This window comes from Bos indicus, chromosome 5 (assembly GCF_029378745.1).
Source record: "Bos indicus isolate NIAB-ARS_2022 breed Sahiwal x Tharparkar chromosome 5, NIAB-ARS_B.indTharparkar_mat_pri_1.0, whole genome shotgun sequence".
Classification (NCBI taxonomy): domain Eukaryota; kingdom Metazoa; phylum Chordata; class Mammalia; order Artiodactyla; family Bovidae; genus Bos; species Bos indicus.
In genome coordinates, this window is record NC_091764.1 from 99831324 (window position 1) to 99889220 (window position 57897).

The following is a 57897-nucleotide window of genomic DNA, read 5'->3' on the forward strand; positions in this document are numbered from 1 at the left end:
GTGGCTCTCAGGTCTTCATTGAGGCATGTGGGAAACTGACCAGGAATGGGATCCAGATCCCCTGCATTGGAAGCACAGGGTTTCAGCCACTGGAACACCAGGGAAGTCCCTGTATGTTCTTCATCTTCCTCATTTTCTGTATTTTTCCGTAACTCTAATCATAGTGTAATATATTCTACAGTTTACTTACTTACTATCTTTCTTGTATAGCATCTGACTTCCTCCATATCATGTAGGCTGTACAAGTACAGAGAGTTTTGTTTTCCACTGATGTGCCTCAGAATCTGAGAATAGAACCTACAATGAAGTAAGAATCTTTGTCATGGTTGAAAAAAATTAAGCATTTAAGGACAAATAGTAAAAATCTTAATGTAGATTCTTTGGTAAAAATTATTAAGGATCTCCTTGAATAACTAATTCGTGTTAGTCGCTCAGTCATATCTGACTCTTTGCAACCTCGTGGACTGTAGCCCACTAGGCTCCTCTGTCAACAGAATTCTCCAGGCAAGACTACTGGAGTGGATTGCCATTCCCTTCTTCAGGGGGATCTTCCTGACCCAAGAACTGAACCTGGGCCTCCTGCATTGCAGGCAGATTCTTTACTGTCTGAGTCACCAGTGAAGCCCTTGAATAACTGAAGTTCGAGAAATAATTCGAATGACTATTTCATTAGAATCATAATTATCAGCATCTCCTAAATTGTAACATCTCAACTGTGACTATTTCTGATATTCTGTCGTCTTGCTTCATTTTCATATGTAGCTTCACTTACCTCTCCCTTCCATTTTTTTTTTTTTTTTTACTGTCTTTTCTCTTGTAACATTTTCTAATATTTACATCAGTCCAATGCAAATGGCCAAATACTTTTTGATCTTCTGCTTCTTACAGGGCATTATGCAAGGGAAAGGTCTCTTCATATTTGTTTAATTTAAAATAACTTGATGAATAATACACAGCTGGAGACACATAATGAATTCAGGAGATATGTTTCCTGGCTGCCCCAGCCCAATTGTCTTCCAGTCTCCTCTGCATTTAGTATGTTTGATTTAACCAAGTTATTTCCCCCAAATACAGAAAAGCATTGGTAGAGTAATGTAATTCTATTGTACTTATTTGGGAAAACAATTTGGATATTATCTAAACCAATCTTCTTGTTTCCTTCTCAGCTTAGTAAATTTAGGCCAAAAAAAAAAAAAAGGTTACCTGGCTTTCTAAAGTCATAGGTAGTAATAGACCTAAAATTTCTGACTTGCAGTATAATATGTGAATGTTCAAGATCATCAGGTACCAAATGTGTAATTATATAATAAAATCTTTAATTGAGTCCATATACTGTACATAAGGGCTTCCCTTGTGGCTCAGCTGGTAAAGAATCCACCTGGGTTTGATCCCTGGGTTGGGAAGATCCCTTGGAGAAGGGAAAGGCTACCCACTTCAGTATTATGACCTAGAGAATTTCACGGACTGTATAGTCCATTGGGTTGCAAAGAGTCGGACAGGACTGAGCAACTTTCACTTTCATTGTATGCTATGAAGAAAGATCATTGAATTAACTACTACAACAGAGTATTTTTAAAGCTCACCAGCGATGTGTCTTTAGAGTAATCGCTTCATCTGACTGGACTCAAATCTCCCTTTTTGTAAAATGAAAGTGGAAGACTTCCACTTCCCAATTTAAGTGGAAGTCAATCTCCATCTTTTTTCTCTAACGCTAACCCTGCAAAGCAGAATTGGAAGGAGTTTTGAGATTAGTGCCACATTAAATTCATAGGACTTCTCTGGTGGCTCAGATGGTAAAGAATCTGCCTGCCAATGCGCGAGACACACATTTGATCTCTGAGCCAAGAAGATCCTCTGGAGAAGGAAATGGCAACCTACTCCAGTATTCTTCCCTGGGAAATCCCATGGACAGAGGAGCTGGTGGGCTACAGTCCATGGGGTTGCAACAGTGACTAAAACAGCAACAATGAAAGGACCCTCCTAGGCTGACATTTGTTGTACTTGATGCTTTACCATGTAAAGCCTATAGGGTGAAGTCTCCCCACTTTCCATGTACACACTGGTTCCCACACTAACCTTTTTGACACCAGAGACCGATTTTGTGGAAGATAATTTTTCCATGAACCAGGGGTGCAAGGAGTAGTTTTAGCATGATTCAAGTGCATTACATTTATTATACACTTTATTTATTTTTTTTAATCATTTTACTATTTTCTTTCTTTTTTCTTTTCTAAATTGTGAAAATATGATAACAGATTTACAGGAGACTTGGAAAATATAAAACAAGGTCATATATCGCAATTATTTTTAAGTAGATAAATTAAGATTTTTAGTTGGAGTTTCAATATCAAACTCTCAAAAATTAATAGCATGAATATACAGAGAAGTAGAAGGATACAATAAACCTGAAAAACACTATGAACCAATTCAGCATAATTAAGATTTATATAATTTTTACACAACGGTAGGATACAAATTCTATTCAAGTTCCCATAGACAATAAACTGGGAGATACTGGAACATATCCAGAGATCTAAGACCAGGTGTGTACTTTATTTCTAACCTAATGCCAAGGCTGATCTGACAGCAGGTACCAGTCCATGCCCACAGGTTGGGGACCCTGCTTTACCTTATGCCCTCGGAGAAAGGAAGAGGCCAGTCCAATAATTTCTTTTCACAAAGGCACAGGCAGACTAAACTAGATCTGAGTAACTCAGGGAGTGTGTGGTGGATAAGAGCCCTGTGAGGTCCTTCTGCGATTATTGCTGGGAACCTTCCTTCTGGCGATTGTAAATTCTTGCCATTTTTTTAGGTTGTAGTTGCACAGGAAGTACTAACAAATAAACAAAAGAGAACCGAGAAGGGCAACCCCTCGGATGATTGTTCAGACGGAGACCGCCCAAATAGAAAACACACGCTGTTTCCCCTTGGCCTGACAGATTTGGCAATCAGAGCTCAAGTTCACAGGACAGGGGCCGGGCCTCTGGTGGCAGGAACCGGAGTCGGAGGCTTCCCCTACTACTTGCTCAGGGAGGAGAACCTCAGGCATGCCTTTCAGTGCCTCGGTCTCTGAACCGTCTCACTTGGGGAAATCCAGCCACAGACCACGGTCATCCGTGCAGGAATCCAGATGCTGGCCAAATACAGCAGCACGCGGGACATGCTGGATGCTGATGGAGACACCACGATGAGCCTGCATTCTCAAGCCTCTGCTACATCGCAGCGGCCAGAGCTTGGCCATACAGGTACCCGTAGTCCAAGTTGGTCAGACCCTTGAGAAATGAAATGAGCTAGGGTACCAGCTTCCTAGCCTAGGAGGGTACGAAGTGGAGGAAAGAGAGAAAATGTTTCTGTGATTTACAATGACGCATATCTGTGCACTTAACTACAACTTGTATGCCACATATATGAACACGTGAGAAAATTAAACTCAGTATATGCACAGAGGTTTTTCTAAGAGTCTGTCTCTGGCAGAGTGGTTTGCATTTGAAAGTGTGTTACTTTTACCGTTTTGTGTAGCACACAGGCAAACATGAGACTGAATGGACAGTTAGAGCAATGTCTTTTCTCCTTCCTGTGTTCAGATCCAATGCTGTTTTAGTTACCATCTGTGATCTGATCTGGAAATTTAGATTGATAAAGGCTACCTTTCTGCTAGTTTTGAACTCATGGCTTTAGAGAGGCGTTTCCAAGCAGATACGCCAACCCTGATAATTTGTTGTAGTAATTCTGCTTCTTGAAGTTGTGAGGCCTAGGGACAGTCATGCCAACATCAGGGGTTTGGTTTTATTATCTGTGAAATGAGAGGGGATCAAAACAAATGCTTTCTAACATCCCTTCACCTCTGAAATTCCATGATTTGGTGGTATAAATAATGGCTGCAGTTGCAATGACATCCCATCTCGTTCCCTTTTATTCTCTTGACTCCTAGAATGTTATTGAAATGATTGGATTAAATTGTGAAAGTAATTTTTGTCCTATCTTATGCTATTTCCGATAGTTCACCTTTTTGCATAATATATATATATATTTATATTTGCATTTATACGTAACTATATATACATACGGGCTTCCCAAGTGGATCTAGTGGTAAAGAACCTGCCTACCAATGCAGGAGACATAAGATGTGGGTTTGATCCCCTGGGTCAGGAAGATCACTTGGAGAAGGAAATGGCAACCCACTCCAGGGTCCTTGCCTGGAGATTCCCATGGACAGAGGAGCCTGGCAGGCTACAGTCCATGCAGTTACACAAAGTCAGACACAACTGAAGCGGCTTAGCAGGCACACATTTATACATATGTATTTTTCTCAGTCCAGAGAAGAAGGATTCTATTTCCTAGAAAACTCAGACAACCCAAGGCAGAAATGCAACCTACGTTCTGGTAAAAAGATCTCAAAACTGTAGTAGAGACGGGACTAGGTTCTAAAACCACAAGGTGTTATTCAGTCGCTCAGTTGAATCCGACTCCTTTGCCATCCCCTTGGACTCTAGCCTGCGAGGATCCTCTGACTATGGGATTTTCCAGGCAGGAATACTGGAGTGGTTTGCCATTTCCTTCTCCAGGGGATCTTCCTGACTGAGGGTTTGAACCCATGTCTCCTGCCTTGGTAGGTGGTTTCTTTACCACTGTGCCACCTGGGATTCTTGTGGCAGCTTTTTAGATTTTATTCATTGATTTATTTATACTAATGTATCTAGTTTCTGGTACTAGATCTTGGAAATTTTCAGCCTCCTTGATATGAAACAAACCGATAACTTTGAGATGTCAGTTTCTGTAGCCACTGGATATGTGTAATAGGATATTGTATGTTCCTCCAACAAATCCTGTGAAGAGTCAGCTCTTAGGACTGTGGTTTCAAGTAGCTTGTATACAGCTTCAGTTTAACCTTTGACTAGAGCTGGGAACTAGCACAAGGCTTGGTCATCAGCATGATCAGGAACAGGGTGTACCAGTAAGTTCTGCTGAGGTTAGAGGGTGGAGAGAGGGGTGGAGCAGGATAAAACACCAGCTGAAACATCTGACAACCTTTTTGTAAGAATGGCAATTGAAGCAGGAGGAGTGGAGGTCAAAGTGTCTTGAAGGCAAACATCTGATAATAGTTGTCTTACCCTACATGTCTGATATTTTGTTTCCATCTCATGATAATGCAAGTATTTAGAGGAATGTCACAATAGAAGCCTCATTATTTATTAAAATAGACCTGATATCATTTTGCTGCTAAAAATAATAACAACTACTACTTTGGAAGTTTTTCAGCAATGCAGAAGATTCAGATTCAATTTAAGATTGTGACACAATTATGCCTGGGAAAATTTAATATTTTCTATAGAATGAATAAAATAAAGTCTACATATTCACTTTATTTTCTAGTTTTCAATTTTTGATATAAAATTCACATTTGTGTTTAAAACATGTGAAATAATTCAAAGGATACAAAATAAAAATGAAAGACAACACTCTCAGACCTCCTTTCCCTAAACTTATGCTTGAGGTCTGTGTCATGCCAGGCATGTTGCAAAGTACTGAGGATATAATTTCAAATATGATATGATCCCTGCTTATGAGGAAATTTAAAGAATAAGAAAGTTGTTAAGTGAACAGCATGTGTGATGCAGTGCTGTGATGGAGCATGCTCTCCTAGAGGAACTGGTCATTTCTGTCTGGTAAGGGTAGAGATCAGGAAAGATTTGAAAGAGGGATGACCATTGAGTGGACTTAACTTTAAGGTGTTTCTTGTGATATGGGAACAGAAATGGGAAGGTTTAAGGGGCTGAGGTTACTACAGGCAGCCATACACATAAGAGGAAAGCCATGGCAGTCTTATGTAACTGTATTACAGAGAACGAAATATATTATGGCTGAAGGGTAGAGTTGGAGGGGGATGTTTTGAAGGAATATGAAGCTGGATAAGCTAATACCCAGCTTTTTCTTTAGTCTGAGCATGAGGTGAGAAGAACCTGAGCTAAAGTAGTGTGGGAATGAGGAGGAGGAATTAGATATGAAGGATACTGAGAAGTGAGAGTTTAAAGTATTGGTGACTGGTTACAAAGGGGGAAGGCAAGGAGGAGCAGAGCGTAGGTTGACTGGGTTTCATCTGACGTTATGTAGATGACGCTTACTAAGAAAGCTACAGGAGGACTAAGAAAGAGGATGGATTCAGTGTGAATGTGACATGCTTGTAAGAGAAGGCACAAGGAGTTGGAGTTGCCTAAAGGCACTTGTGTGTATCGCATGTGGGTCTGAGCTAAACGTATGAAGTGAAGTGAAAGTCGCTCAGTCATATCTGACTCTTTGTGACCCCATGGGCTATACAGTCCATGGAATTCTCCAGGCCAGAACACTGGAGTGGGTAGCCTTTCCCTTCTCCAGGGGCTTTTGGATTCTTTCCCAGCTGAGCCACAAGGGAAGCCCATAGGCTTGGCCAAAAAGTTCATTTGAGTTCTTCCATAAGATGTTACAGAAAAACTCAAACATTTTGGCCAACCCAACACACGTGAGAATTGATGGCTTTTAGGTAGGGATTAAACTTTCTGAGTGAGATCACTGAGGAATGTAAAATGAAAACAAAGTAAGACAAAACACAGGAGAAGAGTGCCAAGGAGAGAGAATCTTGGGGAATATAACTGGAGGGCAGGCTGAGACAGGGACCCAGTAGGACCCACTAACATGAGTGACAGACAGTAATGGATGTGGAGCAGGAGAGAGAGGCTTCTAGAGAGCCAAGAGACACTGACTTTGAGAGAAACAGACAAGCCAGTGGTAATAAATAGCAAATTTTAAAAACAATAAACAATATGGCAGAGAGTTCCAAGCAAGAAGAAGGTTAAAAACAATTTATTAGAAATAGGAAGCAAAATGGATTATTGGTCATTTTTCATAGCAGGGGTTTGAAAGGAACTAGTAGTTAAGAAGGAAAATACATAATTTAAGTAATTTTGTCTTCATTCCTTTTTTTCCCCCTTTCTGTCTTCTTTTTTGAGGAGCCTGGCTGTAAAGAGGAAAGGTAAAAAGTTAGAGCTAATGTGTTGTGCGTTTGTATGAGTGCTGTCTAAAATTATTTTTTACAGTGTAGGAGATTCTAACTCAATTGTAGATTGGAAAGAGGTGCAATTACAGCACTTCCCAGTAATAATGTATCAGAGAGAGAGAATGAAATAATTATGGGTCAGATTTCCTGTCTAAATATAGCCTTATCAAAAAATATGAAAACGTATTTGTGTTTAAGGGGAAAATAATAGTAAGAAGAGAACCTTTATTAAATTCAAGTTCCATTTTCTCCTTACTCATATTAATTATAATATTTTTGAATTTTTCCAAGATTTTTAGCTTCATTTCCTGAACCACAGCACAAACCCTTCATTCAAGAGACATGGCAGAGGCACCTCTCTGGCAGTCCAGTGGTTAAGACTCCGCTCTTCCAATGCAGGGTGCTTGGGTTCTGTCCCTGGTTGAGGAACTAAGATCCCATATGCTCTGCAGCCTCCCTCCCCCGCAAAAAGCAAAGGGCTCCATGACGAAGTAAATAAAAGAAAAAACTGTATAGAAAAAGAGTCATGGCATAAACCACTTCTAATTGTTCCAACACATCTTTAATTCATGCCTACTAAAAGTCAAACATTATGGTAGGCACAGGGGAGGCTCTATTTTTAGGTGCTTGGAGAAGTGGAAGGAGTGATCTTAATTGCTGATTAGAAGAGCATGTCATGTACTGCTATTGAACATATGTAGGAAGTCACAGAAGCGAAGAGGAATGCATAAGTTACTGACAGTGTTTACACATGTGGGTATCTTTGAACGAGGTGACATTTGATCTAGTCTGTAAGTCTAAGTTCAGGTTTTCCAGGAAGAGCAACTCTGGCCCTGGGTGGCCTTTCCAGAGTGACGACCACATGTGGAAAGACAAAAGCACAGAGATAAGAGCTGGCTTGGTGCGGTATATTCATGGATAAAAGAAGGAAGACAAAGCTACAAAGAGAGGAGATGAGGTGTTGATGTCAGATTGGGATTTAGATCCAGACAATTTTGGGAATCACCAGCAAAGTCAAACAGGATGGCAAGGTAGACTATTGGTCTGAAGAATGTGTGTTCCTCAAAGGGAAGGAGTGATGGGGGAGAGGTTGGGGCAACTGAGGCTGAAGAGTAGGAGGGGATGCTTCTATGCAGGACCTTTTATAGCTGGAGGAACATTTTAACGTTAGTGAAAGTGAAAGTGAAGTCGCTCAGTCGTGTCCGACTCTGCGACCTGTGGACTATAGCCCACCAAGCTCCTCCATCCATGGGATTCTCCAGGCAAGAATACTGGAGTGGGTTGCCATTTCCTTCGCCAGAGGATCTTCCTGACCCAGGGATCGAACCCAGGTCTCCCACATTGCAGGCTGACACTTTAACCTCTGAGCCACCAGGGAAGCCCATCTTAACCTTAAGGGAAACTTAAATTTAGTAAGCTCACCTTGCTGGTAGAGTAGAGAATATATGAATTTAAGGTGACTCTTATTAAGATATTCACAACACAGATGTGAAAAGTTGCAAGTGGTGAAATGCTAGTGTTTCTGTAATTCCATATGGAGCTCCCTTATATAGGCAAATATTAATGTGGGATTTGTTGAGAGGATTGGGAAATGATTTAAAATATTCAGGTCCAGGACTTCCCTGGTGATCCAGTGGTTAGGACTCTGTGCTTCCAGTTTTAGGGGACACAGGTTCAACCCCTGATCAGGGAACTAGGATCGCACATGCTGCTCAGCCAATAAATAAATAACAAAATAAAATCACCCTTAAAAATATTCAGCTCTAGAATGAATGCTTGGATAGCATATCTGGTTCCATCATTTACTAGCTGTGCAACCATAAGAAAATTAAGCAGCTCTTGGGCACTGCAGATTTCTTATCCAAATAAAAGTTTAAAGTAGTGCCCTCTTGAATAATTATTGGGAGATTCAAATGAAATGCTAAAACATATATAACACAATAAGTACTATTATCAGTAGCTGTGTATCCTTGCCTTACTAACCTCTAACTAATTAATTGCCTTACTAACTTCTCTAGGACTCAGCTGCTTATCTGTAACACTGAGATGATAATAGTATCTACCTCATAAAGTAGTTGTAAGGATGGATGATATTAATTCCTATACAGTATTTACCTCAGTAACTCAAAAAATGTTAGCAATTATCATTAATAGTAATGTTATTTTTGAAATATATTTCAGAAACCAAACTCAATTGGACATATAAATTGTTGTTTAGTGTTTAAGTCATGTCTGACTTTTGGGACCCTGTGGACTGTAGCCCATCAGGCTCCTCTGTCCATGGCATTTCCCAGGCAAGAATACTGGAATGGGTTGACATTTCCTTCTCCAGGGGATCTTCCCGACCCAGGGATCGAACCTGCATCTTGTGCATTGTCAGGCGGGTTCTTTCACACTGAGCCCAGTTTACCTGGGAAGCCCAGTTTGCAATGTGATTTTATGCAAATTATTTAAATTCTTTGTGTCTTTTCAAGCTTTTAGGACCCTTCTTATTTCAGAGGCATTTAAAAAGTCTACATTCAGCAATGCTGTTTTTTATTTCTTGGAGGCCCTGTGAGAGGAGGTGTACAAACTCTTCCTTGGTGGCTGATGAAGGGCAGTTGTTCAAGTAAGACAACTGTTTTCACCAATGACATTTCTTGTAACTACAAAGGGATTTTTATTCAAAACTTGACCTTAGCACTACAGCCTTTTATGGCATATTATAGTGAGAGGTTACAGGAAAGAGATGTTTTTTTCTATATATATCTTATTATTCCTGGGGATGTTTGGTATCATTCCTTGGCCTGACCACACCTTTTTCTAAACAAGCCTCAGGAGACAGCATCGGAGTTGTCTTCCAAAAAATAAAGCCAAGCTAAACCGAAGCACCTCCAGGCAGCTTATTTTTCTTATTTTAAGGTGGGAGTGGTCCCCAGAGAGAGACTTAATTATGATCAGGGTACTTGGAACAAAACTCGGGAAAATTAAATTCACAGTTAGAAAAAAACATACCTAGAGGAAAAATAACTTCAAAGAAAAGGAATAAGTAAAACTTTCAATACTATAGTCTCACCATCATGGAAGTCTGGTTTCCTAGTGCTGGGTCAGTTCTCCCACAGTTCTTCCCCGCTACCCCAAGTAAATAGGATATATAATATATTTGATGGTAGGAAAGCCTGGTGTGCTGCAGACCATGGGGTCACAAAAAGCCGGACATGACTAAACTGAATAGATAAGAGAGAAAAATAAAGTTACCATGGTGGTGGGTCTACATATACACTTTCCTCTGGAATCTAGAAACATGCATCCAGTTAATTTTCTTGAGCTACATAGGCTTATAGAACTTTAAAGAGACAGAGTTTGCAGGAGGATGTTTAGCTTAAGCTGTATCTCTGATCTTACTCTTTCATGTTCTGCTGATTTGAGATATGCTTAAGGATGCTGTCATGAGTAGCTAGCAATTTCCAGAAAAATTTAGACCAAACCTGATAGACGAGCCACTTGAAAGAAACAGAGAAGAAAGCAAGTCTCTGCTATATCTGCTTATGCTTCAGAATGTCACTTAAGTCAGTGTCTAGAAACCAGTTTGGCCAGGAGATGAATTTAGCTGAGTCTGCCCTCTGCTGACAGAAATCTTGTTGAAAAGTCAATAGATTGAAAAAATAAAAAATCAACCTGTAAAGCTTAATGTTAGACAATGCTCTGTGCCTCTGTAAAAATTACATAGTTTAGATAATATTAGTTTTTCATAATTACATCCTTCATGCATTTGCTCCTTCAAATATGTGGTGGTGACGGTTTCGTCGCTAAGTCGTATCCAACTCTTGTGACCTCATGGACTGTAGCGTGCTAGGCTCCTCTATCCAGGGGGTTCTCCAGGCAAGAATACTGGAGTGGGTTACCATTTCCTCCTCCAGGGGATCTTCCTGACCCAGAGATTGAACCTGGGTCTCCTGTACTGCAGGCAGATTCTCTACAGACTGAGCTGTGAGGGAAGCCCTCAAATATGTATTCAGCCCTTATGTGGCCAGGCACTATTTTCAGTGGTGGAAATACACTGATGAACAAGATGGACAAGATCATTGTTTTTATTATTTGTATTATCTTATTTATTTGGATGCTTCAAGTGTTCGCTGTGGCACCCAGGCCTCATGTAGGATCTTACACTGCAGTGCACCAACCCTCGGGTTGTGACATGCAGACTCAGGAGGTGCAGCCCCCAAGCTTAGTTGCTCTGCAGCATGGGGGATCCTAGTTCCCTGACCAGGGATCAAACCTGTGTGTCCTGTACTGCAAGGTGGATTCTTAACCATTGGACCACCAGGGAAGTCCCGACAAGATCACTGTTTTAATGCAATGTACATTCAAGCAGAGGAAATAGACAAAATCACAGAAAGGTGATGGAATATCACTTAGTAATCTTTTTTTTTTTTTTTTGATATACATACATAATGGGATGATGTGCTAGAGATGAACTCCCAGTGACATCTTACAAGGATGCACCATTTAAATGGGAACCTCGATTGCAAGTAGGCTACTAGTAATCCACCTGAGGATTGATTAATGCAGGAGTATAAACAGAGCTAATACAAAGGTACTAAGACAGGGACACTTGTGGCTTCCCTGGTGGCTCAGAGGTTAAAGCGTCTGCCTCTAATGCGGGAGACCCTGGTTCGATCCCTGGGTCGGGAAGATCCCCTGGAGAAGGAAATGGCAACCCACTTCAGTACTCTTGCCTGGAAAAACCCATGGACAGAGGAGCCTGGTAGGCTACAGTCCATGGGGTCGCAAAGAGTCGGACACGACTGAGTGACTTCACTTTCACTTTCAAGACAGGGACACAGCGATTTGGATCAAGGATAAACGGAAGGTCACTGTAACTAGACAGTTTGAGTGAGAAGAGGATAGCTCAGAAATGGATGAGAGACCTAGATAGGCTCCAGATGAAAAAGATGCTTGTAGAATTTTATTCTAAGTGCAATAAAGCTATTGGCAGGTGTTGTTTTTTTTTTTTTTTTTTTTTAATTTTTATTTATTTTGGCTGTGCTGGGTCTTCATTGCTGGGTGTTGGCTTTCTCTGATTGAACTGAACAGGGGCTACTCTCTAATTGTGGTGCATAGGCTTTCCACTGTCATAGCCTCTCTTGTTGCAGAGCACAGGCTCCCTAGGGCAGGGCATGCCAGGCTTCAGTAGTTGCCACACTCTCAGGCCTAGTTGTCCCACTTACGTGGGATCTTCCTGGACCAGGGATCAAACCTGTGTCCTCTGCATTGGCAGACAGATTCTCAACCACTGGACCACCAGGGAATTCCCCCTATTGGCAGTTTTTAAGTTGAGAAGTACAATAATAAAATGCCCACTTTTTAAAAAGAGCCATCTATCTTTAGGAAAACTGATAATGGATTTTATCCTAAAAATAATGCACACCATTGAAAGTTTTTGTGAAAAGATATGATCATAAAATTAAAATAAGATTCACATTTTAAAATATATCAATATCTGGATCCTGATTTTTACTTATTTTCCCTCTTTGGTGGTAAGTTTCAGAGGATATTGATCATATTTTCTACTTCTGTATTATCTTTACTATTAATAGTTACCATTCCCCATTTAGAAATAATGCATAGTACAAATCTCTGTATCTGAAATTTATCATGCAGGGGACTTTGCTAAGGAGGAAATGAATTTATATGTCTTTAATCTTTCTGCTTTTGAACTTATTTGAATTCCCAATGAAGTGAAACTCATAGGTCATGAAGAGACCAGGGTTTGAGAGTTTAACGGCCCTTTAATTTTTATCAGAATGCTAGAGGATACTTGCATCTGACTGTGGGTTTTCCTGGTCAGATATTGCTAGTTATTCAGATTGATAGCTGACCTCACAAGGTGATGAGCTTATCTCTGACTCAGCAGAATCTATGCAATCACCAGAAGACAAGCTTGTGGCCTGTGGGCAAGCAAAAGATGCTGGCTAGAGTTTTGTTTTGTTTTGTTTTTCCCATTCCTTAATGGGTACAAGGTTGAGATTACTTAAATCCGTCATTGAAAAACTGATGGTCATGTTGCATTTATCATCTATTTTTGGAGCTATAAAATCAAATGAATGAACAAGCAAAATAAGAATGACTTTCAACAAAGAAATTCCAAAACGAAACAGTAAAACAAGAACTTCTTATTGTGTGTGCCTGTGTTCAGTAGCTCAGTTGTGTCTGACTCTTTGCTGCCCCAGACTGTAGCCCGCCAGGCTTCTCAGCCCATGGCATTTTCCAAGCAAGAATATTGGAGTAGGATGCCATTTCCACTTTTCTTGCATTGGCAGGAAGGTTCTTTACCAATAGTGCCTCATTACTGACAGGCAATTTGCTTTTTCAAACTGGGAAAGGGAGTGTTTTGCAAAAAGTAACAACACATTACTTCTTTTCTGATGATGTGAAAAATTGTTCTTTGTTAAGGCATTTTCGTGAGAGTCTTCTGCAACTTTAATTTTGACAAAAAGAAGGTTAACAGTAATGCATAAATTGATTCAATGCAAAGTAGGACTGAGTAGAGGAGGAAGGTAGAAGTGAGCAGGGTTTATGAAAGAATCTAGCAGAGATTAAGTCAGGCCTGGCCTGGAGCTTTGTTACTATTTCCCAGGACCAAGGGAATGGTAACTAGACCCTGAAACCTGTTAGAACGAACTCCTCTTACTTCCTTGCTACTGATGTAGATCCAAGAGGAAGAAAAAGTGAAACCCTGTCTTTGCTTCTGTTCCCCGCAGAGCACCAGCGTCCCTCTTCTGCTTGGCGTCCAGTGGCCCTGATCCTGCTGACTCTCTGTTTGGTGCTGCTGATTGGCCTGGCAGCTCTGGGGCTTGTGTGTAAGTCCGCACTCTGACTTGGGGGAGGATCCTGGTTTCAAGGTTTGTCTAGGATAAGAAACACTTATTATTTTTTTTAACTTTGATTCTGGAGCCTGTGAATAAGTCCTTATTCGGATGAAACCCTGTAAATGATGAATATAGTGGAAGAAGCATTAAAATACGACAATCACTTTCCAGCTAAACATTTACATTCTGTTTGCGATAAGAAGGTTTTTGCCTGTTAATATATCAATATTTAACAACAGCAATTTTTAATGAATGTACACATCAGCCCTTTTCCATTTCACAAAAGACTACAGCTGCAGTGATTTTTGTTTCTGGCATTTATGGCTCAGTGGGCCATGCAGAGGGAAAGATTTAATTTATATCCAATCTCTTCAAGGTACAGAGAATAGACCAAGTCTTTAATCACTATAATATCTAATATTAAATATTATTTTTAAAAGGGGGCTTCCCTGTGGCTCAGATGGTAAAATATCTGCCTGCAATGCCAGAGACCTGGGTTTGATCCCTGGGTCTGGAAGATCCTCTGGAGAAGGGAATGGCAATCTATTTCCGAGAATATTTCAGTATTCTTTCCTGAAAAAGTCCATGGGCAGAGGAGCCTGGCGGGCTACAGTCCATGGAGTTGCAAAGAGTCAGACACGACTGAGCGACTAATACACACTCACACTCACACACACACTATTGTAATAAAGAAGTCCAAGAAGTTATATAATCATTTTGCAGAGACTTGTGGAAATCAAATAAAGAAGAATTCATGTATAAAAGTCTTTAATTTTCAAACTAGTAAGAATAAAGTTTAAAACTCAAAAACAAAAGGGGATAAATTTATTTCAACAGATGGGACCCTTTAACAATATGGCCTGAACAGTTGAAGAAAGTTGTTAACAGTAAAAGCAGGTTTTAATGTCAAAAATTTCATTTTTATAGGAAATTTTAGACCTTGTTTGTAATCTTAAATTAAATTTTTTTTAAAAAATGTATCTTAATGTTTCTACCCTGGATCCCCGATTTTGATATAACTGTTGTTTTGCAGGCAATATTCTTTTCAGTGATAGAAAGTGACTCTCATGATTCATGGAGGATGTTTCTACTTAGATTTAGAAACTTGGAATTTAAAGCTAAGTTGAAATTTTCTAGCCTAGTCACATTGAGAAAATTACTTGTTCTCGCTGAGCCCAGTTTACAAAGCTATAAAATATAGAAATGATAATATTACTATGAATGTGATAAAAATATATGGTACATTGTCAATACTCAATATAATGATTAATAGATAAATGATGTATACTTTTAGGTTGAGTAATGGTTTGACAGTATACACAGAAAGATTTATTGAACAGTAAATATATTTAAGGAGTTTATCCCTGAAGCTGGGAACAGTTATTATAACTCTACATTTTCAGATAAGGAAATAGAGAAATTCATTTGCCCAGGGCAATACAATTTATTATAGCTAGAGTCCAAACTTGAATGTAGGCAATATGAGATCTCAGAGCCTGGGATCTCAAACAGCATACTGTTTTGTTTTCCCCAGGTGTAGACAATAGAAATAAAAGTGAAGAAATACTCTGTCCAGCCTCACTTGGTAATTTGATTTAGTTTTTCAGTTCTACCAGCTCTCCAACACTCAGCAAGACAGCATTTTGCAAAAGGAGGAAAAACTGGGGAATCTCTCCCGACAGCTGCAATCTCTCCGAACCCAAAACAGGAAACTTGCAGAAACTCTGCATCACGTGGCTGAGAAACTCTGTCGTGAGCTCTATAACAAAACTGGAGGTGAGTGCTGATCACTGAGCTTCTCTCTGTTCTCAGCACATCTGTCCATACAGAGCTGATTCTCCCATCAGAGTACCTGGGAACCATGTATTATTCAGCAAGTCATCTGGCAAACTTAAAGGGTTTGAACAGCCAGGTCATCCCCAGTTATCGAGATCATGTAGTGCAACTGTGTCTGTTTTACAGTATAGGATGGGATTCATCAAGTTCAGACATTTTTAAATAATAAGTACAATTAACTTTGAATAATCAAAATAACACTACAAGTAAATAAAATACAGGATTACCTTATGAAATATTTCAAATAGAAAAATACAAACAAGAATATAATAACCATTTGCATGTTGACCTCAGATTTTAAGATGTCAACATTTTGACACTGTATTGCTTTTAAAGTAAAGATATTTTTGTGGAATGATGGGATTTTCATCTCACTGCATACCCACAAGGGACTTAGTTTCAGATACCCAACTCTTAAAGGCCCAGGACCATGTGCCCACATAGGTGTTAGACCATGGCTCTGAGAGCCTAGTTCTTATATTTATAGTCACTCCCCACTCAGTCCATCTCACCCTTGGTCTGTGCACTTACTTCTCTGACTTTGATGTCCATCTTAACTTCTGACTCATGGAGATTTGCTGGTTTAATTCATGCATGGCTTAGTATTTATGTGGTCTTTTTCTAAAATTTTATTTATTTGAGTGAGAAAATAATCCATATCCTATTGCTATATATTTCATTAAAAAAATCCTTGTACTACTGTATAAGAGGATATTGAGGAAGAAAATTATAGAAACTTCAATGGTTTCTCAAATCCAATGCATATTGAGTTTCTGAACAGGTAAAAAGGTTCTTTATGAAATTAAATATACTTTTTTTTGTGCTGAATTACACAGGGCAAGAAATTTGAAGTTCTAACCACTTACAACTACAGTCCATTGCCCATGAAAGCAGATCATGTCTGTTTTAACTCCCACTGTGTTGTTTTTGTTCCTGCTGTAAACCCAACTATAATTCCTGGCGTACAGTGGGTATTCAGTAAACATTTGTAATTATCATTGCCTGGGCAATTAAATATCTAAGAGAGAGAAAGAATCAATTGTTTCTTGGGTCATCAATATTATGTGATTTTACGAGAAGGAAGACAGGGTAGAAAATAACTTACTAAATTTGGTTTCTTTTCAAGAACACAGATGTAGCCCTTGCCCAGAAAAATGGAAATGGCATGGGGACAAATGCTACCAATTCTATAAAGAAAGTAAGAGTTGGCAGGGCTGTGAATATTTCTGCATTGCTGAGAACTCGACTATGCTGAAGATAAACACACAGGAAGTGCTGGTAAGGTCCTGAGGCTTGGTGAGTGTTTGAAGTATTCTCAGAAAGAGGTATTGGGATTGACATATATATACCGTTATATATAAAATAAATGACATATACACAGTGTTATATATAAAAATCCCTCTATAGCACAGGGAACTCTATTCAGTACTCTGTAATGACCTATATGGGAAAAGAATCTTAAAAAAAAAAAAAAGGATATATGTATAACTGATTCACTTTGCTGTATACCTGAAACTAACGCAATATTGTAAATCAACTATACTCCAATAAAAATTAATTTAATAAAAAGATTCTAAGAAATCAAGGTCCACAGACTCTCTCATTTGTTGTAATCAAGGCTTAATCTTATTTTTATTGCTCTGAGTGATCCCCTGTGGTCATCATTTGTGGAACGATCTCCACAAATATCCACTCCTTAGAAACATGAAAGAAAGGCTTTCAAATTCACCATCAGTCAGGACTCAAATAAAGAATGTCTCAATTTCCTAACCTCTTTTGGCTTATGTAAGAAGGGAGCAATATTGGTGCCATACCAGAGGAACGAAAATTGCACTTCCTGCCTTTCTGTGAAAGTGACAAAACTTTTGATTGAAAACCATGCAATTAAATCATTTCCATAATCTGCAAATAAATATCTTGCCTTCTGGAAGTTTATAACCCTAACATAGAGTGGTCAAGAAAAATATGAAAATAAAATTGGCATTTATTGATAGGTACATACAATTCAAATTCACTATTAAAATGCTGTGGTTGTTTCCTTTCCTCTTACATTTGTTATTGACTTTGAATTAAATTCCTCAAGCAGTATAACCATTGTTTACCTATCATTGTTTCAGCAGGGACCATGGCACAGAGTAGTTTATCAACAGAGTTATTTAATTAAAATTAATACTCAACTAAGTCTGCAAACTCTTAACATCTTTCTGTAAACTTGTCTCTGTGCATCATGCTCAGTCGTGTCCGACTCTTTGCGACCCCAAGGACTTTAGACTGCCAGGCTCCTCTGTCCATGGGATTTTCTAGGCAAGAAGACTGGAGTGGGTTGCCATATCCCTCTCTAGGGGATCTTCCAGACCCGGGGATTGAACTCGGGTCTCCTCCTGCATTGCAGGTGGATTCTTTACCCGCTGAGCCACTGGGGAAGAACATCTTTCTAGTTGCATCTTAATTCCTTTCCACTTCCTGAAATCTATGATTATGATGAATGAAACTCTGCAGTCTCTCTCATCTACTAAAATAATCTTTTTCATCCTTTCTTGATGGCTTAGTTTAGGCAGAAAATGAGGTAATTTATTTGGCCAAGCCAGTGTAACCTGGCATAAACTCTGTTAATTTTTCTTATTCTCTTCTTTTCCTCCACCTCCAGCATATACTGAGGATTCAGATATACCACTGAAGAACACTATATTCAGTGGTTGGAAATATTATTATGAAAGTTATATAGTAATTTTCTCTCATGTACTTTGTATATTTATATATATTTAAATCACTTTCATATGATTTATTTATAGAACTTTTAACATGAAGGGATCACGATTTATTTGGTGATAATATCTTCAGCTACAGTTCCTTTGATATGCCTGTTTATGACTGTTGCTTAGCAATAGCTTCATTTATATTTGCGATAAACTTTTATTGAACCATTATGTGCCATTAATTATCTGAGGGGTTAAGAATGTGAAAATAAATAAAATGAAATGTATGTCCTTAAGGAATTCATAGTATTGTGGAAAAAAAAGACATAAAAATGTATAATTATAACAGATTTAGATAAATTTAATGTTAAAGAATGAGAATAGATAGAGGGAAATAATCAAACATTTTTCAATATGGACAGTAGAAAAGGAGTTCTATATATACAAATATATGAAACATTTTCCTTCTTAATCTGAGACATGAATCATCCTTATAAATTCCTCTTTTACCTAATTTTTTTTTTTTTTTGCATTATTCTTTTCTCCTTCCTGGTTGGTCCCTGTCACATATATTTGTGAAGATTCTTCACATTCCTGTACTTTTCCTTCCAGATTCTTCCATTTCCCAAATGTCTCCAAATCTGTCTCCCACATTTTTTTATATCAATCTTATTTAATCCTGTGACTTGAAAATAACGGATCATTTCTAAATCTTGGCTGATGTGTTTCTTGGTTTTAGCACATCAGTATTCAGTCCATACTTACTAAGACAAAATAATTCTTTAACTTGGGCAAATTAGCTGACTTCAGGATGGACACTATTTTTTGTAAATGTCCTATTAGTTACATGGGCAGGACTCGTGTTGTTCTTGTATTAAAATGCAAGCCAGCCAATATATACGCATTTCCATGTATATATTATAACATCTAAAGCTAAAGGTTTTCTTGTGTGCCTTTCACAGGAGTTTGCCATGCCTCAGAGCTACTCTGAGTTTTTCTACTCTTATTGGACAGGGCTATCCCGCAACAGCAGCGGCAAGGCCTGGCTGTGGATGGATGGAACCCCTTACTCCTCCGAACTGTAAGCCTTTAGCATGTTACATGGGAAAAGCATTTAATAGATTTTTCTTGAGTGACAAGATACTGTGTAGGAGGACATCAAAGATATATACAGAATATAGTCCTTACTCTCAGCTGCTGCTGCTGCTGCTAAGTCGCTTCAGTTGTGTCCGACTCTGTGCGACCCCATAGACGGCAGCCCACCAGGCTTCCCCATCCCTGGGATTCTCCAAGCAAGAACACTGGAGTGGGTTGCCATTTCCTTCTCCAATGCATGAAAGGAAAAGTGAAAGTGAAATTGCTCAGTCATGTCTGACTCTTAGCGACCCCATGGACTGTAGCCCACCAGGCTCCTCCGTCCATGGGATTTTCCAGGAAAGAGTACTGGAGTGGGTTGGCTCGTAAATCAGTGAGAGAGACTAAATGGGATTCATTGACAGAGAGCAAAAAAGAGAGAGGGAGAGAGGAAGCTCTGCTATAGAAGAATAAACTGAAGCCCAGGTTGTAATGGTGACCTGTGTAAGGTCACACAACTCTACAACTTGTTAATACCTAGAGATAAAGTAAAACCTTAGATCTCTTGGTTTTCTGTGCAATGAAATGGGGAGCACGTTTTTCAAAATACAGTCTCTGAGGATTTACAATATAAACAATTATATTATCAAAAATTAGTTTAACTTATATGTGCATTTAGATAGGAATAAGTATGGTATATTCTTCGAGATTGGTAAATGTAATATCTATATCATCAAAATATATTACAAATATCATATGTTAATGCGTATATGTGGAATCTAAAAAAATGGTATAGACGATTTTATTTGCAAAGCAGAAATAGAACACAGACATAGAAAACAAATATATGGATATCAAGGGGGAATGGGAGGGGTGAATTGGGATGAATTGGGAGATTAAGATTGACATATATACACTATTGATACTAATGTGTAAAATAGATAACTAACGAGAACCTACTGTATAGTACAGGGAACTCTGTTCAGTGCTCTGTGATGACTTAAATGGGAAGGAAATCCAAAAAAAAAAAAAAAAAGATATATGCATGCATATAGCTGATTTGGGCTTCCCAGGTGGCTCAGTGGGTAAAGAACATGCCTGCCAATGCAGGAGATGTAAGACATGTGGGTTTGATCCCTGGGCTGGGAAGATCCCCTAGAGGAGGGCGTGGCAACCCACTCCAGTATTCTTGCCTAGAGAATCCCCATGGACAGCAGAGCCTGGCAGGCCACAGTCCATGGGGTTGCAATGAGTCGGACATGATTGAAGCGACTTAGCATGCACGCGTGCATAGCTGATTCACTTTGTTGTACAGTAGAAACTAACACAACATTGTAAAGCAACTTTACTCCAATAAAAATTAATTTAAAAATATATAACAATTTAAAGCCATGTTTGAGCAGACATCTTTCTGTATAACTATAATGAAAAGTGTTAGTCGCTCAGTCATATCTGACTCTTTGCAACCCCATGGACTGTAGCCCCCCAGGCTCCTCTGTCCATGGAATTCTTCAGGCAGGAATACTGGGGTGGGCTGCCATTCCCTTCTTTAGGGGATCTTCCCAACCTAGGTATCAAACCCGGGTTCCCTGCATGGCATGCAGATTCCTTACCATCTGAGCTGCCAGGAAAACCCCTATAGAAGTATATAAGATTTATTTTTCTAGGAGAAAGTATATATTCAATGTGATTATTTTTTATTCTACAGTTAAATAAACTGAGTCACAGAGAAGATAGATAATTTTTCGGATGGCAGTAAAATCATATGATAAGCTGGATGACAATGTGTATTTTAATTTTAGTCATAAATAGCTTTTGTTGTTTTCAGTGACCTGATGCCCCTGGAATGTATGTGGAAGTTGAGGGGCTGAGAAGAGAGGCTGGTGACCCCATCTTTTCAGTAAACTCATTCTGGGTGTCTATTCTATAAGTTTATCTAGCTTAGGACCCTCCCTATGTACTTTCCTTATTTTAGAAATAAACTATGATAAAATAACTTTTTTCTTTCTTTTTTGAGGTTTGATGTTATGATAGATTTGACCAGCCTGAGAAGCAGGGACTGTGTGACCATCCTCAATGGGAAGGCTTTTTCCAAAGACTGCAGAGAGCTGAGACGATGTGCCTGTGAAAAAGCTGCAGCCATGGTGAAGGTGCAGAGTCTCCATGAGCCTCTGAGTCGGAGGTGGAGGTGAACGGTTCTCCAGCTACAACCGCAACAGCAGGCCCCCTTCAGAGAGCTGGAAGCTTCTGCTCTGCAGATCACAACTCTTGACTCTTTATGTGCACCTGGCCTAATGTGGGTCCAGTTCCTATTTCTGTCCATTTAGTCCCTGTTATACCTTCCAGGTGTTGCTGTGGTTTAGTCACTAAATTGTATACTCCCCCAGGTACTGAAGATTTAATAATAACAAATATAAATAATGGAAAGTGTTGGCGATTTTAGAATGGACTTATGATTTAAGGAAAAACTCAGCTTCAAGGTGCTGTTCCACAAAATATGATAGCAGTCAGTGTTGTGGTTATACGTGTCTTATTGAGAGTTTGTAGTTGCTTTTGCAATAGTACTGATTATTTCATTATTCGAGGAAACTAAGAGGTCTGGGAGAGGCATGCTTTCTTCAGGAGGATAGTTTTAACATTCTAAATTTTAAATCTTTTTAGTTATGTGTATGTTTTCAGCATATGGCTAAGGATGAGTCAACTGAATTGTGATAGGGTAAGTTATCTAATCAGATTGTGGCAAATGAAAGGGACACTGTGACATCAGACACAGCTGGCTTCTTGCGCAGGTGTCCCCTGCTCAGAATAACAATATACACACACCTAGCAGAAATTCCAAATAACACCATCACGACACACTGACTTCATTGGCTTAGAGAGAAGTCAATTTTAGGAGTTTAACACTAGAAGGGATAATCTGTTATCATTCTTTGTTTTTCAACAGTGGAAGCTGGGATTCTTCACTTTTATTTTTCGTAAACATCTATCTCGTGGTGAAATGACATAAAATTGGCAAATACACAATAAAAGAAGATGGTTGTATTTACTCCCATCATACTGTGCCACTTATCAATTGTTGCTTGTAGATTTCCTTCTTATGAATTTTCCCTTCAGTTTTCCACTGATTAGCTAGGAAATTTCTTCATTGTTGAACAAATTTTGCATTAATTTATTGTGTCATGCAGAAAGAACTACATTTATGGCCATAAAATGAAAGTTAAAGACCCCTTATTGTAATTTATTATCAGACAAATCTCTTTGCTCTTTTTTTAAATTTTAAGAATAGGAAATCATCATGACTTGACTTTGAAAATATGACTTGTGAGAACAATTTTCTGTCAAAAATCAGAGAGGATAGCTCCCTGTGAATGGGTTTTCTAAAACGGGAAGACTTTTTATTTTCTAGATTCTTGCGCATTTAGGTAATTCTGAAGAAATTGCAGGGAAAAGTCAAATGAGGAACATGACCTTTCCTGGTAGATCTGAGTTCCCCAGGGTACGCAGTGAGCTATTTCTTTTCCTGAGGATATTGAACCGCTCTTAAAAACTTATCAACAGGAAACAGGTCAGGAGCCCTGTAGCAGCAGGAAATGTGAAAAGTCTGCTGGGAACTTTTGCTTTAGAGATAGTAGCTGATTGTGAAATATGTAGGAAGGTCTAGAAGACTGTCTCAGAGTTGGCCTCAATATTTGGAACTCAGATACTTTCTAATGGAATTCTTCTAGTTTTCGAAGAATACAAAAAGCAGCATAATCTGATTTAAGATATATGTAACTTCTGGTACAAGTTTCATTGTATGAATACATTTTTGGAATCTAATGTATTATTATTCTTTCAATGTTACTAAAGTTTTTCTTTTCATACATTTAATGGCGTTTGAATAAAGCATGTTAAAAAAAAGCATCTTTACATTTGCAGGATAGGGTTTTATTTTTCCTATCCTTTTACTTTTTAAAAACTAATCTGAAAAATGGTACTGATGAACGTATTTGCAGGGCAGGCATAGAGACGCTCATGTAGAGGACGGACTTGTGGGCATAGCTGGGGAAGAAGAGGGTGAGATGAACTGAGACAGCAGCATTGACATATCTACATTGCCGTGTGTAAAACAGATAGCTAGTGGGAAGCTGCTGTATAACACGGGAAGCTCAGCTCAGTGCTCTGGGATGACCCAGCAGAGTGGGATGCGGATTGTGGGAGGGAGACTAAAGAGGGAGGGGATATATGTATACTTATAGCTGATTCATGTTGTTGTACAGCAGAAACTTAACACTGTAAAGTAATCCTCTAATTAAAAATAAATCTAAAAAGAACTAGTCTGAAACTCAATGAGATGGATCAGATACCCAGTTCATTATTTGCTGGGCATCAGCGACGCAATGGACATGATTTTGAGAAGGCTCCAGGAGTTGGTGATGGACAGGGAAGCCTGACGTGCTGCAGTCCATGGGGTCGCAAAGAGCCGGACACAACTGAGCGACTGAACTGAACTGAGGGTATTAACTTGACTATCCCGGTGCTAAGGTCCAGTATCTTACCATTGTGTTGAAAAAGCCTTGTTGTTCTGGGCCAAAAGAAAAATGCAAGGAAAAATCTTCCACCCTTGCGATCTGTGTGGAAAGCAATATTGCTACTGAGGAAATCTGTAGAGGTTTATGCCAGCTGCTCTGTAGATAAAACTCAGACTTGTAAATACTGCATCACATGCTGACGGATGATGTCAGCCGAAGGATGTTTGCCTCTGGCTTCATTGTACTTCTTCTCAAAAGAGTTATTAAATGCTTCCTATCCTTTCTCTAAACACAACTCCATGACAATACTTTGAAGAGTCTCGAAGACAAACAGTCTTTCCTACTAAAATTTGCCATTGTTTCTCCTTTATTCCAGGTTATTATATTGAACTGCCAGCTGCCAGCTGTGCAAACCAGAAGAGACAGCTTATGTTTTCTTTGCTATTCTCCTTTTATGGGTTCAGCAGAAAACTAGAGAAAAATCCCTTTTATTGAAATTCCCATTTAAACTCCAAGTCAAGGGTAAATAAAGAAACAAATACAAAAACACACTCATCTCATTCTTAAAGGAACTTCTCCTTCTGAGGTCATCTTTTACAAGAGACTTCCAGATTCATTTAAATGATATCTCAGTTCAGTTCATCTCTCAGTCGTGTCCAACCCTTTGTGACCCCCATGAACTGCAGCATGCCAGGCCTCCCTGTCCATCACCAACTCCCAGAGTTTTCTCAAACTCATGTCCATTGAGTTGGTGATGCCATCCAACCATCTCATCCTCTGTCATCCCCTTCTCCTCCCACCTTTAATCTTTCTCAGCATCAGGGTCTTTTCAAATGAGTCAGCTCTTTATATCAGGTGGCCAAAGTATTGGAGTTTCAGCTTCAGCATCAACCATTCCAATGAATATTCAGAACTGATTTCCTTTAGGATGGACTGGTTTGATCTCCTTGCAAATACAAGGGAGTCTCAAGTGTCTTCTCCAACACCACACTTCAAAAGCATCAATTCTTCAGCACTCAGTTTTATTTATAGTCCAACTCTCACATCCATACATGACTACTAGAAAAACAATAGCTTTGACTAGACGGACCTTTGTTGGCAAAGTAATGTCTCTGCTTTTTAATATGCTGTCTAGGTTGTTCACCATTAAAAGATGCTTACTCCTTGGAAGGAAAGTTATGACCAACCTAAATAGCATATTTAAAAGCAGAGACATTACTTTGCCAACAAAGGTCCGTCTAGTTAAGGCTATGGTTTTTCCAGTAGTCATGTATGGATGTGAGAGTTGGCCTGTGAAGAAAGCTGAGTGCCAAAGAATTGATGCTTTTGAACTATGGTGTTGGAAAAGACTCTTGAGAGTCCCTTGGACTGCAAGGAGACCCAACCAGTCCATCCTAAAGGAGATCAGCCCTGGGTGTTCATTGGAAGGACTGATGCTAAAGCTGAAACTCCAATACTTTGGTCACCTCATGCGAACAGTTGACTCATTGGAAAAGACTCTGATGCTGGGAGGGATTGGGGGCAGGAGGAGAAGGGGACACCAGAGGATGAGATGGCTGGATGGCATCACTGACTGGATGGACATGAATTTGAGTGAACTCCAGGAATTGGTGATGGACAGGGAGGCCTGGCATATTGCAATTCATGGGGTCACAAAGAGTTGGACATGACTGAGTGACTGAACTGAACTGAGGTTGTTTACAACTTTTGTTCCAAGAAGCAAGCATCTTTTAATTTCATGGCTGCAGTCACTATCTGCAGTGATTTTGGAGCCCAAGAAAATAAAGTCTTTCACTGTTTCCACTGTTTCTCCATCTATTTGCCATGAAGTGATGGGACCAGACGCCATGATCTTAGTTTTCTGAATGCTGAGTTTTAACACTCTCCTGTTTCACTTTCATTAAGAGGCTCTTTAGTTCTTCTTTGCTTTCTGCATAAAGGTGATATTATCTGAATATCTGAGGTTATTGGTATTTCTCCTGGCAGTCTTGATTCTAGCTTGTGCTTCATCTAGCCCAGTGTTTCTCATGATGTACTCTGCATAGAAGTTAAATAAGCAGGGTGACAATATACAGCCTTGATGTACTCCTTTCCCTATTAGGAACCAGTCTGTTGTTCCATGTCCCGTTCTAACTGTTGCTTCCTGACCTGCATATAGGTTTCTCAAAAGGTAGGTCAAGTGGTCTGGTATTCCCATCTGTTTCAGAATTTTCCTCAGTATATAGTGATCCACACAGTCAAAGGCTTTGGCATAGTCAGTAAAGCAGAAATAAATCTTTTTCTGGAACTCTCTTGATTTTTCCATGATCCAGAGAATGTTGACAATTTGATCTCTGGTTCCTCTGCCTTTTCTAAAACCAGCTTGAGTACCTAGAAGTTCATGGTTCATGTAAAATTGAAGCTTGGCTTAGAGAATTTTGAGCATTACTTTACTAGCGTGTGAGATGAGTGCAATTGTGCAGTAGTTTGAGCATTCTTTGGCATTGCCTTTCTTTGGGATTGGAATGAAAACTGGTCTTTTCTAGTCCTGTGGCCACTGCTGAGTTTTCGAAATTTGCTGGCATGTTGAGTGAAACACTTACACAGCATCATCTTTTAGGATTTGAAATAGCTCCACTGGAATTCCATCACCTCCACAAGCTTTGTCTGTAGGGCCTTTCTAAGGCCCGCTTAACTTCGCATTCCAGGATGTCTGGCTCTAGGTGAGTAATCACATCATCTTGATTATCTGCGTCATGAAGATCTTTTTTGTACAGTTCTTCTGTGTACTCTTGCCACCTCTTCTTAAAATCTTCTGCTTCTGTTAGGTCCATACCTTTATTGTGCCCATCGTTGCATAAAATATTCCCTTGGTATCTCTAATTTTCTTGAAGAGATCTCTAGCCTTTCCCATTCTATTGTTTTCCTCTATTTCTTTGCATTGATCACTGAGGAAGGCTTTCTTACCTTTCCTTGCTATTCTTTGGAACTCTGCATTCAAATGGGTATATCTTCCCTTTTCTCCCTTGCTTTTGGCTTCTCTTCTTTTCACAGCTATTTGTAAGGCCTCCTCAGACAACCATTTTGCCTTTTTTCATGCAGTGGAAGAAAGAAATAGATTCAAGGGATTAGATCTGATAGACAGAGTGCCTGAAGAGCTAAGAACAAAGGTTCCTGACATTGTATAGGAGGCCAATGATTTCTACTGTTGCAGTAAATTAGATTTCATTTTACTCTAAGTGGTGTCTTTATTATAAGGAGAGAATGATAAGAATCTTACATATCTCAGCTACTTTTGGTGAGAAATGAGAGATTAAGTAAAAGTATTTTTAATTTAGCATGTATTTGATGAGAGTCTGCTTTATGGTAAGGTGTTGTTCTAGGGATGGTAGATAAGTGGTAGAAAAGTAATAGTATAATCAGTTCAGTTCAGTTCAGTCGCTCAGTCTTGTCTGACTCTTAGCAACCCCATGAATCGCAGCACACCAGGCCTCCCTGTCCATCACCAACTCCCGGAGTTCACTCAGACTCAGATCCATGAAGTCAGTGATGCCATCCAGCCATCTCATCCTCTGTCGTCCCCTTCTCCTCCTGCCCCCAATCCCTCCCAGCATCAGAGTCTTTTCCAATGAGTCAACTCTTCGCATGAGGTGGCCAAAGTACTGGAGTTTCAGCTTTAGCATCATTCCTTCCAAAGAAAGCCCAGGGCTGATCTCCTTCAGAGTGGACTGGTTGGATCTCCTTGCAGTCCAAGGGATTCTCAAGAGTCTTCTCTAACACCACAGTTCAAAAGCATCATAGTATACTATTATATTATATATAATATACTGTATATATATATTATATATATATTATATTATATATAATATATAATAATTATATTATATAATAGTATACTAATAATAATTAGTGAAATATTACTAGTATAATAATAATAATTAGTGGAAATTATTATATATTTTATATATATAATATATATATAATATATATATATTTCTCTAACACCACAGTTCAAAAGCATCATAGTATACTATTATATATATTTTATATATATTATATATTATATATATTATATAATATATAATAATTATATATAATAGTATACTAATAACAATAATTAGTGAAATATTACTAGTATAATAATAATAATTAGTGGAAATTTCCTTCCTGTAAGTCTCAAGACACTTTCACATCCACTGTCTCTAGAGAACAAGCTAGTCCATGCTTAGGGGAGCCTGCAGACCTAGGACAAAGATTGTCTATAGATTCATTAGGTTTAAGACAGGTATCCTCTCCGGAAACTTGGTGACAATTTACCTGTAAACTTTATCTTCTTGATATCCTTATAACATGAGCAGTAAAGGGATCATTTTAATCTGGAGTACACAAAGCGGTTGATGTCTAGAGATGACTGGGGATTTACCCAGACAACAGCAGCAAGCACAAGTAGAGTGTAAAATTCCATGTAAGATGCTCTTCTCAGCAAATTTACATATATGGATAATCTCATCCTCAAACAATATTTGAAGCAAAGTCTATATTTATTTTCAAAGAGGAAATTGAGGCATTGAGAGATGTAGTTAAAAGTGCTGGAGTGTTAGTCTCAGGGATCCAGGTCATGAGTCTTTTTTTTTTCTCTCTTAAAATTGGAATGTAATAGCTTTACAATGTTGTGTTAGTTTCTGCTGTACAATGAGGTGAATCAGCCATATGTATACATATATCCTCTCCCTCTTGAGCCTCCCTCCCACCCCCACCCTCCATTCCACCCAACTAGGTCATTACAGAGCACCAAGCCGAGCTCCTTGTGTTATACAGTAGCTTCCCACCAGATGCCATTCGACACATGGTAGCTACACTCTCAGTTCGTCCCACCCTCTCCTTTTCAACCCTGTGTCCACAAGTTTGTTTTCTACACCTGTGTCTCTATTCCTTCTTACTCTGCAAGTAGGTTCAGCAGTACCATTTTTCTAGATTCCATATATATGCATTAATATGTGATATTTGATTTTCTCTTTCTGACTTACTTCACTGTGTATAACAGTTCATTGCAGCAACTATTTTAGCCAGGACAAGGAAGCAAACTAGATGTCCATCAACAGATGAATGGATAAAGATGTGGTACATACATACCAAGGAATATTATTTAGCCATAAAAAGGAATGAAATTGAGTCATTTGTAGTGGTGTGGGTGAACCTGGAGTCTGTCATACAGGTCTTGAGTCTTTTGATATGTGAGCAGTGGGGATGGTCAGTAAGAGGTAGAAAGGAAGATCATAGTTCTTCTATTTTTGTAGTTTTTTTAAAAATTTATTTTGAATTGAAGGATAATTGTTTTACAGTGCTGTGTTGATTTCTGCCAAACAACAATGTGAATCAGCCATAAGCATACGTGAACCTGAACCTTCTTCCCAACCCCCTCATCCTATCCTGCCTCTCTAGGTTTTCACCAAGCACCGGGTTGAGCTCCCTGTTATACAGCAACTTCCCACCACTAGCTGCCTATTTTACATATGGGTCACAGCTCTTCTTTACTGGATACACGCTGCTGTGCCAGCCTGACTATTCCTTCCACATACATGTAGCTCTGGTTCTTCTTCTCTCCAGTAAAATTCTACAGTCCTAAAAATGATTTTGTCTTATAGGCAGCAGATAGCAGCCTATCTTCCTTCCAGTTTGAAAATCCATGTCACTGTCTTCCCATCCTACCAGTCTGATAACATAACGCCTGGCAAGCCTAGCAAATGCATAGAAAGATTTTGCAAACAGAGTTTGAAAGATCACATTTATTCATTTATTAAAAAGGGTATCAGTTAGCTAAAATTGCATCATCTCATCAGTGATTTATTGATTTTTCTGTAGAGTTTATAGTCACTCTAAATTTAAAAAAAATAGAAAGAGAGAGAAAGAAAAAAAAAAAAGACAAATGGAAATGGTTTTTCTTCAGCTTGTTCTCCATTCTTTACCGATTTGTCCTCTGTTGCTCTAAACCAATTTTATTCTTGGTAATTAATCTGAACAGTGTCAAAGAAACATCTGGAAAGCATTGAGGAATATTACCAAGTGTAAAGGCAAGATAGGTTTTGTGTTCCAGGTAGCTGGTTTTATAGCTCTTGCACTGGTTTAGTTTTGCGCTGGCTCTTAGGCTCATTATTACAGGGTTTTGAAGGATCTATTGCAAATATGGTCATAATGGAGTCATCACTTTAAGCAAAATTTCTTTCAGGTAGAAGATCTTAGTGCGTACTTCTCACAGATGAAATATTTCCAAACGCTGCAGTTAGCAGAAGAAAGGTCGTTGTCTCTGAGGTATCCACAGACCTGATTTGTTGACTGGGGTCCCTGTCTTGGCAACCTGGAGCGGCAAGTCAGTGCATCTGAGGTTAGGTGTGGGCTTACGGAGATGTTCTTTGGGCAATAAAATGAGAGAGGCACAGCTTTTTGTTTTAATCTGTCCCCCTCTTGTGGTAGTTTTTCCCTTCTTCTTCAATAACAGAGCTATTTTCTCAAAATAAAATGTGCAAATATTATTTCAATGGGCAGCATATTTTTAAAAATGCTTGAATACACAAAGGTAGGCTCTAATTTCAAATCTCTTTTCTGACTTTTAATTTTCAAAATATGAAGGCACTGCTGACCAGTCTCTCCAGTTCTTTCTGAAATCTTACTATGGGACTCACTTACTTAGCACTCTCTCCATTCAATGATACAAAGGAAATGTACTTAATAATCACATAATATCATTCATTCAGACTTTCAGATTTTGATGTGAATGTGCTCGCATGGGGCTGAGAAGGAGAAAGATTTAGAAGCCACATAGCTACTCTTTATCGTGGCTTGGATTCCAATCAAGCCTATGAAATTATCATGCTCATTATATCTCCTGGAGGAAATGTAAGGTATAAGATAAAATGAATGGCAGATTTCCCACCTGTGTCTAATTCTTGGAACATTTCCCTTAGAGACTTACAGGTCAGCAGAAGGAGAGGAACCATCCTGCCAAAGCCAAGGTTGGTTGGACCCATTCTGTGACAGTCCTACCCAGTAATCATAGTTTCTCTTGATCTTCTTCAGGCTGCCCGTGATAAAGTCCTATAAGAAACAAGACTTGAACAGGTACTCCAAAACAAACAAAAAGCTAATAAACTACCATGAAATAGAAGTGTGATATTTTGCCTCTACAAATGCAATTGGAACTTGAAGGCTGGAAAGAGAGAAACCTTAAAGAAAGTATACTTTCCCCCTTATTGCTAAATGATCAAGGTGGTGTTAAAAACTATGAAAAAAATTGGCATCTGATGTCAAAGTAATTTTAATGGATTCAGAATTTGGCAGATAGTATATATATGTCTTTTCCAGGATACGTCAGTGTGAGAAATAGTTTAGAAGACTCCAGAAGCAATTAACTGCAGACATATTTTGTAGGAATAAATACTTCTAACTTTTATCACTTAATTTGCACAGAAAAAATAGTGCAAACCCATAACTGTCATTAGCTAGTCCAATTTGCTTTGGTTTATTACCTATCCTTAACAAATTGTTCTATTATTCTTATAAAAATGAGCTTTGACTAATTACTGAATATGGTAGATGTACATTTTTAATAAATTCAGAAATGTGTAACTGTGCTTTCTACTTCACACATAATTTATGGGTATAATGATTTCAAGGAAACATCTTACTCATTAAAATATTAGTAAACTAGGTATAATGTCAATTAAACAGTTCATTTAGCAAATGTTTATTTTCACAAATCTCTCCATTTCATGATGTCACCTCACTTTTTGTACTCCTACTTTTCTTGATAATTATATAATTGTTATAGTTTAGTATACCGCCCTAAAGTGTTGAAACTTCAAATTTAAAACAAATTAAACATATATACAATCATAATGTGTGCATATCTGGGAGTGGATTAGCGTGTTACAAAATGGAATTTCTCTTGCTCCCTCCTTTTTTGAGTAACAAAGAACATAGAACTAACATTTTCTCCGTGATTTCTGAATAACCATCCTGTATTTTGTTTCTCCAATTAAAAGGAAAACAAGCCATGCCAATTCCTACTTTGAATATTAAAACATTTTTTTCCCAACAAATATACCATTGTTACAGAGTATTAAGGAATTCTATGAGAATCAGTCTTTTCATTTCATAGGTATTTTCAGAATGATATGAAATCATAAAGCAGTGTTTACCATTTCTTCTTTGCTCTCTATTTGCAGAAGATCAGAGCCCTTCTTCCAACAATCCTTTCTACTAGTGTGCCAGAATGTCCAGCTTTCAAAGACATGATAACAACTTTCTCCATTCTGAATCCAGTTGTCTGGACAAGGGCTGCAGTTATAGGCTTCAAATATAAACATTTCATTAAAGTTATTGTAAAAATATTGGTAGCACACCTCTGCAAAAGAACCCCTTGTATTATTCCCAGGGAAGCTGAATTCTCTCCAATGATCCCCAACTTTTTTTTGCACCAGGGGTCAGTTTTGTGGAAGGCAATTTTTCCATGGACCTGGGAGTGGGGTGTGGTTTTAGGGTGATTCAAGCACATTACATTTATTATGCACTTTATTTTTATTATTATTACATCAGCTGCAGCTCAGATCATCAGACATTAGATCCCATAGGTTGGGGACCCCTACTTTAACCCAGTGGCTCATATGATGCAGTTCTCAGCAATTTAAGCTCCTTTGAAGCTGAATACAGTAAGGTTTGTACAATTACTTCCAAATGCAATAGGTCTCTAAGAGTTTAAGATAAAATTAATTTGGGAATATTTTCCCCAGATTGTTTCTCTTCTACAATAATTGATCTGATTATTCTATTTTTAGATATCTTTCCACCTTTTAATTTTACATCATTTATAATCTTCACTTGTTTGCTTATTGTTTTGTGTCCATTAATATTATTGGCCCAATTTAATTGAGAATGTAATGAGCCATTAGGTGAGTAGAGTAGTAAGCCTCAAGTTGATTTTTAAATTCTGAGAGTCAAGCATGAAAATGTTTCTCATATAGTGGAGAGAACAAACAGAGCACCTTGAGGAGTGATTAAAAAAATGGGCCAAAGAACTAAATAGACATTTCTCCAAAGAAGACATACAGATGGCTAACAAACACATGAAAAGATGCTCAACATCACTCATTATCAGAGAAATGCAAATCAAAACCACTATGAGGTACCATTTCACACCAGTCAGAATGGCTGCAATCCAAAAGTCTACAAATAATAAATGCTGGAGAGGGTGTGGAGAAAAGGGAACCCTCTTACACTGTTGGTGGGAATGCAAACTAGTACAGCCACTATGGAGAACAGTGTGGAGATTCCTTAAAAAACTGGAAATAGAACTGCCTTATGATCCAGCAATCCCACTGCTGGGCATACACACTGAGGAAACCAGAAGGGAAAGAGACACGTGTACCCCAATGTTCATCGCAGCACTGTTTATAATAGCCAAGACATGGAAGCAACCTAGATGTCCATCAGCAGATGAATGGATAAGCAAGCTGTGGTACATATACACAATGGAGTATTACTCAGCCATTAAAAAGAATACATTTGAATCAGTTCTAATGAGGTGGATGAAACTGGAGCCTATTATACAGAGTGAAGTAAGCCAGAAGGAAAAACATAAATACAGTATACTAATGCATATATATGGAATTTAGAAAGATGGTAACAATAACCCGGTGTACGAGACAGCAAAAGAGACACTGATGTATAGAACAGTCTTATGGACTCTGTGGGAGAGGGAGAGGGTGGGAAGATTTGGGAGAGTGGCATTGAAACATGTAAAATATCATGTAGGAAACGAGTTGCCAGTCCAGGTTCGATGCACGATGCTGGATGCTTGGGGCTGGTGCACTGGGACGGCCCAGGGGGATGGTGTGGGGAGGGAGGAGGGAGGGGGGTTCGGGATGGGGAACGCATGTATACCTGTGGTGGATTCATTTTGATATTTGGCAAAACTAATACAATTATGTAAAGTTTAAAAATAAAATAAAATTAGAAAAAAATAAATAAATAAAATATGTAGGTGAGGAAAATTGAACAAGTGACCAATATGTTTAATTTAGGACTTTGATATAACTAAGAAGTAAGTCTTAATGTTTCACCAGTTTTATAGAACTTATCTTAAGAAAAAATGTATTCATGAAAGAAGGATGCTCAGATGTGTAAAAGGGGAACCAAAGATCAAGACTTTGACCAAGTGTTTCTAGCACAATTTTATAGAAGGAAAGACTCTGATACTTCCAGAACTGTAGTCTCCAGGGAAAAGCCTTCTACTTAGGGTCACAAATAGTTCATTATCAGTTTCCGTGGCTCAGATGTCAAATTATTTAGGGCTCTTCTTCAATATCCTTTGAGAACAACTCTAATCAGTATCCTGAATATTATTAAAGTTATAGCATAAGCAGTGTTGACAGTGGCAGTTGAAAGGCTGAGAACATGCGGGATTTGAATTAATCTCCAAAATGGATTTTGTCACTGATTTAAGTGATCACGTGACTGAGCAACTAAACAACAACGCTGATTAAGTAAGGTTGATGATTCAGAGGTAGGCCTAAGCCATGCTTTCAGCAGATCATAAAATGTTATTTTTTTAAATATTTACTTGACTAAATCTCAGTTAGAAGGAACTAACTACCTGACTTATTGACGATTACTAAAATGATAGCCACTACAGAGAAGTTAATTTTCTAAATTTTATGTGTAAGTGTACGAGTGTGTGTTCAGTTGTACCCGACTCTTTGTGAACCCATGGACTGCATGCAGCTCACCAGGCTCCTCTGTCTGTAGAATTCTCCAGGCAAGAATACTGGAGACACACAAAAATTTGAATGATTGGATAAAACATAAAATGCATTTTTTGTTTAATCTTACCTACTCATCTCACTCATTACATTTTGACATTTGACTGTATATTTTCCTTTTTTTCTATTTCTTGGAACCTCAGTATTTTCCACATACTATTAATGTAATGTGGGCTTACCAGGTGGCATTAGTGGTAAAGAATCAGCCTACAATGCAAGAGATGCAGAAGAAGTGAGTTCCATCGCTGAGTCAGGAAGATTCCCCTGGAGGAGGGATTGGCAACCCACTCCAGTATTCTTGCCTGGAGAATCCCATGGACAGAGGAGTCTGGCGGGCTACAGTCCATACAGTCACAAAGAGTTGGACACCACTAAAGTGACTTAGCATTGATGTATGTATAAATGACATTGAACTAAAGAGCAGATCAAGAGTATCTCTATCCTATTTTTTATGAAATCCTGACTATAATTTACAGAGAAATATGTGTTGCTGTGGGTTTTTTGTTTTGCTGTTGTTGTTTTGAGGAACTGGTGTATACATTGTTATCTGTACAGTGAAAATTGATTTTATATCAATTACCTGAACTGAGAGACTTCTGCATTAAGGTTTGGCAATATGTCATCTGTAGGTTGGGGTTTCTCTTCCACTGTGTGAAGTTGAGCAGTGCTCTCTCCTGTTGGATGAGTTTTTCTTGCTGCTTCATTATAGTAGTGGACATCTGAAACACTTCAAACAATAACAACCATTCCTGATAAAATACTGACACATAACAAAATAAGCCTTCAATCTAGACTGAAGAGAACTACATATTACTCATTATATTTGTGATTAAAAGCTACAAAGGATATCTATTTAGGTGTTCTGCCCTTTTTTTTTATTGTGTTGTTCGCTTTTTTATATTGAGCTACATGAGCTATTAGTATATTTTGAAGATCAATCCCCTTATTGGTTGCTTGATTTGAAAATATTTTCTCCCATCCTTAGGGTTGTCTTTTAGTCTCATTTATGTATTTCTTTGCTTTGCAAAATCTTTTAAGTCTCCTCTGTTTATTTTTTATTTTTTTCATTACTCTAGAAGGTGGGTTAAAAAAGATCTTGTGATTTATGTCAAAGAGTGTTCTTGCCTATGTCTTCCTTTAAGTTTTACATTGTCCAGCCTTACATTTATGTCTTTAATCCATTTTGAGTTTATTTTTGTGTATGGTGTTAGAGAATGCTCTTATTTCATTCTTTTACATATAGTTGTCTGGTTTTCCCAATGCCACTTTTTGAAGAGGCTGTCTTTTTTCTAATGTATATTTTTGACCATAGGTTCATGGGTTTATCTCTGGGCTTTCTATCCATTGACCTATATTTCTGTTTTTGTGCCCATACCATACTGTATTGATGACTGAAGCTTTGCAGTATAGTCTGAAGTCAGGGAATCTGATTCCTCCAGCTCCGTTTTACTTTCTCAAGCTTGCTTTGGCTACCTAGGGTCTTTTGTATTTCCATACAAATTGTAATTTTTTCTAATCATGTGAAAAATGCCCTTGCTAATTTGATAAGAATTGCATTGAATCTGTAAATTATTTTGAATAGTATTTCACAATATTGATTTTTCCAATCTAAGAACATGGTATATCTCTCTATCTCTTGGTGTCATCTTTGATTTCTTTCTTTCATCAGTATTCTATAGTTTTGCCATCACTAAAAAATCTACGAACAATAAATGCTGGAGAAGATGTGGAGAAATGGGAACCCTCCTATAGTGTTTGTGGAAATGTAAATTGATTCAGTTTCTATGGAGAACAGTGTGGACGTTCCTTAAAAAACTAAAAATAGAAGTATCATACTGCTACTGCTAAGTCGCTTCAGTCGTGTCCAACTCTGTGTGACCCCATAGACAGCAGCCCACCAGGCTCCCCCGTCCCTGGGATTCTCCAGGCAAGAACACTGGAGTGGGTTGCCATTTCCTTCTCCAACACATATGCTACTTCTACCCATTTCCCTTGTTCCTCACAGAACCAGTCTAATTGTAGAACAGAATTATACGTAAGAGACCCTCCAAAGGGCCACCGTTCGCCGTCCTCCAATGGATACCATGGCCATGCAGTATCACATAGGAAGACCAGGTGTGTCTTCTTTAAGCCCTGGGGATCAAATTTATCCCAGTTTTTCAGGATACAGTTCAAAGGAGTGAGGCTGGAATTGTTAGCTCCCATCTTGTCCTGAAGGATCCCGGACGAGCCCCCAAGATGAAAGGTTGTTGTTGAATCACACAAAGACACCGGGATTCTTGGCCCCCATAGGAGAAGAATTCAATCTGGGGCCAGACACGAGGCTTAATCACTCAGAGCTTTTGTGTAATAAAGTTTTATTAAAATATAAAGGAGATAGAGAAAGCTTCTGACATAGGCATCAGAAGGGGGAAGAAAGAGTATGACCTAGCAATCCCACTACTTGGCACATACTCAGGGAAAACCACAATTCCAAAAGACACATGCACCCAAATGTTCATTGCAGCCCTATTTACAATAGCCAGGATGTGGAAGCAATCTAAATTTCCATCAACAGAGGAATGGATCAAGAAGATACATACAATGGAATATTATTCTGCCAAAAAAAGGAATGAAATAGTGTCATTTGCAGAGACATAGATAGACCTAGAGACTGTCATACAAAGTGAAATAAGTCAGAAAGAGAAAAACAAGTATCATATCATATTACTTATATGTGGAATCTAGAAAAATGATACAGATGAACTTATGTACAAAGTGGAAATAGAGACACAGATACAGAGAACAAATTTATGGACACTAAAGGGGAAGGGGAAGTGGGATGGATTGGGAGATTAGGCTTGACACACATATACTACAATGTATAAAATAAATAACTAATTAGAACCTGTTGTATAACACAGGGATCTCTACTCAGTGCTCTGTGGTGGCCTAAAAGGGAAGGAAATCTAAAAAAGGGGGGAAATATGGATACATATAATTGATTCACTTCACAGTACAGCAGACACTAATACAATATTGTAAAGCAACTATATTCCAATTAATTTTTTTAAAAAGCTGCAAAGGATGTACAGCAAAAAAGCTCTTTGCCATCCCTGATTCCTTACCCACTTAATTCCAGCTCTTTGATGCACTCAGATTTATCAATTTATTTTTTATTCTTTCAGAGGTGTTTTGAAATTTACATGCAAATGAATATAAAGTTCCCTCAATCTTCTTTACACAAATGATAACAATCTTTTTACATGGTTTTTCACTTTTCATTTGATCACTTAAAATGTATTTTTGACATAATACTGTTAGTACATAAAGAGCTTTCTCATTCTTTTTTATATTGGAGTCTATTGTATGAATATATCATGATTTATTTTAATAATGCTTCATTGACTTTTACACTATTTGTAATCTTTTTTTATTGTAGAAAGAAATACTATCATGAGGAACCATAGTTATACATAGTTTCACACATAATAGGTCAAAGTTTTGTGCATTTACATTGCATTAGATATTTCCAAATTACCTTCCATGTATCCTGATGCAAACTGCATAGGTTTGAATCTCCTTGACTTTTACACTACTACCACACTCACACTTCTGACACTTCTGTTCACCAAATGTATTGTCCCCATTCCACCCCACCCCCTTGCCCTGCTCTACAACACCAATTGGGTGTCCTATAATTTAATTTAATCTGACACTATCTTCCTGGAAATAGTGTCAGTTTCCAAAGGTTAAGAGCTCAGCCCCAAAGACTGCTCCCCACCTCAGATGCCAATGCAAGTAGTAGATTCCCAGGTTAGCATGACTTCTTTTTGATTTGCCTACAAATTAGAAGTTTCCATGACTTCCTCCTGGGTTCTATTCATTTGCTACAGCAGCTAATTCCTCCTAGATGGAGAAATGATTTGCCAAGGCATACAAGACATAAGAATTATCTAGACAATTACTCTTCATCACTGTCTTTCTAAGCGTATTTCTTTGTGCTAGCATAAGTGGCAATAAAGGTTCTTGGTCTTTTTTCTGGAACCTGTGCTTCTGTAATTGTTACACTTTATAAAAAATTCATTTGCTATATATAAAAGCATGTATTTCACTTTGAACTGAAAGAAAAAAAGAAATATGGCAAAATATTGGCCCAAATAAAATCCTCACATTTGCCTTAAACATACTAAATTGTACCTTGTCTAATATAAACTGAAAAGTTCATAAAAAATAATCTGTATAATTTAGAATAAATGTATATTAGAAAAGGAAGAGCATATTACTGAAAACCTTCAAATTGCATGCTTTGGCATATTAACATAATTCATAAATTGGATCATAATATAAGCAATTATTTGCATCATTTTTCCCAAAGAGACCTATGGTATTAGATTTGAGTTAAACAGCTTACCATTGAATATTAAAAGTTATCAGTGGCATCTGAGTGCTTTAGAGAGTTATAGCTAATGGATGTCCCATAACTTAAATAAGGAAGTCATTATTTTATATAATTATATTCATTTAGGTGTTTCTAATTTATTTATTTATCAATTTATAAATTATGAAGTTCCAGTTAAAATGATATGCATACTTCTAGGTAATGCTACATGTAGTATGCAACCTATCTATCTATATAGATTATTTTGAAGATATCTTTTTATACTTACATTTGATGCCCAAGAAAATAGAGGTTGCTAATGAGCCAATGCAGAAAATACATAAGATCACCATCACAAGACACCATACTCCTAAACAAGAAATAGAGGCAATGAAATTGATTTAGAGAAAGTAGGGGAAAGAAGTGGGTCAGTTCAGTTCTGTTCACTTGCTCAGTCATGTCTGACTCTTTGCGACCCCATGAACCGCAGCATGCCAGGCCTCCCTGTTCATCACCAACTCCCAGAGTCCACCCAAACCCATGTCCATCGAGTCGGTGATGCCATCCAACCATCTCATCCTCTGTCGTCCCCTTCTCTTCCTGCCCTCAATCTATAGGAAAAGACTAAACCGAGTAAAATGAGGAGGTAATGTTGTAACTGTGTATAACAGGAAAATGTGAACTCAAACTCTTTGAAATGCAAGACATAATATAACTTGGAAAAATGCCAGCTTGGACAGCTTTCACAATATACTTCCTTTATCCTTGTATGACACCACCAGCTCAGTAACTTGTTAGATGTATTCTCTTCCAACAGTCTTTTAGAGATGATGGCAAACTAGGCAGTAAGTTTTGATTTTTGAGAGCAAAAGGGCTGTTTCCAGGACTTCTTGGGAGTCTAGTGGTTCAGAGGTCTTCCCTGGTGGTTCAGAGACAAAGAATCTGCCTGAAATGTGGGAGGCCCAGGTTCGATCGCTGGGTCAGGAAGATCCCTTGGAGAAGGGAAGGGCAAACCCTCCAGTATTCTTTCCTGGAGAATTCCATGGACAGAGGAGCCTGGTGGGCTACAATCTATGGGGTTTCAAAGAGTCAAACACGACTGAACTACTAACACTTTCACTTTCAGTGGTTAAGAATCCTCTTGCCAATAAAGGGGACACAGGTTCGATCCCTGGTCTGGAAAGATCCCAAATAACATGGAGCAACTAAACTCCTGTACCTCAACTACTGAGCTTGTGCTCCAGAGCCCGTGCTCCACAACAAGAGAAACCACTGCAATGAGAAGCCCACACACTGCAACTAGAAAGTAGCTACCACTTGTCATGACTAGACAAAGTCCACGTGCAGCAAGGAAGACCCAGTGCAGTCCCCCAAATTAAATAATAAATTAATTAATTTTAAAAAGCTGTCTCCAATCTCCTCATCTCTGGTCAGTGTCATTTGAGCACGATTGATTCAAAGGTATTTCCCTTTGAACGTATGATTTTGGATAAGGAACATTTTTAAAGACAATTTTGCAACAATTCAGGGAGCAAAAATGAGTGAGTGATTTGTTATATTCTTAATGCTAGTGAGAGAAAAAAGCATACAATTTATCTCTGGATAATGATGAAGACTGAATAATGACTCTACCCAAAATGCCTATGTTCTAATCTCTGGAACCAATAAATATTTCCTTATGAGGAGAAGGAGACTTTAAATGTATAATTAGGTAAAGGATCTTTGAATGGGGAGATCATCCTGTTTTATCTAGCCCTTATAAGTGAGACATAGATCAGAGGAACAGACTGCCATATAATAAAGGAAGCCAAGACACATCTGAAGATGTGCCACTATAGTTGAAGGTGGAAAAGCAGCCACAGGTTAAGGAAAGCAAGGATGCAACTCTAGAAACTGGAGAAGACAGGGAATGGTTTGTCCCCTAGAGCAGTGTTCCCCAATCTTTTGGCATCAGGGGCTGGTTTCATGGAAAATGGTTTTTCCATGATGGTTTGAGGATGATTCAAGTGCATTATGTTTGTTGTGTACTTTATTTCTATTATTATTGTATCAGCTCCAGTTCAAATCACCAGTCATTAGTTCCTAGAACTTGGGGACTCCTCCCCTAGAGCCTCTTTATGGAAGGTAACCCCACGACACCTTGGTTTCAATCCAGCAGAATCCATTTTGGACTTCTGATCTCTAGGACTATAAGAAAATAAAACTATGTTGTATTATGCCCCTAAGTCTGTGGTAATTTATTACCTAAACAAAAGGAAACTGATATAAATATTTTATATTAAAGACAGAACTGACCCAGGCTGATGAGTGTTTGCCAGTTTTCTCAACCTATGTTTTCTCTTTTATTTCTTAGTATTTATCAGATAATTTACAGGATATTTTTTATGTGGAAGCTAAAATTACACAAACTATGTGAGTTCTTTCACTTATTTTCCAAATCCAGGAATTGTCTTTCCAGCAAGAGAGAGAGAGAGAGAAACCCAATGTACTACATATGTCAAGTCCATTTCTCTTTTCCTTTTTCACCTCTACTTACTCCTCCTCCACTTTATTTCATTTTTAATATTATGCATATTATGCATATTATTATAATTTTAAGTGGGTTATCTCAGGTTATAAATGTCACCTTGGGCTCATCATAAAACAGGAGAAAAGAAAACCCATAAACCACAAAGTCTAAGTGTAAATAGTTAGAACTGGTTACCTGAATTTTTGGTAGAAGACAGATGTTTCTGATATGGGTTTGATGTTGGAGTATCCCACTGAAGAGAGGTGTATATTTCATCCTCTTGCATGTCTGGGGTGCTTTGATGGATAAGGCAGTCCACATGAAAGGCTGAGACAAATTCTCCTTTTGTAGTCAGGAGCAGATTAATGCAAGAACTGAAATTAGTTAACTTTTCACACCCCTGGGAAAACATGTTGAGTTTAAGGAATAGGATACATACATCTTCATCCAGAAAGTAGAAGTTTATGAGGTTTTAGCCAAAGCATAACTTGGTAAAGAAGGAAATGAGAAAGAAACTGAACCAATATGGCCAGTTACAGAATAGATTATTGCTCTGGTTTTTACAATGTAGCGGATGTTGAAGGTGATAGTACTGGATTACTGTCAAGATGAAAAGGACAGAGAATGAGCTTATATTTTGGATAGAATATGAAGACGAGAATGACCTTGATAGCAAAGAATGAGGATAACTCACATTGGGCAAACCAGTATGGAAAGAGTTGTACATTACTGTATATCTTTAAACAAGGAAGCTGGAAAGGGATTTAATCCCTAAAATAAATATACACATTATATATTAGTTGGTGATGCAGTTGTTGTGACACATAAACCTCAAAATAATTATTGTTTAACACAGAGTTTATTTCTCACTTACATAACATTTTGTTACCTAGTCCAAGCTCACTCTGCTCACCACTCAACAGGCCAATTAAATGAGAGATGAAGTATTGAGGCAACGAACAGGAGAAGATGGCAGACAAATGTCTCAAAATAACCATCTTATGGGGACTTAATACCAGATTCTTTTATAGAACAGATGGGATGGGGATGAGGAGGTAAAATAAAAAAGGCCATTAATCTCACAAATATTTCCTGGAATGGCCAGTCTCTGTGGAATGAGCATGGGGGATGTGTTAATTTTTTCCTTTCTGTAGCCATCCACAGGTGGACAGGGTCCCGAACAAAGGTATTTTTGTTTAACATTAAGGCACAGGGGCAGGGTTCCCCAAGGCAGGTTATTATGTGTGAACAGTATCCTTTTTTTTTGTTGTTACTGTCTTCGATCATTGCTATTTTAATCTTAGACTCAATAATGCTAACATATGCATTTATTATTGTGTTATTTCTGTTTTTTCCCTGTAGAGGCGGGGGAGGCTAGGGAAGGAGGGGATGTATGTATAATTATGGCTGATTGGCATTGTTGTATGGCAGAAACCAACACAACATTGTAAAATTTTTTAAAATATTAAAAAAAATTCAACAAGGAAAAAAAAAAAGAAAGAGAATACATTATCCTTGAAAAAAAAAAAAAAGGTATTCTTTTAGTGAACAAAGCAACAGGAAGCAAAGGTTAAAGTAAAAGATAACAGATCCGCATGGAGTAAATTCTCCCCTGTAACAATTTTAGCTCCAGTAATCCTGATTTAATGGGCTTCCCAGGTGACTTAGTGGTAAAGAACCCACTTGCCAATGCGGATTTGATCCCTCATCCTGAAAGATCCCCTGCAGAAGTAAATGGCAACCCACTCCAGTATTCTTACCTGAAAAACCCAATGGACAGAGGAGCCTGGTTACTATAGTCCATGGGGTCACAAAGAGTTGGACACGACTTAGTGATTGAACAACAACAAATCCTAGTTAATGGGTAGTTGTCTTCTGAATGTAGCCTTGCTCCTTCCGTCTTGTGAGTGATTAAACTGTCCTACTTCTAGCCATTGGATAGAAAAGGAGAAGCTGGAAAATCTACAACCATTTCTTAAAAGCCATGACCTTGAAATACTGGGTATCACATTCACATCCACTAATAATGTCTGTGTTTGGTTCTAAAGGTTGGGCCAGATCAAAATATTTTTTGCCTGGCTGGTGTAATTTCACTGTAGAAGGGAAGCATGAATTATTTAATGGATGGAGGGTTGTTTCTGCCACATCCTGTGACTACAGTATTGGTATTGAGGAACTTGATACTTTAATCCTCATTCGTATATTGGCCATTTGTCCTCGTGGCCAAAAGTCATATCTTAGTAATTTACAGTCTGCAAATCCCAACTAGCTGCAAAAGTCTCTTTTGTTTCAGTGTCTCACTGGATCAGTCATTGATCTCTGTAACAGAAGAAATCAAAGGGCACACTCCAGGGGTCATCTGAGGGCATTTAACAAGGACACTTTTATACAGTTTTGGCAAGGATTAAGGGACTCATTGGAAAAGACCCTGATCTTGGAAAAGATTGAGGGCAAGAAGAGAAGAGGGCAACAGAGGATGAGATGCTTGGATGGCATCACTGACTCAATGGACATGAGTTTGAGCAAACTCAGGGAGATAGTGAAGGATAGGGAAGCCTGGAGTGCTGCAGTTCATGGGTCACAAAGAGTCAGACACAATTTAGTGGCTGAAAAACCACAGCAACAAGGGAACCAAAAAGGGGTGGTGAAATATGCATTGGTGAGTTATTATCACCCCTGGGCCTGAAAGGTTAAGAAAAGGGTGTTTGTTGGAACTTTGTGACCTATCTGATAAGGTCATGGCCTAAGGTATAGAATGTGCAGCCTTTGCCAGACCACAGCATGATAGGAGAAAGCCAGTGGAATAAACACCAGGACCATTCTCCCCTTCCACCCCATGAACATTGCTAATACCTCCCAAAAGCTGAATTAACGGGAAATCAGAGGCCAAGTTTGCCCAGATATTGCTGTATATTTGAGTTCTGCTTCCCAAGGTGTATGATGGGACCAAGAGCATCTCCAGAAGCAAAGAATATTCAGAAAATTCTCCAAATATTTCATATGATATTTATGTGACCTGAGATTCTGACATAAAAAATAATGTGACTTAACTCCCTTCAATCTTTTCAATAGGGCAGTTTCTATCTTGAGGTGACAAAGAGGAAGAAACAATATACATAAAAATATGCATTAAGAGTCATGTCAAGAATGAAGAAATGGAACTTCAGTGACAGACATTAATTTCCAGGGGCTCTCAAATTTTATCCTCACTAAATATCAGGCTCAGAAAGATCTAGTTTTTTCCCAATATGGTATATTCTCTGATAAATCTCTTTGGGAAAAACACTGGGACCTCTTAACCAAAGATTAATATGTTACTTGTATTACTTTTAATGTTTTTAATCATACTGTCTTATTTATTGTTCCAAGTACTGTTTTGAAGGTCTTTTATATGCATTACTTTGACTCACAGCAGCTCTGTGAAATAGTTACTATTATTAGTATGTTGTAACTAAACTGCAAATAGAGGCATAGACAAGTTAAAGTATTTACCCAAATTCATTCATGTATTAAGTGGAAGAGTTAGTATGTAAACTAGGTGAGCTGATCACAGAAACTGTGCTACTAAAATCCAAGCTATTCTGACGTCTTGTACAAGATACTTTTGGTATGAGTATCAGATAAAAAGAATCTTTGTAGGTATGGCTTGATTGGTTTACATTTTTTAATTATAATTTTTCCATCCACTAAAATATTTTTCTTTACAATTCAGTCATATATAGTGATATAAAATCTGTGCTTTTCCGTTGGGGAGAGATAAAACACTAAATTGCAGAGACATGGCTGATCTTTGGAACTAATAATTTGGTTTTCTCAGTTATTAGTTCCAATTTGTACTTTCTAAATGGACAAGTGAAAATAGGAAAATAATGACATTATGCTCCAAAGCCAAATCTCAAGATATTTAAAGTAGCAGCAGAATCCTTAGTATTTCTGTTTTTCCTCAGTGTCCCTCCCCCTGCCAAATCTGCTTGTTTATTGATTGTTTACAGCAAAACAATCAAGTGTCTTTGGATGTCAGAGTCCAGAGCTATAAAAGTTACATGTATGTGTTGAGTATTAATTATATGCTTGGTACTCTGCTCAATGCTTTACACACTGTATTAAATGATCCTCACATTACTTTATAAGTAGGGTAATAATATTAAACTCATTTCATAGATGAATAAACTGAGTTTTAAAAAGACTAACCAATTTATCAAAAGGCAGATAGGGAATAAGCTATAAAGTAGTGTTTCTCAAGATGTATTAAAGGATATTTGTGTCAGAATCAAGTTGGAACACTTATTAAAAACATAGGACTCTGGGTTATCACAAAGCACCAAGCTGACTTTTCTGTTCCATATAACAGATGAATGAAACTGGATGGGAGGGAGGCTCAAAAGGGAGGGAATCAGTTCAGTTCAGTCACTCAGTCATGTCCGACTCTTTGCAACCCCATGAATCGCAGCACGCCAGGCCTCCCTGTCCATCACCAACTCCCGGAGTTCACTCAGACTCACGTCCATCGAGTCAGTGATGCCATCCAGCCATCTCATCCTCTGTCGTCCCCGTCTCCTACTGCCCCCAATATATAGCTAATTCACTTCATTGTACAGCAGAAACTAATACCACATTGTAAAGCAATTATACTCCAATAAAACAAAACAAGAAACAGGACTTTTCCTTCTCGGCCTTCCCACTGAGTACCATAACTATTTGTGTTTGAACTTCTGCATGTTTTAACAAGCACCTTAGCTGGGATTTTGAGAATCATGTTCATAAATTTTAATACCACAAATTTAAGAAGAAAGAGTACCTTTAGGGAAGCTGTGAAAAGAAATGAAAATTTTGCCTGTTATCCTGTTAAAGGGTGCCTCTGTCTCCACATATCTATAAATATTGCATGAGTTATTCAGCAAAAACCAAACATAGGACTGTCAGGAAAAGAACTAGATAAAGCATTTGTGCTTGCTGCTCAACTAGCCTGTGAACCTTGCATTTACTCATTTTCAAGCCCCATTTGTTTTCTTGTAAACTTTTTCTTCTCTTGGACAGAAAATTACTGCTATTGAGTCTGACCAGAGGTAGACTTTGAATAGAAATTATATATTTGTATAGTGTTTTACTGATTGCTGTGCTTTTAGGAACTGTCTCAAACAATGAGAAGCAAATATTTTTGTTTTTTATGAGCCAGGAGCTGTGCTTAAAGGCATAGAATAAAAATTAGGAGCAACATTGCGTTTGCTTTCATGGAATCTCTGATATAATTAATGCTCTGAGGTTTTATTTTAGGTTGTAGGACTGTGAGGTATATGATGGGTGTTATCTTATTTTTAAATGTGAGAAAATGAAAGTTAAGAGGCCACATGACTGGTCCATGGTTGTACTTGGGTGATCACGCCATCTAAATTATTCTGATTCCATCCATGTCTCTAGAGACTATCATACAGATCAAAGTAAGTCAGAAAGAGAAAAACAAATATTGTATATTAATGCACATATGTGGAATCTAGAAAAAAAAAGTATAGATGATGTTATTTGCAAAGCAGAGACACAGACGTAGAGAACAAACATATGGACACTAATTGGGGAAATGGGGGGTGGGATGAATTGGAAGATTGGAATTGATGTATTTTCACTATTGATATTACGTATAAAATAGATAACTAATGAGAACCTACTGTATAGCACAGGGAACTCTACTCAGTGCTCTGTGGCTACCTAAATGGGAAGGAAATCCAAAAAAGAGGGAATATATTTATATGTAGAGCTGACTCACTTTGCTGTACAGCAGAAACTAACACAACATTGTAAAGCAACTATACTCCATTAAAAATTAATATAAAAATAAATAATTCTACTGATTCCAAGTTTAGTATACTTTCTCTTACCTTATATTGTCCTTCAAACTTAGACATTTTGCATAGCTTAAGTCACTGAAGCCCTAACTTTTTTGTTTCAATGTAAAATGTATGTATTTATGTCTAAAGATGCAGTGAATCATAGTATTAATATCTTGTGATAATTAGGAATGGAAGACAAGGAGAATGAAAATTAATGGAAACAGAACAAGTGGGAAACAAATGATGGGTTCACACACTGGCTTCTGGATGTTTAAAGAAGGCACTAACCTGTTCCTCAGTATAAAGGGCTATATAAAGAAGGAACTACGTGTTGTTGGTAGGGTAGATAATGCAAAGTCATGGATAATGACTCCAAGCAGAAAAAAAGGGAAAAACAGGCAATTCTGTGGCTAGTGGTTCCTTCGCCCAGATCTTTTATTGTCCAATCAAGCACTTATCCGTGACATTCTGCCCCTGTCTTTGCATTAAAGTAGATGTTCCACCTTTACTACGCCTGCTTTCCTTTCACACATTAAGTAATGTCTATTCTCACAGAAGGTAGGGTGAATGTTTCCGTTATGAAAATAAGCACAGTTCATATTTTCTGTTCCAGTTCCAGAAAGCTTCAACCTGTGAATGGAAAAGATAGAATGAGCTCCTTTGAAAGCTAAATAAACAATCAGCAATCAAACTCTGGGTCTGGGCTTCTTGGATGGCTCAGGTGGTAAAGAACCTGCTTGCAATGCAGGAGACCCAGGTTCGATCTCTGGGTTGGGAAGATGTCCCGGAGAAGGAAATGGCAACCCATTCCAGTATTCTTGCCTGGAGAATTCCATGAACAGAGGAGCCTGGCGGACTATGGTTCTTGGGGTCACAAAGAGTCAGACACAACTGAGAGACTAACACTCAGTCAAACTCTGTGTGAAGTAGTCTGTTGAACAAAGTGAAGATAAGAAGTATGAGAGAAAAAAATAAAAAGCAACATTCAGATCTTTGAGGAACTTCCAGCCTGCTTTGGAGTATAAAGTATGTACATGTGAATAACACAATAGCAATTTAATATACTTTAGGATTAAGTAGAAGTGAACAATAGGTACAATAAGAATCCAGAGGAAAAGATGGATGGGGATCTGAAATGATGAGAAAGGCTTTACTTTTTCACCTTTTCATGGAAGATCATGCTTTAGTTCTGTTTTGAAAGAAGGGCAGGATTTAGATAGAGAGAAGCCCTGTCAGACAAGTACCTACACAGGGTGGAAGTGAGCTCAAGGAAAATTAAATCGATTAGTTATTTCTGAAATGAGGATTTATGTTACAGGGTAACAGATATAAGACTGCATTATAATTGCTTGTTCACTTGTCTATATTTCCTGCTACACTACTATAACAAGAGGAAAAAAATGGATATTTATTAATTCATTTGCCAATATCTATGGGATACCTAGGTAGCTCAGTGGTAATAATCCCCCCTTCCAATGCAGAAGACTCAGGAGACTCAGGTTCAATCCCTTGGTCAGGAAGATCCCTGGCAGGAGGAAATAACAATCCACTCCAGTATTCTTGCCTGGAGAATCCCAAGGACAGAGGAGCCTAGTGGGCTACAGTCCATAAGTTCGCAGAGTTGGACATGACTAAGTTAGTACAAGCACAAGCACGAGCATGGGATACCTACTACCTGCCAAAGTTGTTCGTGTGCTGCTAATAGAGCGATAAACAAAACACAAGGTCTTTTCCACTGGGGAACTTACATTGTAGTGAGGGAGTTGGTAAGAAGCCAGCAAATAAATAGAAAATCTCAGAGACTGGTAAAAGTAATAATGGAACAGTGTGATGTGATAGACTTGAGTGGACGCGGTGGAGGGAGGCTAGTTTAGTTTGGGTAATTAAAGATGGTTTCATTGAGAAAATGATGTTTAAATGGACTTGAGTGACAAGAGGGAGCCTGCCATGGAGGAGGGCATTCTAGAAGGAAACAGCAAGTACAAAGCCCTAAGACCACTGCTGCTGCTAAGTCGCTTTAGTCGTGTCCGACTCTGTGCGACCCCATAGATGGCAGGTCACCAGGCTCCCCCGTCCCTGGGATTCTCCAGGCAAGAACACTGGAGTGGGTTGCCATTTTCTTTTCCAATGCATGCAAGTGAAAAGTGAAAGTGAAGTCACTCAGTCGTGTCTGACCCTCAGCAACCCCGTGGACTGCAGCCTTCCAGGCTTCTCTGTCCATGGGATTTTCCAGGCAAGAGTACCGGAGTGGGGTGCCATTGCCTTCTCCACCCTAAGACCACAAAGCATGTTTAATTTATTGAAGGAACAGAGGGGTCACCAGTGTACCTGAACTACCGTGAAAAGTCAGCAAGTGATAAATGTAAGGTCCAGATCTATGAAGAAGCTTGCTTGTACTCCTAGTACTCTTGAGTTCTGTCCATAATAAAAATTAATAAGTATCTGTTGAATGAATTAATTAAAAATTAAGTAATGATCAAATTATGCAAGTTTGGGTTGTCAATTTACATTTTAAATGTAGAGACATTGCACAACGTGAACAAAAGGTGACTGGAGATTAGAAAATCATTTTGAGTAACTCAGCATAATTGATCCTTTTCCCTGGATTGTCTGTAGAAGGTTAGAGCCTTTTGACATGGACTTTAGAATCCTCTTGTAATTGATAATGTGCCTGATTCTTGGAGACCTCTGAGGTAAAAAGTGAAAGTCGTTCAGTCATGTCCGGCTCTTTGCGACCTCATGGACTCTATAGTCCATGAATTCTTTAGGCCAGAATACTGGAGTGGGTAGCCTTTCCCTTCTTCAGGGGGTCTTCCCAACCCAAGGATTGAACCCAGGTTTCCCACATTACAGGTAGATTCTTTACCAGCTGAGCCACAAGGGAAGCCCAAGAATACTGGAGTGGGTAGCCTATCCCTTCTCCAGAGGATCTTCCCAACCCAAGAATCAAACCAGGGTCTCCTGCATTGCAGGTGGATTCTTTACCAACTGAGCTATCAGGGAAGCCCCCCTAAGGTAGAAGACAAGGGAAAATGATACTGAAAAGTCAAAAAAAGACTAAAAGTAAGATGTTCCAACCATAAATTATAAGGATGAAAATTTTGTTCTCAAAATAAGTGAAGAGAATCAGATCATGCTACTAAAAAACCAAAACCAAACCAAACACACGTTTAAAATGTTCAATGGTAAAGTTAAGGGTAGAAACAAGTGGGAAAAAAGTATCAGGAGTAAGGGTGGATTACAACTTAGATAAAGAGCAGAGAATGGGAGAGTCGGAAAATAGATTCTAATTGCAAGCACTCTCTTGTTAGGATTAGGGAGTAAGTAACTCAGTCATCACCTTTGTAACACACAGTACAACATAGAGCCACTTCCCAACTTTTAAGTAACTTGTACTCAAGAGCAGAGAAGATCTCAGGAATGAAAATTCCTAGTTGTGCCTTGTGTTCTGAGTGTTCTATGACTTACATAGTTTTGGAAAGAACTGAGCCGTCTTCCCATCTCCAGACGTCACTGGATTTCTGGCGGGACAATCCAATCCAACGAATTAATCCAGTCCTGCTATTGAAATATTGCTATTGCAAATGCAAATAATTATAATGGTCAGAGTGTTTCTACAGTTCTTATAATGGCATAAAGGAAAAACTTCATAATATGACTCTGGAAAAACAATGGATTATATGTCTATATTAATGCTAACTGATTATATTTGATATTTAGAATTATACCAAGTTTACTTGTTTTAGCATAAAAATAGTTGTAGGATACCAGGAAAAACTGTAAACAAGATAGACAATATTCTAATAATCCTATATATTTATCTTCCATCAGTTGAAGGTTAGAATCCCAAATAAAGTACCACATATGAGAAGGAAAATGAAAAATACATTGTTGATGAGATTTTATATTCCCTAGAATTAAGCTCTGCTTGCTTTGGTTTCATTGCTTAGCTTGTCTACAAAATCTTCATATAGAAATATCAATTTCTTTTAGTTGACTGGATAAAAGAGATGTCTTTCTCAAAAGGATTTACAAAGACATACATCTACAATTTTTTACTTTGAAATTATCTCTATTTACTATACTATATGGGCTTCCCTGGTGGCACAGCAGTAAACAATCCACCAGTAATGCAGGAGACAGGGGTTTGATCCCTGGGTTGGGAAGATCCCCTGGAGAAGGAAACAACAACCCACTCCAGTGTTCTTGCCTGGGAAATCCCATAGACAGGAGCCTGGCAGGCTACAGTCCATGGGGTCTCAAAGAGTTGGACATGACTTAGTGACTAAACACAGTAATAATTATTTATTTTGTTCATTGCCTGTTGCTCCAACCGGAATAAAGTTCCATGAAGCTAAGAATTTTTGTAGGTTTTATTAACACACAGGTTCAAGTCCTGGAATTTGTTGAATTAATGGAGGATCAGTCAATCAATCAATCTATCTATGGGTAGCAAAATTAGAAAAAAGTCAAATGTTCACATGCTCGCATACCTCCCAGAAAAAAATAGATGAGAACATGTTCTTGGCAAATAAAAATGGCCTGAGCATCTTGGCAGGAACGTGAAACACAAGATGGCATTCCATCAGGGGGATTTCGTGAGAGTCCCTTATTTCTTAAATGTGAGCTACTTGTCATGTTTCTATTAACTTTTGTTTCTTTAAAATACATCCGCATTATATACTTCACTATAGAATTGACAGATAGATTCTACCTGAAATTCTGCCCAAAATTCAACTATATTCCTCCAAAATCACATTACTTCTTTTAATTGTAGATCTTCAACATGATATTGGCCTATAGTAATAAGACTTGAGAAGACATGTTTAGTCTCTAATTAACCTCCTTGTAATAGAATTGAGATTTTAAGGCACTCTCTTATTTTGTCTGATTTGAAAGAAATTAATTTATCTGAATATCTTCTCTATGAGCCTGAGCCCACAAGAAGAGCAAATATGTGGTACAGCAAGTTAGAATAACAGGACATACAAATGAGCATGAATGTCACTGGGTTAATTTCCTCTTTTCTGGTCAGTTACTGGTTATTTCAGCTCTCAATAAGGTACAAGTCAATTTTGCTGATTAGTCATAGCAGTTCTATAGAAAATGACTTGCCTAAATCTTTGAATTCTATTGAATCTCTGTCTGCATAGAACCCAAATCCTGATCTATTCCAATTTACATTTGATTTAATTTTAATACGCAAAAATGTGAATGAATACTATATTCAAATTGTGGGATAAATACAATAAACAATTTCTTCCTTTTAAAGAATATGTGCTTTCATGTATATGTATGGCTGAGTCCCTTCACTGTTCATCTAAAACTACACAACATTGTTTATGGGTTATATCGCAATACAAAATTAAAAGTTTAAAAATATGCATATATATATATATATATATATATATATATATATATGCAAGAGTCTCTTGATTAAGGTGAAAGAGGAGAGTGAAAAAGCTGGTTTAAAACTCATCATTCAAAAAATGAATATCATGGCATCCAGTCTCATCACTTCATGGCATAAAGATGGGGAAATGATAGAAACAGTGAAAGACTATTTTCTTGGGCTCTAAAATCACTGTGGATGGTGACTGCAGCCATGAAATTAAAAGACACTTGCTCCTTGGAAGGAAAGCTATGACAAACCTAGACAGCTTGCTAGTAAGCAAACATTAATTTGCTGACAAAGGTCCATTTAGTCAAAGCTATGGTTTTTCCAGTAGTCGTGTATGGCTGTGAGAGTTGGACCATAAAGAAAACTGAGTACCGAAGAACTGACACTTTTGAACTGTGGTGTTGGAGAAGACTCTTGGGTTCGTTCTACAAGGATATCAAACTAGTCAATCCTAAAGGAAATCAACCCTGCATATTCATTGGAAGGACTGATGCTGAAGCTGAAACTCCAATACTTTGGCCACCTGATGCCAGGAGCTGACTCATTGGAAAAGACCCTGATGCTGGGAAAGATTGAAGGCAGGAAGAGAAGGTGTACAATAGAGGATGAGATGGTTGGATGTTATCACTGACTCAATGGACATGAATTTGAGAAAGCTCTGGGAGATGGTGAAGGATAGGGAAGCCTGGCGTGCTGCAGTCCATGGGGTCGCAAAGAGTTGGACTGTCCGAGTGATTGAACAACAATGTTTTGACAAACTGTTATTGGGTAGAAGGGAAACTTCAGTTCTTGGCTCCTGGCTTGCTTCCAAGATTTACAAAAAGAGAAGCTACATTCAATAAAAAAAGGGAGAATGCAGTAGTGGATGTGAATGTGTTTTGCTTGGAAAGAGCTTTTGTTAAAAGCTGTCAAAGAGGGAAATGTAGAAGAGGAGAAACGTTTTAAAATGTTTTCAACTGTGTCAGTCTCAAACTCCCAATTCCTCCCAAAACACCTCCTTTCCAGACTTGGTATCCATACGTTACATCTGTGTCTCTATTTCTACTTTTCAGATAAGATCAGCTATACCATTTTTCTAAATTCCACATAGCACAGGGAACTCTACTCAATGCACTGTAATGACCTGAATGGGAAAGAAATCCAAAAGCGAGGGAATACATGTATACATAGAGCTGATTCATTTTGCTGTGCAGTAGAAACTAACACACTATTGTAAAGCAAACCAACTCTACTCCAATAAAAATAATTTAAACTATTAATTTAAGTTAATAAAACTATGTCTGGAAGAATCTGTGAAAAGAGAGTTTGCACCATGGTTCATTCAAAGAGTCAACAACTTAGCAAAAACTGAGAAGGCATGTTATGTTGGGATAACACTGATATTTATATTTCACAATCATATTGAGTTTCTTTATACTTTCAGATTCTTTTTTGAATTCATGAATTGAGTTAAGGAAACTAAGAAATTATCTTAACTTTTGTTATAATACCAGAACTCAAAGTTTCGTTAGTTCTATTTCAGTACTTTCTACTCTCAAAGGTTGTAATTTTTACCTAGCTTGATAAACTTCTCAGATGAGAAAAAACTGGACAACATAGACATGTGAAAAAAAGGAAAATGCTGAAGATTTGTCTCCTTTGAAATTTATCTCCTTATGACTCCCAAGATATTTGACATAGAAATATCCTTACCAGGATGCTCTTGCTGGAGATCTTCACAAGAGTAGCATTTACGTCAATACAGTACTTCTTACTCTCTTCCCATGTCAGGTTGTGCCTGAAGAATCCATAGCAACTGTCTCCATAGTATCGCCAGTGTGTGTCACATGGGTTACACTTATGGCCTTGAGGAGAAACCAAGCATAGGATCCCTTTCATTCTGAATTTAGTGTACTTTTTCCTCATCTTCCTTGTTTCCTGCATATCTCAAGATTCTTTACATATAGCATCAAAAAAAAAAAAAATACTCCAGAATTAGGGGAGATGAAGAGGTTACCAAACCATACTTACTTTGCTTTTGTCCTGATAGTTGTATTAAATCTTGGCAGACCTTCTTTACTAACAGTTTCATAGTTCCTGAGAGATTTTCATTCTCAGCTTGTAGGTAGTTTTGCTGCATGACAGCTAGATGGAAACATTAGATAATCATTTGTAATTAGGATTAAAAAGGTGCTGCAAAAAATGTCCTCTCTATGAACTTTAAATTCAGTAGAGTTGTCAATCTATGAAGTATTTACTAGATACATATGAGTAGTGTGTGTGTGTGCTCAGTCACTCAGTTGTGTCCAACTCTTTGCAAACTAATGGACGGTAGCCCACTCAGTTCCTCTGTCCACAGAATTTTCTAGGCAAGAATACTGGAGTGGGTTGTCATTTCCTCCTCCAGGAGATATATGAGTAGATGAGTGCTGAAGAGGGATCAGGGTAAAATGGGTATAAAGAACACATTAAGTACTGTGCAGAATGGCAGCTGAGGGTTCTCCAAAAAAATAATAATAATAATAAGAGAACTGTCAATACTTGAAGGAGATAATCACAAGTAAGAACATGCCGTGATCAAATCATATGCCCAAAGCGGCTGCTTTGACTTTTCCTTGAACACAAACTTCTAAGCGCGTTTCACAGAGGTGAATGACCTCTATTATTATGCTTCCATGTAATACCAGAATATTCATTCTTGTTTTGCTCAAAATACAGTGACATTGAAATCAATCAAAGGTGGTGAATGAAACATTCTAAAATATCTTATGGAAAAATAAATAGTATATGAACAATTTTATACAGATTTGTTATTGTTTATTAGCTCAGTTATGTCCGACTCTTTGAGATATCATGGATGGCAGCCCACTGGGCCCCTCTATCCATGGAATTTCCCAGGCAAGGATACTGGAGCAGGTTATTATTTTCTTCTCCAGGGGATCTTCCGGACCCAAGGATTGAATCTGAGTCTTCCACATTGTAGGCAGATTCTTTACCATCTGAGCCATCAGAGAAGCCCAATTAATTTAATCTAAAATTTAATTTTAGTCAGAAGGTAAAGGTCAGAATTCTCCCTTACTGAGAGCATCCTGGCCCCTAAGCATAGGATGACTGGTGTGGTGACAAATATACAAATCGTGACAATTAGGCTTAGTGACATACACCAGGACACTTAGTTATGTCACGTCATTAGGAAAAAGTCAATACTTACACATAAGCCCCAGAGCCACCAGCCCAACAACCATCCCCACGCATAAGACCAGCAGAGTCAAAGCCATCACACGCCACAAAGGGGAGGGAGCAGGTTCCACTGTGGGCATACAATAAAGATGTCAGAGGGCGGGCAGCATGGCATAGCTATGGGACAGCATCACCCCATCCCTGCCCTGTCAGGATTCTCCAAGTGATATAAACTGCTTCTTCCATCCATCTTGCCTTTGCTCCCATGGTGATCACCAACGGTAAACACAACCCACTCCATTCCCACTCCCACTGGGCTTCTCTCTGAGTCAGAATGTAACTAGTTGTTAAGGTCTTGTGTGTTTGTGTTTGTATTTGTCTTTGTTTTGTGCCCAGCCGTATAAACAATTGTGGTGATAAGGAGCAACTATAGAATCACACTCATTTGCTGACATCTTATAAAATGGAATTTCTGAATGTTCTCTTCTCTTATCCCCTAGATTTCTATTCCCTCCACATTTAACTCTGTAAACCTTAATATAATGTGCCCTGCTTGTATCCTTTGTTGTTTATGTGAAGTGTGTAGTGTTAGTCACTCAGTTGTGTCCAACTTTAAGGATGGTAGCCCACCAGGCTCTTCTGTCCATGGAATTCTCCAGGCAAGAATACTGGAGTGGATTGCCAGGCCCTCCTCCAGGGGATCTTCCCAACCCAGGGACTGAACCTGGATCTCCCACATTAAACGCAGACTTGACCAACTGAGTCAAGGCAAGACCTATGTTGTTTATATTCTAAGTAAATCTATCTGAGTTTATGCAAATACCACTTAAATGCTGTTGGGAAAAAAAGGTCATTCAGGAAAAGAAAACAAAACTATACATGCTATCACTAGTAGAAAAATGGACTCTAGGGTAGAACCATTTCAATAGTTCATTTGCAAGTTGCTAGCTCTGGGCGTTCTTACCTGAAGTCAGAGCTGGTTTTTGAGTTTTAATATTTAAGGTGACATATCCATCTTCATCCTGCATGGCTTTCCTTGGGCTGCAAGTGAGTTCAGTGTTCAGTGGCTTCACAAAATTTGTCCACTCTGATGATCTCAATGTCTACCCGCCTGTGATTCTTCTCTGTTTGCTAAGTTGGAGCCACATGAGTTGGGGCACATGTTTTTTTGTTTTTTGTTTCTTTCCAGGAAGCCCTTTGATAGCTTCTCAGAGATACATGGACCTTGAACACAAAAACACTAAAATAATAACTTGTGGTAAAGGAGTAGATATGGCATTTGTTTCCTGTTTCCTTAGCTTCCATTCTGAATCTTCCATCATGTATATCCTTTCCAAGAACAAAAGTTCATGTGTCATCTTAACCTCAGCAGAGTGCAAATCATGTTGTTTAAGCAGACTGGCTTCTGATGAAAATTCATAAATAAAATATCATCAGATAAAGAGTTTATCTCTCTGTGATAAATGAGTCTGATATAATTTGATCTAAGAAGAGCTATATTCGATGTTCCATGGTCTTGTGTTAGAATTTCTAATTATGGCCTAGAATTCTTCTGAATTATTGCATCTTTTTCATGTCAAAGTTTTTAAAAAATCAAGAAATCCACATGAGGCAGGATTTATATGGGTTAGGTTTATGCATCAAAGGAAAAAAATCTAATACAGTGAAATAAAACAAAATTGATATATTGTCTTTTAGTAATGTTTTCACTTTAAACCAGGATTCCCTGGTAGCTCAGATGGTGGGGGGGGGGGGGGGGGGGAAATCTGCCTGCAGTGCCGGAGACCCTGGTTTGATTCCCTGGGTTGGGAAGATACTGGGAGAAGGGAGTGGCAACCCACTCCAATATTCC

The 57897-nt window shown here is 38.2% G+C and overlaps 3 protein-coding genes across 7 annotated transcripts; 1 reads left to right on the forward strand and 2 right to left on the reverse strand.

Annotated features, from left to right (window-relative positions):
• The first annotated feature begins 1298 nt into the window (after positions 1-1298).
• Positions 1299-23800, forward strand: CLEC1A (C-type lectin domain family 1 member A). Its single transcript, XM_019961571.2, has 6 exons — positions 1299-3245; positions 13774-13872; positions 15481-15657; positions 16844-16995; positions 19376-19494; positions 21505-23800. The coding sequence occupies exons 1-6, from the start codon at positions 3131-3133 to the stop codon at positions 21677-21679; spliced, it is 837 nt and encodes a 278-aa protein (XP_019817130.1). The 5' UTR covers positions 1299-3130; the 3' UTR covers positions 21680-23800.
• A 5948-nt stretch (positions 23801-29748) lies between these two features.
• Positions 29749-47751, reverse strand: CLEC9A (C-type lectin domain containing 9A). 3 transcript variants are annotated; one of them, XM_070790139.1, is made up of 7 exons: positions 43421-47751; positions 41856-42002; positions 39441-39521; positions 35372-35518; positions 32173-32324; positions 30948-31069; positions 29749-30332 (listed from the first exon to the last, which is right to left on the reverse strand). In XM_070790139.1, exons 2-7 carry the CDS (start codon positions 41944-41946, stop codon positions 30200-30202), a joined length of 726 nt encoding a protein of 241 aa, XP_070646240.1. In that variant the 5' UTR covers positions 41947-42002; positions 43421-47751; the 3' UTR covers positions 29749-30199. The 3 variants fall into 3 exon arrangements, with proteins under 3 accessions (XP_070646240.1, XP_019817134.2, XP_019817135.2); XM_019961575.2 differs by lacking the exon at positions 43421-47751 and having other exon boundaries at positions 41856-42399; XM_019961576.2 differs by lacking the exons at positions 35372-35518; positions 43421-47751 and having other exon boundaries at positions 41856-42491.
• Positions 47752-47887: 136 nt separating this feature from the next.
• On the reverse strand, positions 47888-57229 carry CLEC1B (C-type lectin domain family 1 member B). Of its 3 annotated transcripts, none has more exons than XM_070790140.1 (6): positions 57010-57229; positions 56077-56175; positions 54897-55010; positions 54579-54730; positions 50954-51006; positions 47888-48115 (listed from the first exon to the last, which is right to left on the reverse strand). In XM_070790140.1, the coding sequence occupies exons 1-6, from the start codon at positions 57071-57073 to the stop codon at positions 47971-47973; spliced, it is 627 nt and encodes a 208-aa protein (XP_070646241.1). In that variant the 5' UTR covers positions 57074-57229; the 3' UTR covers positions 47888-47970. The 3 variants fall into 3 exon arrangements, with proteins under 3 accessions (XP_070646241.1, XP_019817136.1, XP_070646242.1); XM_019961577.2 differs by having other exon boundaries at positions 50954-51060; positions 57010-57225; XM_070790141.1 differs by lacking the exon at positions 56077-56175 and having other exon boundaries at positions 50954-51060.
• Between the last annotated feature and the right edge of the window lie 668 nt (positions 57230-57897).

Excerpts from the sequence above, each read along its gene's own strand:
- CLEC1A (XM_019961571.2), top strand. The coding sequence starts at position 3,131 with ATGCTGGCCAAATACAGCAGCACGCGGGACATGCTGGATGCTGATGGA. Across the intron at positions 13,873-15,480 it reads GGCAGCTCTGGGGCTTGTGT|TTTTTCAGTTCTACCAGCTC; the intron begins GTAAGTCCGCAC and ends AATTTGATTTAG. Across the intron at positions 16,996-19,375 it reads TAAACACACAGGAAGTGCTG|GAGTTTGCCATGCCTCAGAG; the intron begins GTAAGGTCCTGA and ends TGCCTTTCACAG.
- CLEC9A (XM_019961575.2), bottom strand. The coding sequence starts at position 42,072 with ATGTTTTCCCAGGGGTGTGAAAAGTTAACTAATTTCAGTTCTTGCATT. Across the intron at positions 39,522-41,855 it reads GTCTTCTACCAAAAATTCAG|GAGTATGGTGTCTTGTGATG; the intron begins GTAACCAGTTCT and ends TTTCTTGTTTAG. Across the intron at positions 32,325-35,371 it reads GCAGAAGTCTCTCAGTTCAG|CCTATAACTGCAGCCCTTGT; the intron begins GTAATTGATATA and ends TTATATTTGAAG.
- CLEC1B (XM_019961577.2), bottom strand. The coding sequence starts at position 57,073 with ATGCAGGATGAAGATGGATATGTCACCTTAAATATTAAAACTCAAAAA. Across the intron at positions 54,731-54,896 it reads ACTATCAGGACAAAAGCAAA|GCCATAAGTGTAACCCATGT; the intron begins GTAAGTATGGTT and ends TTTCTCCTCAAG. Across the intron at positions 48,116-50,953 it reads TCAGTTCTTTCCAAAACTAT|GTTGAAGCTTTCTGGAACTG; the intron begins GTAAGTCATAGA and ends TTCCATTCACAG.